The sequence below is a fragment of the Nematolebias whitei genome, chromosome 8 (genome assembly GCF_014905685.2).
Source record: "Nematolebias whitei isolate Nwh7 chromosome 8, NemWhi1, whole genome shotgun sequence".
NCBI classification, from domain to species: domain Eukaryota; kingdom Metazoa; phylum Chordata; class Actinopteri; order Cyprinodontiformes; family Rivulidae; genus Nematolebias; species Nematolebias whitei.
Genome location: NC_056505.1, coordinates 28,448,829 through 28,518,324, shown reverse-complemented (window position 1 = coordinate 28,518,324; position 69,496 = coordinate 28,448,829). Strand labels below are relative to the sequence as shown.

General features: G+C 39.8%; 6 protein-coding genes, 1 non-coding gene and 1 pseudogene across 8 annotated transcripts in view; 7 read left to right on the top strand and 1 right to left on the bottom strand.

Annotated features, from left to right (window-relative positions):
• The first annotated feature begins 4,822 nt into the window (after positions 1 to 4,822).
• LOC119414035 (serpin A3-5-like) lies at positions 4,823 to 6,412 on the top strand. The gene is made up of 5 exons (XM_037681146.1): positions 4,823 to 5,447; positions 5,533 to 5,603; positions 5,710 to 5,900; positions 5,999 to 6,143; positions 6,221 to 6,412. The coding sequence occupies exons 1-5, from the start codon at positions 4,829 to 4,831 to the stop codon at positions 6,410 to 6,412; spliced, it is 1,218 nt and encodes a 405-aa protein (XP_037537074.1). The 5' UTR covers positions 4,823 to 4,828.
• A 6,654-nt stretch (positions 6,413 to 13,066) lies between these two features.
• Positions 13,067 to 13,140, top strand: trnat-ugu. Its single transcript has one exon. It is a non-coding gene; the product is annotated as a tRNA-Thr (tRNA).
• Positions 13,141 to 17,962: 4,822 nt separating this feature from the next.
• LOC119414028 (serpin A3-4) lies at positions 17,963 to 19,921 on the top strand. 2 transcript variants are annotated; one of them, XM_037681140.1, is made up of 6 exons: positions 17,963 to 18,042; positions 18,277 to 18,901; positions 18,985 to 19,055; positions 19,153 to 19,343; positions 19,467 to 19,611; positions 19,684 to 19,921. In XM_037681140.1, the coding sequence occupies exons 1-6, from the start codon at positions 18,040 to 18,042 to the stop codon at positions 19,864 to 19,866; spliced, it is 1,218 nt and encodes a 405-aa protein (XP_037537068.1). In that variant the 5' UTR covers positions 17,963 to 18,039; the 3' UTR covers positions 19,867 to 19,921. The 2 variants fall into 2 exon arrangements, with proteins under 2 accessions (XP_037537068.1, XP_037537069.1); XM_037681141.1 differs by having other exon boundaries at positions 17,972 to 18,041; positions 18,269 to 18,901.
• A 6,774-nt stretch (positions 19,922 to 26,695) lies between these two features.
• On the bottom strand, positions 26,696 to 29,476 carry LOC119414027 (serine protease inhibitor A3K). Its single transcript, XM_037681139.1, has 6 exons — positions 29,413 to 29,476; positions 27,753 to 28,377; positions 27,577 to 27,647; positions 27,281 to 27,477; positions 27,040 to 27,184; positions 26,696 to 26,950 (listed from the first exon to the last, which is right to left on the bottom strand). Exons 2-6 carry the CDS (start codon positions 28,372 to 28,374, stop codon positions 26,756 to 26,758), a joined length of 1,230 nt encoding a protein of 409 aa, XP_037537067.1. The 5' UTR covers positions 28,375 to 28,377; positions 29,413 to 29,476; the 3' UTR covers positions 26,696 to 26,755.
• Positions 29,477 to 30,851: 1,375 nt separating this feature from the next.
• LOC119413631 lies at positions 30,852 to 32,821 on the top strand (annotated as a pseudogene).
• Positions 32,822 to 34,599: 1,778 nt separating this feature from the next.
• carnmt1 (carnosine N-methyltransferase 1) lies at positions 34,600 to 42,169 on the top strand. The gene is made up of 9 exons (XM_037680686.1): positions 34,600 to 34,737; positions 35,912 to 36,107; positions 36,196 to 36,365; positions 36,518 to 36,658; positions 36,892 to 37,070; positions 37,804 to 37,917; positions 40,572 to 40,675; positions 40,749 to 40,932; positions 42,123 to 42,169. Exons 1-9 carry the CDS (start codon positions 34,601 to 34,603, stop codon positions 42,167 to 42,169), a joined length of 1,272 nt encoding a protein of 423 aa, XP_037536614.1. The 5' UTR covers position 34,600.
• wu:fa19b12 (uncharacterized protein LOC560551 homolog) lies at positions 42,076 to 43,424 on the top strand. The gene is made up of 2 exons (XM_037680556.1): positions 42,076 to 42,572; positions 42,746 to 43,424. The coding sequence occupies exons 1-2, from the start codon at positions 42,183 to 42,185 to the stop codon at positions 42,911 to 42,913; spliced, it is 558 nt and encodes a 185-aa protein (XP_037536484.1). The 5' UTR covers positions 42,076 to 42,182; the 3' UTR covers positions 42,914 to 43,424.
• A 14,992-nt stretch (positions 43,425 to 58,416) lies between these two features.
• trpm6 (transient receptor potential cation channel, subfamily M, member 6) overlaps positions 58,417 to 69,496 on the top strand; it is a 24,156-nt gene continuing 13,076 nt past the window's right edge. The window contains exons 1-16 of the mRNA XM_037680685.1: positions 58,417 to 58,485; positions 58,529 to 58,608; positions 58,842 to 58,880; positions 61,544 to 61,733; positions 62,050 to 62,263; positions 62,498 to 62,622; positions 62,749 to 62,920; positions 63,716 to 63,890; positions 64,743 to 64,866; positions 64,941 to 65,013; positions 65,184 to 65,284; positions 65,366 to 65,500; positions 66,044 to 66,097; positions 67,339 to 67,473; positions 67,583 to 67,696; positions 68,204 to 68,475. Coding sequence (XP_037536613.1) covers positions 58,417 to 58,485; positions 58,529 to 58,608; positions 58,842 to 58,880; positions 61,544 to 61,733; positions 62,050 to 62,263; positions 62,498 to 62,622; positions 62,749 to 62,920; positions 63,716 to 63,890; positions 64,743 to 64,866; positions 64,941 to 65,013; positions 65,184 to 65,284; positions 65,366 to 65,500; positions 66,044 to 66,097; positions 67,339 to 67,473; positions 67,583 to 67,696; positions 68,204 to 68,475 — 2,072 coding nt within the window. The remainder of the gene's footprint in view (positions 58,486 to 58,528; positions 58,609 to 58,841; positions 58,881 to 61,543; positions 61,734 to 62,049; positions 62,264 to 62,497; positions 62,623 to 62,748; positions 62,921 to 63,715; positions 63,891 to 64,742; positions 64,867 to 64,940; positions 65,014 to 65,183; positions 65,285 to 65,365; positions 65,501 to 66,043; positions 66,098 to 67,338; positions 67,474 to 67,582; positions 67,697 to 68,203; positions 68,476 to 69,496) is intronic.

The following is a 69,496-nucleotide window of genomic DNA, read 5'->3' as shown; positions in this document are numbered from 1 at the left end:
GTTAGGTCCCTGTATGACCGGTGTCAGAGCCTGGTCCGCATCGCCGGCAGTAAGTCGGGCTTGTTCCCGGTGACACTTGGACTCCGCCAAGGTTGCTCTTTGTCACCGATTCTGTTCATAACTTTTATGGACAGTATTTCTAGGTGCAGCCAAGGTGTTGAGGGGATCCATTTTGGTGGCCTTAGGATTGCGTCTCTGCTTTTTGCAGATGATGTGGTCTTATTGGCTTCATCAGATCGTGATCTACAGCTTTAGGAAAAATGACCTGTTTCAGTTCCTCAGGCAACGTCAGCCTGATTAAAAACATCTGTTGCATATTTATGAGCGACACTGAAAACAACTAACAGTGTAAGAGTAGCAACAAAAATGAGAAGATTGCAAAGTTTTAAACTTTGTTTTAAATTACAAAAGCTGGTTTTTTTTGTTTGTTTTTTTTTTTTAGAAAAAAATCTGTTTGCATCTATTTTAAGTGTCTTATTAGATTAGATATCTAATTTCAATGCAGTTTGGTTTGAGTTTCATAAAGCTAACACTTATACAGAATTAAAAATAAATTGACTTGTTTATTGTGAAGTCACTGTAACAGTACAACTTCCCTAATTAGAGCTACTTGTAAAAAGTTCAACCGTTCAGTCATCAGGATCAAGTCAGCAACAAAATAAAATAAAATAAATCACAGTTCTGTGCAAAAATGTTGAACTGATTTAAAGTTTCACACACAAAGTAGTATTTTAGTATTGGTGATTTTCAGAAACATATTAGCAGAAAATAGCATCAAGTAAATGGTTAACTGAAGAATGGCGTGTTTCTCAAGTTTGTCCTGGATTTTGTCCTTTTTCTTAAAATAAAGTCTTCTTAAAGTCCCACACCATATTACTCTCCCTTCCAGATATTCCGTCACCTCTTCCATCAACTCAAGTGACAATGTTTTATATGGACTGTCAAAATTAATTATCTCACATTTCCCTTTTTTTCCAAATTTCATCCATCCATTATCTTTTACTTGCTTCTTCCTTTTTGGGTCGCGGGTGTCACTGGTGCCCATATCCAGCAGTCACTGTGCGAGAGATGGGGGACACCCTGGACAGATCTCCAGTCCATCACAGGGACACAGAGAGACAAATGAGACAAACAACCTTTCACTCTCTCACTCACACCTAGGGACAATTTAGAGTTAACAATCAGTCTAACATGCATGTTTTTGATCTGTGGGAGGAAACTGGAGTACCTGGAGAAAACCCATGCATGCACGGAGAGAACATGCAAACTCCACCCAGAAAGGCCCCCGGCCCAGGATTTGAACCAGGGTAACCTGTTTGCTGAGAGGCAGACCAGTTGCACCACCGTGATGCCCTCCCCAAATTTCCACTACTATATATTCCAGTTCTTTACCTTTCCCTAATATTTGATATTGTACTCCTTGCTTTATGAATATTACACACCCTCCTCCACTTCCTTCTTATCAATACCTTCTTAAACTATCATATCATTTAATAAAATAATCTAATGCTGGTTTTAACCACGTCTCCTGTATACAAATGTCTGGTTTCTCTTCAAGTCCATCAATATAAACTTTAAATTTCTGTCCGCTGGCAATTTAACTTCTTGTATCCCACTGTAATATAATCATATATTGTCACCTGGTGTTCCTGGTCTCCCATCTGTTTCCAGCCTTTCGTTAATGTTTTCCCAAGATCCCTCTTTGAACCCCCAAAATCTTTCAGCTCCTCTCATGATTATTTTAATTTTTTCTGTTTTATGTTTGGCCTGGTCAATGCAGTTAATGACAAATGCAATGAGTTATATTAGATTTTTGACTGGCATTGTAATATTTTCCTCTGTTTGATGTTTAATTTGCTGTGGATTTTGGATCTCTGTTTGTCTTGTCTCTCTTGTCTTTTGTCCTTTTACACTTTTGGCTGTTCTGCCTTTGATTGTCTTGATGTTTTTCACCTGTGTCTAGTTGGCTGAGTTATTGAGTGTTTTTATGTGTAGGGTCTTGTTTCCCCGTCTCTTCATCAGCTCCACATGTTTGGCCTTGCTAATGGTAAGATGTTTGGATTTATATAAAAAAAATGTGTTTTATAGAAGAAAAAAAAAACTATGAATAAAAAAGAGAAGGATATTTTTAACTTGAATAAGCCAAGATGGTTTAAATAATTCAGGTGCATAAATATGCACAGCTTGAATAGATTTAAGCTGTCATCATAACAGTCTTTTTAATTTTTTTTCATGTTCATTTAATGATTGGGTGTGTCAAAGGAAGCAAACAATATAGTTCTGACCTAATCAAACCAGACAGATCAAATCTAAATTCTAAACTGTTTCTGTGTAACCCAGTACTTTGAACCATGAAGTAACTTCTTTGAACCATGAAGTAACTTGATGATCAAAATGTATTTATTTATTGCACATTTTGAAAAGCTTCACATTTTCATTTACACATGAAGCTGTTAGTATGACAAACATCAGGTCTGTTGTGTATGGGGTGTAAATATTTATATCAATTGAGTTATGCTCATGATATGTAAATAACCTCAGGGCACCACCTACATACAGGAAATTGTTTTTAATCGGTTTCTTTTACCCCAAATTAGCAAAGTGAGTTCTTCTCTCATGTATAAAGAGATCAAATTAATCAACACACAGATTAAAAATGACCAGATTCAGTTCTGAATGTCGGCTGTGGCTCAGTAGTTGGAGCAGTCGTCCGCCAATGCAAGAGTTGGGGGTTCAATTCCACCAGCAGTCGCATGCTGAAGTGTCCCAGGGCAAGACACTGAACCTCTCATTGCCTCCGATGTGTGTCCCATTGATGTATGAAAGTGATAAAGCTCTGATTATTCTTTGTATAGATATACAAAAGTAGAGTGCTGTATGCTTGAGTAAATGAGGGCACAGATTGTAGTGTAAAGCGCTTTGAGTATCTTGATGAGATGGAAAAGCGCTATATAAGTGAAGTTGGTATTATTTTTTTATTACAAAAATAAATAATCTATGCTATATGAATGATAAACGTACCGGATATCAAATTACTTTGAATCAAGGCCTGATTGATGTTATTTGAAACTTAAAGGCAGACTTAGGACTGGTTGTCTAAGATATTTATTTCAATTCAGTTTATTTATATGGTGCCAAATCATAACAAAGTTGTCTCAGGCCACTTTACAGGAACATTCACATACATAGAAAAGCTAATTAATAAAGTTCTCTGTCTAAGGAAGCCAGCAGACAAGTTGAATCTTCACTTTGTTGCAGTCTCCCATCCTGAGCAAGCACAGTGGCAACAGTGGAAAGGAAAAACTCCCTTTTTAACAGGAAGAAACCTCCATCAGAACCAGGCTCAGGACAAGCGGCCATCTGCTTTGACCGGCTGGGTTGAGAAGACAAGAAGGAGAGACAGATGAACAGTGTCAGGTCCAGATATACTGTAGGTGCAGGTGTACATGAAAGACAAAAACACATTAAGAATGGGGGGGGAATTAAAAAAAATTAAGGTTTGAAGTGGTTAAATAAATATTTCTAAGGTGAACTGCTTCTAATCCAATAATTCTCAGGTCATCTGGACAGTTTTTTTTTATTTTTTATTTTTTTAATATTTTTTATTTTTATATAGAGACTTTTCGCCCTCTATCCGGAGGGCTTTTAAGGAGTTTACTGCTTGGTGGGGAAACGGTTTACTGGAACTCCTCAAACTGATGAAGCCCTCCGGATAGAGGGCGAAACGTCTCTATTAAAAAAAGAAACTGTCCAGATGACCTGACTGAGAATTGTTGGATTTGATACCTGGATGACTGAATATGAACTTTGTTGAACTGCTTCTAAGTTTTTATTTGTGTAATTACTGTGAGGTCACCAGAAGTTGCTAAATAGCAATAAGGAAGCTTCAAACAAAAGCTTGAGTCTTTACTGATTTAAAGCTAAAATAAGATTCTAACTTTTAAGTTGGTTTCCTTTTGCTCCATCATTCTCCTCCTCTGAAGAGACATCTGTCAGAAGCTGAAGCTTAAATGAACTGAAAGGGAACTCTGAGAGTGTAACATAGACTTAATTGGTTCAACCATGAGAAAAGGGACTTGGCTGTTAACTTTCTCAACCTATCAGAGGTCAGAAGGTAGTTCTGACTCTTAAGTGGATTCTTTCTTTCTATAAAGAAACTTGTATATTTAAATCTAAAATCCTTATTTCTGCCTTTTTTAAAGTTCCATTCTAAACAAAAAAGAAAAAGCTATATTATCTTAAAGATTATATTACTTAAAACACACAAACGTTCAAAAATATGACATCTTTGAATCAACCTTAAAACATGCAATGTTTTAACAGAGGAGTCACTTGAACTGTTCAACTGTTCCTGGAGAGAGAAGTCAGTTGATGAACAAACAAAGGACTCTTGTTGTGTTATCTCCATGAGAACGAGGGTCTGAGAAAACACTCCTTTGGACACAGTGGAGAGATATTAAATATCAGTTCAAATGTTTCAAAAACTCCAAGGCTGGGTTGAACAAAGGCCACTTTGGAAAAATGAGTTCCTATTATTGAGTTTAACAGTTTATACAATAACATTTCTTACATTGCTGTTCAACTTAGAAAGCTTGTTAGCTGAAATAAAGAATGTTTTCATAAAATGTGTATGTTCCCAACAGAATGGATGAATCTTTTAACGGTTTCAAACAAAACATAGTAATGATGTCTCAAGCTGAGGGGTGGCTCTACAGTTATAATTTTATGCAGATATTGATGTATAATTATTTCTACATGAGCATTACTCTGTCAAATGCATTGTAACCCAAATAAACACTGTACTTGTACATCATTGTCTCAGCTCATCATGATTCGTGCAGCTGTGGTTCTCTGGATCTTATCAGCAGTGGTCTGTGTGGGAAGAGGTGCTCATGATCCATGCCATGTCCAAAACACCACAGTGGACCGCTTCAACGATGGATCAGCAATGGTGATATCGGCCAACAAAGAGTTTGCCTTCCACCTGTACAGGAAATTATCAGGTCTCTCTGACTCCCAAGGCAAAAACATCTTCTTCTCACCTATTAGTGTATCTGTGGCCTTGGCTGCTTTGTCTGTAGGGGCACGAGGAGAGACCCACCAACAGATTTTCAATGGTCTGGGGTTCAACATCTCACAACTGTCCCAAAGTGATGTAGACGAAGCCTTTTGTACAATTGTTAAAAGCGAACAAGCACATGAACACATCACTTCAGGTACTGTTGTGTTTGTAGACAACCTGTTCAAGACTCAGCCTGAGTTCCTGGATGTCTTGAAGCAGTTTTACCTCGCTGAGGGCTTCAGTGTCGATTTCACCAAAGTCATAGATGCTACCAATACCATCAATAAGTACGTTTCAGATAAGACCAATGGAACGATCGAGGAGCTGGTCGACAGCCTGGATCCAAGTACTGTCTTGTATCTCGTTAGCTACATTTACTACAAAGGTAAAAAGTTTCTCGTGAGATGAGACTAGTTTTGTTTTTACTGGGTTGCCACAAAGAAGTCTTGTTTCTGCTCACTTTCAAACAGTAAAATGGGCAATTGGGTTTGATCCTGCCCTGACCAAGTTGGATGAATTCAACGTGGATGAAAATAATAAGGTTTGAAATTGCAGTGCGAATACACTTCTATTTTTTTTGTGTGTGTGTGTAAATGTTGGTGCTTGTAATGGATGTGCAGTGCCTTGTTTACAAACTTATTTTCCAGGTTCCAGTCCAGATGATGAAAATAGAAGAACACTTTTATACTTTTGATGAAGAAATCGGCACATTTGTCCTTCACCTTCCCTTCAACAACTCCTTCACCATGCTGCTGTTGATGCCTGATAATATGACTACTCTGGAGAACATGATCAGTCCCACTCATGTTGATAAATGGCTGAATGTGACAGAGTCTAGGTAATCGCATACGGGTTGCTCTTACCTTTTTAAGGTTTGCTTTAACTTGCTTAATGTCCACTAATTTCGTCTTTAAAATTATGAAATCTTTTTTTTAGGGATTGTGCCATTTATATTCCCAAGTTTTCCATCAAGACTTCTTACATCCTGAATGATGTGCTGAAGGAAATGGGAATGACAGACATGTTTGATCATGCAAATCTGAGTGGTATTTCTGAACTGCGGAACCTGACTGTCTCAGAGGTATGACAGAAAATGTACGGTTTCAAATTTCCTTTCCTTCATTCTGTCCATATTTGCTCCCTCTGTTGTGCTGGAAGGTTGTGCACCGAGCTGCCCTGGATGTTGACGAGGCAGGAGCCACTGCTGCTGCTGCCACAGGAATTGCCATCGTTAAATCTGCTTGCCTGATGCCAGATTTGAAGTTTGATAGTCCTTTCATGTTGATGATTGTTGAACGGAGTACAAAGACTGTACTTTTCATAGGCAAGATTGCCAACCCAAACCTCTGAAGGAAAAGGTTTGGTTAAGCACAGTTGTAATAAACATTACATGAAAAGGAAATGTGCTTGGTGTGTGAAAATTCTGCGTGATGGGAATCTGTTGATCAAATTTAAATCTGAAGAACAAAAAAATTAAGCTATGCAGATTAATAACATTTGCAAAAAGGTTGTTAGTGAAAGGAAAATTATTGGAGAAAACAAGGTATCTCGTGGTGTTATCACTGGTATTCCACTTGAGGAAGATCTGGAAAAACTTTAAAAGGAATATTCATAATGCTGAAATACGCAATTTTGAAAAGGTTGTTAAACAGTAGCTGGGAAAAGGATTGAGTGTGTCTTGGTGCTTTTGGAGTTTAATGGTGACGTTCTTCCTGATAAAAATCTGTTGTGTTTTCCTGTCAGGTCTTATATCTCTCCTCCTCTGCGCTGTTACAAATGCCAAAGATATGGTCATATTGCAGCAGTGTGCAAAGGGAAGCAAAGATGTGCAAAATGTGGTGGAGATCATAGGTATGATGAATGTGGGAAAGATGTACAGTTGAAATGTTGCAACTGTGGAGGTCAGCATAGTGCAGCATATGGGGGATGTGAAGTAAGGAAGAAGGCAGCAGAAACGTAACACATTAAAACAGTTTAAAACATTACTTCTGCAGAAGCAACAAAAAGGGTGCAAGAAAAAAGAGCAGTAGTCCTGCAGGGAAATCCTCAAGTTCCTCCTAGTCCAAAACCTGAATCTAGTCAAAGAACAATGTCAGGAATGGAAATTACAATGGATAAATTGATTATATTCATGGCTTATGTTATTAATTTCACTGATCAAGTGAAGCAAAAAACTGAAAAAAATCAAAATCATAGTGAAAGGTGCAGAGAAATTTCTGTCTGTGAAGGATTTTTCTTGGGAATCGATCAATAAAAAGCTTGAAACAGATGGAAAACTGGGTGAAGGAAGAATATAATGATTATTCTTCAATGGAATGCAAGGAGTCTATTAGCTAATGATCAAGAATTTAAAGGATAGCTAAATAATTTGAAAAGAAAACCAGATATAATTTGTGTTCAAGAAACATGGCTCAAACCAGAATTGGATTTTGTGATACAAGGGTACGACAGTATTGGAAGAGACAGAGCAAGAAAGTGGAGGAGGATGTATAATATTTATAAAACAAGGAATACAGTATAGATTTTTAGAAAAAGGAATAACATAAGAATGGTTATGTAGAAATTTGGATTAATAAAGTATTAAAATATTACATTTTTATAATCCCTGTAAAAACCTTTTACATAAAATGGAGGAAATGTTTAAAAATATTGAAGGAAAAGTCATCTGTTGTGGAGACTTTAATGCTTACAGTACTTTGTGGGGTAGTAGTAATTCAACTAAATTAAATTCAAAAATACTTTATTAATCCCAGAGGGAAATTAAATAATGAATGAATGAATAAAGTAATGGAGAGGTGGTGGAAGAAATGATGGATATAAAGAATTTGGTTTGCCTTAATGATGGAAAGGGGACAAGAATCAATATTAGAAATGAATCTGAATCAGCATTAGATTTAACTTTAATATCAGAGTCTTGCAGGGATTAGTAATTGGCAAGTATTAAGAGAGTCAACTATAGGAAGTGATCATTATCCTATACTAATTGAAATTAGTTTGGAAATGGAAACATTTGATAATGAAGGTGTAGAAAGATGGATCTTTAGAAGTGCTGATTGGGAAAAATATAAAATAAGTGATAAAAATGCAAATAGTTAATATTGATTTAGATATTGACAATTTAAATCTTTTTATTTGTGAAGCCATTTTAGGTGCTGCACGTGAAGCAATCCAAAGAAAAAGAGGAAAATATAAGAAGGCTAACAGCTTGTTTAGAGGAGGGGCTAGAAGGCTAATAAATATATGAAGTTGTTCTATGAGGTATTTTATATTTACTGCCCACTGCCATGTTTAGCAGGAGCTCATAGAAATGTGTTTTTTGTCTGTCTGTAGCAAAATATTTCCTGAACTACTGGACAGATGTTATTAAAACTCTCACTTCCTGTTTTGGGAGCTTGGGTGTGTGCACCCTTGAGGGATTTGAAAGAAAACCACAAGTCCTGTAACAAACTGGGTAAAAAAAAAAAGGACAAAAATACTTACGGTTTGATGTATAACTTGGATGTGTCTAAAAGGGTTATGGGAATAAAGCACTTAAAAACGTGGGACAATTTAGAAAATAGCGTGTGCCGTCGTGGTGGACATGTGCTTCGGTTGAAACAAAGAAAAAAACAAATATAAAAAAACTTAAATTGGACACCTGATGCTGTTTTCTGTGAAAAGATGCTGCCATAACACTTTTTTTTTGTATCTTCCTGCTGTATTTTTTATCTAGCAAGACAAATATTATGCTTTATTTGAAGATAAAAATATATATTTTTTTGCATTTTTCTTCTCAAACCTCGTCTAAAAGACGATTAATAGATGACTGAAGAGGAAAGTGGTTTCAGCTCCTCGTAGCAAATTAAAGATAAAGATGTGGAATGTTTCTTCCATAAAAGCCCATAAATTGCCCATAGCTGCAGGTGGACTAGGCATCGAAAATAGGAATAGAAAATAAATATTTCAAACGATTCCGGGAAAACCGGACAGTTAGTACTTTTTGCGTTTTTATTCATGTTGCCTATTCTGGGATCGTTTAGTGCTTGGAGTATGTTTTGGGGACAGCTGTGATGTCATCTAATGTCATGTTGCCTTTGATCCCTTTGATGTCATGTGATGTTGATATAGGAATGATTATTTTGATGCTTTTATGTCAATTTATACTTATTTTACAATCATTTACATGTAGTTTGAAAACACACTTATACTCACTTTTGATGCAGCTTATCTGCTTAAAGTCAGGCCTGTGCTGCAGATGTGTTTTGGAGTAATTAAAGTTCTCTGGGGGATGCTCTAACCAGAAGACTGGGCCCAATCTTAAGGTTACAGTGACCCAGATTTTGAAGGACATGTTTTTATGAAGCCATCACTCTGTTGCACAGACTGCTTTGATGATGGGAAAACAGATTTAATTAAATCTGCCCTCCTGGCAACCATCAAAGTTGTTTTTCACTGCTCTCACGCTATCCGGTCAGGGAAAAGGTATAAGAGGAAGTGACAGGCAAGGGAAACTTGGGAAGTCTTGTGTGGACCAGCGCGCGCGGTGCCATGCAGTTGATGATGTGATTCTTCTTTACCTGGGTCGAAAACGACTTCCCGGCCAGTGTCACGGTGAGAAGTTCTTTCATATCATTTTGTGTGTTAAGAGTGTACGAGTGTACATGACTTTTGCTTGGCTGTTTTTCTGTGGCAGGTTAATAAATGACACTTATTATTCCTAGCAGTAACAGTCTCTGGTGTTTTATTTTTTCCTTGTCTGAATATCTGTGCCGATCGTTCATGAGCCCTTTTGATAAAGAATTTCATAATACAGATGTCATGAGATGTCATGTGATTTCATGTGATGTCATGTTGCCTTTGATCCCTTTGATGTCATGAGATGCCATGTGATGTCATGTGATGTAATGTGATGTCATGTTGCCTTTGATCCCTTTGATGTCATGTGATGTCATGAGATGCCATGTGATGTCATGTGATGCTCTGTGATGTCATGTGTCCTTTGATTTTTTTATTTCTTTGATGTGATGACATCACATGACATTTTTTTGTACATATATAGGCTAGTCAAAAAAAACTATTTTTAGCAACAATGCAGAAAACTGGAACACTCAGCATTACAGAATTGCAGTCTGCTGAAGATTTAACTCCGCTTCAGTCAACAACGAATGTGAAAATGAGTTCCCAAAAACAAATCTCTGGAAAACCAGAGGATATGTTCAGGGTGTACCCTACACCTGAACCAATATCTGAAGACAGCGATTTAAACCCCACAGAAGCGGTAAAAGTAAATCAGTGGACAGGTAGACAGAAGAGGAAATATCTGTCCAAAATAAATATGTTATTCGACTGGTTTAAGAAAAGGTGAAATACAATTACTCCGTTGCATTCACTGGATAGCAAAAGCCAGGCCTCGGTCCAGCAACAACCAACAACAAACGGTAGAGCCACTGAACAGAAAGACAACTCTTCTTTTCTCGTGAATGGAAAAACAACAAGAGATGTTAGTGACACAGAAATTAAGGAAAGCTCTTTTCCCACGAGTCGAGTGATACAAGTAAAACCAGCACAAAATATTTCTAACGGCAAAATTTCACTTCTACAAAGAAATGAAAATGATGTTCCTGTGGCTGAAGTGAATCACGTAAAATCTACTCAAAATTTGAATTTTGCGTGGGTATCAGAGCTCACACCTGTTGAGAGAACGGAGTTTCAGACGTCTATAGACAAGGCTCGTAAAAACATCACACCTGCTATGAGCTTTGATTTTGGGCAGTTTACGTACTTCTCTGAATCTCAGGTCATTGACCAGGATAAAGATGAGGCAGATGAATTTGTCAAATCAACTGTGAATAAAATTCTTGAGAAGTTTGTTACTACGGCCAACAACTATTCTTATGCAAAGTGTTCTATGGAAGATTTAAAATCGATCTCCGATGACTATTTGGAGAGAATCATGGATTCTTTTCATGGTCTGACTTTTTGTTAAACAGGCAAAGAAATAGAGAAAATGTCCAAGAACTATTATACAAACTTTTGCAAAAAACATGTGGAATTTGATGAAACCACTGTTGCCACCTTAATGTACTTACATGACCCAGCTACAAATGATACAATCATTAGTTATTTAATAAAACAGCTAATGAAATTCACAAAGAGATCTTCAATCATCTCGAGGTTTGTATCATTTGTGAGGAAAGGTTTTAACAACGCCTGCGAATGTTGGTTCTGCCTGTGATCAACTATCTCAACACAGTTGTAGTAGAACATATCTGTCATATATTCATACTGTTAAAACGGATTCTTTCATTTTTCTGGACTGTATGATGATGTGCGTCTGAATTTCATAAAATGTGGACGGAAACGTTAATTATCTTTGACTCACCAAGACAGTGGGTCATTTATTAACATAATCAAGTTTAACACATCACACATTTACATTAATTGGCAAGAATTGAAAATAAAGACAGCTTATTAATCAGTTTAGCAAGGAGTAAACAACACGGCGATTGTTTTCTCCCAAGACAGTGGGACCGCAAACGTCAACCACACAGCGGTGATTGAAAAACTTTGCTTCAGACATTTCTAAAAATATCTGTAATGATTTTAGCAGATAGAAGAATTTTAAAGATGGAAAGATGAGGTTTATCTACAGAAAGATGTGTGAGGGAATTTGTCTGTTTTAACCAGAACCGACACGCTCCTTCTTTTCCAGCTTGGCCCAACGGTACGCTTAGTTGAGATCGACTCTTTTACCTTTGCAGATGATAGTTTCAGCGTTGGTGTAGAGCTCTCCTTTCAACTCTTTCAGCGTCTCCGTGAGAACAGCTAACCCTCTGGAGTCGTGAGGTTATCCAAAACAGAAGTTCATAATTCCCAAATCTTTTCTCTTCAGTTTGATTCTCTTTTCAACAGCATCCTGAATTCCAGCCTTCATGAACTCTGGAACTGCTGAGTATCAGAACTGCAGAGCTTCCTGCAACAACTGGAAACTAGCTTGAACTAGGAAGTGCCAAGATTTAAAGAAAGCTCACTTCCGGTTCATTTGAGAGTTTCTGATTGGTCGATGGACCAAAACAGAGGTGTGTTTTGTGATGTAAGGTGTTATGAAAAGTCAAGGAAAAAGATTAAGATTGTTTAAAAACAGACAAAAGATTGTTATGGAGAATTCAGACTTCGTGGAGCCACTTCTCCAGTATCTTGCTGTAAAAGTTAAACATGACATTTCTTTTCAGTAAACTTGCAGTTGACCGAAACTTGAACTTTGAACAACTTCCATCACTTGCTCACTTCAAACAGACGATCAAGAAATTGAATCATTACTCTGTAACGTATTCCAACTTGATTTCACTTTGAATGAGGATTAAGAATCATTATTACTGTTTCACAGTTAATAAAATGAGTAGTTCACTTCAACATTTAAACATTGTTTGAACTAACACAATTTGATTATCAAACGTTTGTAAAATGGTAATGATAATAGAAAGTAGTCTTCTTTTACTTGATTAACTTAAGAAAGAAAGTCTCAGGATGGGTCAACCTGTATTTCTGGATGCAAATCAATGAAATGACAAGTTCTGCCCCATATGGTCCTTAGGTCAAGGTTTTGACCTTCAGGCCTAGTTCACTACACAGTTGATCCAGAAAATCTGCACTCGTCTTCCTACAACAGATACAGGACCAGGACAAGTAAACGGGTTTCTGTGGGCAAACATGGGTTTTTTCTGGGCACTCCGGTTTCATCCCACCCCACAAAAACAATAAAAATAATCAAATTTGACCAACTGTTCCAGAAAATCTGCACTCGTCTCTGTACAACAGATATAGAACCAGGACAAGTAAATGGGTTTTCTCCGGGCACTCCGGTTTCACCCCATCCAAAAAAATAATAAAAATAATCAAATTTGACCAACTGTTCCAGAAAATCTGCACTCGTCTCCGTACAACAGATATAGGACCAGGACAAGTAAATGTTTTTTTTTTCCGGGCATAAAATGTATGTTTCAACCATTTGTACAATAAATCAAAGGCACTATAGCTTAGAGGGTCAAAGTGTCAGTTTTGTAAACTGAAGATTCTGGGTTCAAATCCCAGTGGTGTCTGATTGACAATAACATTTGTTTTCCTGCTGAACCCACAAACATATGTTTGAAAACTCCAAAACTTTGTAAAACCATAGTTTAACCTGACAAAAGTCAGTGTTTGTCTTTACGTGCATTCCTGTTGATGAGGCAGTAGAGGTGGTCTGTTTAAGGTTAAAATCAGACACCACTACATCTCCCCCTACTGGAGGAACTTCAGAACATCAGACTGGTTTATATCTGGGTGATTTTGTGAACTGTCCCCACTGCTGTGTGTAAAGGAATAAAAACGCTGCAACATGAAGAAATAAACGTTTGGATGAAAAGCAAACAGCTGGGGTTTAATTCTAGTCCATGTTTCAGACGCTTCGAGCTCGGGTTCAGTCAGAGCTGCAGCAGCTTTTCTTCATCACTAAATGATAAACTGCAAATTAGTTTTAAAACAAAGATAGTTCAGGTCTGTTAAAGTGGTGTTCTCTTGGAAAGGTTATGAACAAAAAATATCTTACCTGTTGATTGGTAGTCTGGATTACCCTGAAAGCCTTTTATGGTGCGCATGAAAGCTGTTTTGTAAACATTTTCATTATTGTCAAATTTGAATTACACAGATATTTATGTTGACTGCTGTATTTGCATAAGAAGCAGCAGCAGCTAGCTGTAGCCCTTTTGAAGGTGACTCCCTGCAGGAACTTCCTGCCTACATCAGGCCTGTTTTTCCCATTTCCTCCAGGTGAAGCTGTGGGTTTGTATCTTTTCTCACTCCTTGACTCCAACTTATCTCACCCCAACTGTTTTAATTTTGTGTCCTAGCGTCAGCTATGTGTCACATGACTCTGGATGGTACCATCGCATGGGTGATTACTGACCATCAACTCGTTAGTAAATGTTAGCATTTTTGTGCTTTTTTTCCCCTGCAGGCCTGGATTATTGTTTTACTTCTGGTCTCTAGTGAACATCTGGATTAGCATCACGCACATGATTTGTTCTGTGCAGATTTTCTTTGAGAAAACCAGCTTTTCATCTCTCAGACACCCAGCATATTTTGGGAACTTGTTTTTATATTAGGAGGGTTAAAAAAAAATTAATCAGGAAATTTATAATACAGCTTGGTACATGGTTTGGTAGGGAAAAAACTATAATCACACTCGAACCTGAACACCTACCAGGTGTTTTGATTTACAATGATCGTGTCAGTGGGAATGTAATAAATCAAACGTTCCAGGGGTTTGAAACTCATCTGGATTTTCTTAACTTTAAGAGTGAGTTTATTCAGGATAAAGTTATGAGGTTATTCCCAGAACAATTTCAATTTCAGGAGAGTGATTTTCATATTATGTTTTACATGCCATAAAAGCAAAGGGTGGAATGATATAAAAATATGTTTTATAAGGTGTTAAGTCGCCTTTATGCCTATTCAAACATATACTTTGTGTGTGTGTTACTTATAATATTTAGACACTCTTTGATGGTTAGCAGAGGGACGAAGGGGGCAGTGTATCCTCTCTAGGAATGCTTTAATAAGCATTAGGAGTGCTTTTGGCCGTAGAGCTTTGGCCCGCTTTGCGGTCACGGCGCTCCGTTACTGGAAGGACATGTTTTTATGAGCCATCGCTCTGTTGCACAGACTGCTTTGATGATGGAAAACATGTTTTAATGAGATCTGTCCTCCTGACAACCATCAAACTTGTTTTTCACTGCTCTCACGCGATCCGGTCAGGGAGAGGTATATAGGAGGTGTGACAGGCAAGGGAAGTCTTGAAGTCTTGCTGAGGGCCAGCGCGCGCGGTGCCCAGCATCCTGTGTTGGTGTGATTCCTGTCACTCGGGTCGAAAGGCTTCCCGACCACGTGTCACGGTGAGGGACTTTCATATCAATTTGTGTGTTAAGAGTGTACGAGTGTACATGTTTTTTGCTTGGCTGTTTTTCTGTGGCAGATTAATAAATGACACTATTATTTCTAGCAGTAACAGTCTCCTTTGATTTATTTCCTGTCGTGTGAATTATCGGGGCCGACCGTTCACGAACCTTGTATAAGAAATTTCATAATACACTTACTCTGCGCGACCCGTTTTGTATTTGTATTTTTTTTTCTATCCTTGATGTGTTTTTGTCTTTCAGGTACACGTGCACCTACATCTGGACCTGCCATTCTGTGTTTGTTTGCCTCTACTTCCTGTCCTCTCAAACCCAGTTGGTCAAAGCAGATGGCCACTTGTCCTGACTCTGGTTCTGCTGGAGGTTTCTTCCAGTTAAAAGAGAGTTTTTCCTTTCCACTGTTGTCATTGTGCTTGCTTAGGATGGGAGACTGCAATGATGTGAAGATTCAACCAGTCTGTTACTTCCTTAGATAAACTTTACTAATTGTCTTTTCTATGTATGTGAATGTTCCTGTAAAGTGCCCTGAGACGAATTTGTTGTGAATTGGTGCTATATAAATAAAATGAATTGAACTGAATCCGTTTACTCACAACTGATGAAGACTTCAGTCTGTGCTTGTGCCTTTGGACGGTTTGAAAGCTAGTTTGATGAAAATAGAGAAACTTATCTGTGCTGGAGGTGGATCCATGGTTCAGCTGGTCCTTCTGTCCATGACGAGTCGTTTCGTGGCCTGTAGTTCTGTGTCCTGGTCTAGGTTGGAACCTCTATCTCTATAAAAGATTCAATGTTGGAAATTCGACTTCGTCCTGTTAATCACCCACTGAATCAAATCAGGTGTGTTGGAGCAAAAATGCATCTAACGGTATGCAGGGTAGTGGCCCTCAAAGATTTGGACACCCCTGGATTAGACAGACAGGGTTGCTAGCTTGGGGGCCGAGATAGGGTAGAGGCTGGGCAGCTAACTCGGGACCTGAAAGTTCCAGGTTCAATCCCCAGTCATTGCATTTCCCGTGGTGTCTCTGAGCAGCACACCTTATCTGTTGCCAACTGCACCACCTGGGGGTGGATGGGTTAAATGCAGAGATCCAATTTCACCATTGCATGGGAACATACAATGATAACACATTATTATTATTATGATATTATTAGAGCCCATCAAGTTACTGTGTTCAGCATCTGCCACAAAGACAAAGGACCAGGAAAAATAAGGGTCAGGTCAAAGATTGTTCTGGAAAGCTGTACTTGAAGCATCAGAAGTGGGGAAAATGGCACGTTAGTTTGAAATAATTGCATCAAAAGAATCTCCTATATGTCAGTAAATTGTATAAATTTCAGGTTTCTGAGTCTTAGAAACTAAATTCTTGCTGGTTTTTCTTTGACTTCAGTCTTGTCTCAAAGGCTCTGGGCACTAATGAAGAGGCTATGGCTATGTTAAAAGGGCTTGCCTTACACACCTGCCTCTACCCTCATTCTCCCCACTCTGGGTCCATGAGCAAGGCCCTTAACCCCCACCATCTGCTCCCTAAACAGGTCTCTCTTGAAAATGAGTTCTCGTGGCTCAATGAGACTACCTGGATAAATAAAGGGTCAATGAAAGATTACAAATACTTTCAACTTATTGGTGTCACTTAAAAGATCATAATGAAAATCATCCAAGGCAAGAGATTTTAAAACCTAGCTGGGAAAAAGAGAAAAATAAATTTAATTCCTTTGTCTGGACTGTAGAAAACATTATAAAAGATTTAGATATATCTCACATAGATATTAGTTAAACAGTTCCTCAGTCTCCAGTTCACCCATCTCTTTTAACTAAGTGATGTTGATCTCACTTTGTTGGAAAATCGTAAAAAAGAAAACATTTCAGATCCTCATTAAATACAAGCATATTTAGATAGTAAGTATTATGTATATGTTCAGATTTATAAGGATGCATCAAAAAACTCAAATAACAGTAACGGGGTTTCATTCATGGTTCCAGAGTTCAGTTTCAAAACAGGTAAAAGAGTTACTGATGGAGTCTTGGTCTACACAGGAGAGATGATGGGAATCATTTTAGCTATGGGATGGATTGAGGAAGTTCGTCCATTAAGAAGTATAATATGTTCTGATTCAAGTTCTTCATTATATTCATTGAAAAACAATCATTCAGACAGCAGACCTGACCTTTTATTAGAAATTCAATTATTAGTTTATAGAATTCAAGCGATGGGTTTATCAGTTACGTTTTATATGGACACTGTCACATATAGGAATAAAAGGAAATGAGTTGGCAGATAAATATGCAAAACAAGCAACAAAAAATAGTTACATTGATATATAGGTATCAATCAGTAAAGGAGAAATCAAATCAGTTATTAAACAAAAGGTGAAGGAAAGATGGCAGAAACAGTGGGAAGAAGAAAGAACTGGCAGGTGGCTTTATAACATTCAAAGGCAAGTTGGTGTAATGAGGAGAACAGGACGAAATAGAAAGGAGGAAACAGTCATATCCAGATTATGTTTTGGCCATACAAGGTTAAACAGTACTTTATTTAAAATGGGAAAACATCCTACAGGAAAATGTGTTGTATTCAAGAAGAAACAGTGAAACATGTTTTATTGTTCTGTCTCAAATATTCAGTTGAGAGAAGGGAACTGGCACGTAGACAACAGGTCAACAAATTACAATTGATTATGCAAGACCTTTTGGATAAACGTTCCACTTCTGAATATATTGTTTTTTGTTAAGCTACCTTAAGAAGATGAAAATAATAGAGAGAATATAGGTGTTTTTTTTTGTTTCTTTGTTAAAACAACCTGTGTAATATTTTAGCGTCCCGATCCCCACTCCATTCCAGCAGACGGCGGTAATGCACATCTAAACATTGCTTGCCAACCCACATAAAAAAGAAGAAGAAGATTCCTGTTTCATGGCCCCAGCTGTTCTGCCTTTGATTGTCTTGATGTTTTTCACCTGTGTCTGGTTGGAAGAGTTACTGGGTGTTTTTATAAGTAGGGTCTTGTTTGCTCATCTCTTCATCAGCTCCACGTTTGGCCTGGTTAATGGTAAGATGTTTGGATTTTTTTTCCCCAAAAATGTATGTTTTATAGAAAAAACAAACAAACAAACAAACAAACAAACAATGAATGAAAGCCAGAAGAAAAAAAAAAAAAAAAAAAAAAATATATATATATATTAGATAATTAGATCCTTGTCTGTTTTCTATAGCTTGATACATAAGTATTGCTGTCAAATGCAATGTAACCCAAATAAACACTGCACTTTTGCACCGTTCTCAGATCATCATGATTCGTGCAGCTGCGATTCTCTGGGTCTTGTCAGCAGTGGTCTGTGTAGGAAAAGGTCATCACTATTTTTGTCATGTCCAAAACACTACCGTGGAGCGCTTCCTCAGTGGAACAGCAATGATGATATCGGCCAACAATGAATTTGCCTTCCACCTGTACAGGGAATTATCAGAACTTTCTGACTATCAAGGCAAAAACATCTTCTTCTCACCTATTGCTGTATTTGTGGCCTTGGCTGATTTGTCTGTAGGGGCACGAGGAGAGACCCACCAACAGATTTTAAATGTTCTGGGGTTGAACAGCTCGCAACTGTCCCAAACTGATGTAGAGGAACCAATTTGTGACATTGTGAACAGCAAACAGGCAAATGAAGCCCTCACTGCAGGTACTACTGTGTTTGTAGACGACCTGTTCAAGCCTCAGCCTGAGTTCCTGGATGTCTTGAATCAGTTTAAAATCGCTGACTACCGCAGTGTTGATTTCACTAAACCCATTGATGCTGCCAGTACCATCAATAAGTACGTTTCAGATAAGACCAATGGAACGATTAACAAGGTGGTTGACAGCCTGGATCCAAGCACAGTCTTGTATGTCCTTAGCTACATTTACTACAAAGGTAATAAGCTTATCATGAAATAAGATTTTAATATTTTTTGCATTGCCTCAAAGAAGTCCTTGTTTCTGCTCCCTTTCAAACAGCAAAGTGGGTGATTGGGTTTGATCCTGCCCTGACAAAGTTGGATGAATTCAACGTGGATGAAAATGAAAAGGTTTGAAATTGCACTATGCTGGATATAATGTTTGTATGTGTAAATGTTGGTGCTTGTAATGGATATGCGGTGCCTTGTTTACAAACTTATTTTCCAGGTTTCAGTCCAGATGATGAAAGTAGAAGAATATTTTTATACTTTTGATGAAGAAATTAGCACATTTGTCCTCAACCTTCCCTTCAACAACTCCTTCACCATGCTGCTGTTGATGCCTGATAATATGACTACTCTGGAGAACATGATCAGTCCCACTCACGTTGATAAATGGCTGAATGTGACGGAGTCTAGGTAATTGCATACACTGCTCTTACTTTTTTTTTTTTTTTTTAAGTTTGCTTTAACTTGCTCAATGTCCCCTAACTTTTTTTTTTTTTTTTTTCCCCTTCAAATTATTATTTTTTTTTTTTTTAGTGAGTGTGGCATTTATATTCCCAAGTTTTCCATCAAGACTTCCTACACCCTGAATGATGTGCTGAAGGAAATGGGAATGACTGACATGTTTGATCATGCAAATCTGAGTGGTATTTCTGAAGTGCAGAACCTGAGTGTATCAGAGGTATGACATAAAATATACAATTTCAAAATTTATATTCTCTTCTGTCCACATTTGAACTCACTCTGTTGTTAGGTTGTGCACCGAGCTGCCCTGGATGTTGACGAGGCCGGAGCCACTGCTAAAGAAATTGCCATCTTTGAATCTGCTTGCTTGATGCCAGATTTGAAGTTCAATAGTCCTTTCATGTTGATGATTGTTGAACGAAGTACAGAGACCATACTTTTCATGGGCAAGATTTCCAACCCAAACCTCTGAAGGAAAAACTTTTGTGGTCAAGCACAGTTGTAATAAACATTACATTAAAAGGAAATGGTCTGGTCTTTGCATACACAGAAGGTTCAGTCATTATTGTATAGATGTCTTTGTATTGCTAGTTGGCACTTGCTTCAGTATGTCAAAGTATTTCCACCAAAACGTAGATTGTAATAAAACTTATGTAATTGTTGGCTTTAATTTTGTAGTCGCCAATATTGTAGATGGCTGCCACAGCTAATAAATCTCAACTCCATGGATCCTCTCCAGAAAATTTGGAATAAGATGCCATTTCCTGCATTTTGTAGATGTTATACAGGTTAACATCTGTAAACACTTAATTAAAATCAGGTCTCTCTTGCAAATGAGTCCTTGAGGTTCAGTGAGATGACCAATATAGATTTAATTAATTACTTTTTTAGAGAGCGACAACTAACGTGAGTGTGTGTGTGTGTGTGTCCTTTATGCTACTTTGTGAGGCCCATTTTTCCAACTTGTACTGCATTGTGGGGACCAACTGCTCCTTATGGGGCCCAAAGCCCGGGCCCCATAAGAAGTCCCGTTGGTGGGTTAGGGGCTAGGTTTAGGACTAAGGTGTGAATTGAGGATGTGTTAGGTTTAGGGTTGGGTATGTACTGGTAATGGTTAGGTTATAGAAATGAATGAAAAATGAATAAAAGTCAATGCAAAGGCCCCATAAAGATAGCAAAACAAACCTGTGTGTGAATGCAGCTCAGATTCTGTCAAGCGTTCTAACCACCACATACATGCACTTTATTGTCCAAACCTAACGCTGCTGAATTCAGTCCTGCACGTTCTGCTCCAATCTCAATTACCAATGCTTTCAGGTGCTTCAATTCTGTTGTCCAGCTAAGAACAATCCATTTATTTTAAATGTCTTCTACATTTTGATAGCTCTTTTTCTTGACAAATTAGTGCCGTTGTTTTGATACGTGATGCAATGTGAATATACACGTCAAATGTTGCACTCTTTTATTGTAAGCTTATGTCTGAAATGTTATGCACTGCGGTAATGTATGCAGTTCTGACACAGCAGTTGTGTGCATGTCGTGCAGAACTGGAGACTTGTAAAACGTGCACTGTCTGAAGGGTGCACAGCAGAAGGTGGATGAAGACACTCCCCACGGGACATGCAGTCTGAGTCTCTGCTGGGCAGGAGCGTGTGCGCGGCCGGAACATCCACTCCATGGGCAGCGTTTCCTCTCATTGATAAACAAAATAAAAATACGCAATGACTTTGAACTTTAAGGGGCGGAGATTTGAGTTGCTGGATCTGAGCAGTCTAAATGAGTTCCTGGGTCTTGTTTCAGCAGGATCCAGTTCAAATTAACCACTGGTCTGTGTGGTGGTTCTTGAAGCACCAACTCCAGCTGTGGTCCACTCTTTGTGAATCTCCCCCACATTTTGGAATGGGTTTTTTTCACAATCCTCTCCAGGGTACGGTTATCTCTATTGCTTGTACACTTTTTTTTTTTCTACCACATTGTTTCCTTCCCTTCACCTCTATTAATGTGCTTGGACACAGCTCTGTGAACAGCCAGCCTCTTTAGCAATGACCTTTTTGTGTCTTGCCTTCCTTGTGCAAGGTGTTAATGGTCGTATTTTGGACAACTGTCAAGTCAGCAGTCTTCCTCATGATTGTGTAGCCTACAGAACTAGACTGAGACCATTTAAAAGCCTTTGAAAGTGTTTTGAGTTAATTCGCTGATTAGAGTGTGGCACCAGGTGTCTTCAGTGCCTTTTCACAATATTCTAATTTTCTAAGATGGAGAATTTAGGGTTTTCATTAGTTGTCAGTTATAATCATCAACATTAAAAGAAACATTTAAAATATATCAGTCTGTGTGTAATGAATGAATATAATATACAAGTTTCACTTTTTGAATGGCATTACTGAAATAAATCAACTTTTCATGATCTAATTTTATGACCAGTACCTGCTACCTGCAAGTGCTCTTGGCCACGCCCACTTCTCCCCTGTATAGTGAACAGCTGATCAGCTGCAGCAGGAAGTTTATCCTGCAGTATGGGTTGCACAAAGGTGCAGGAGGTGCTAAATAATTTGAAGTAATTTATTTTAAATAAAAATTTCATGCCGATCGTTCGGCTTATCCATCAATCAGCCAGTTGTGTGTCATGTCCAGTCTTATTTTGAAAAACAGACAGAGCGTAGCGTAGGAGTCCCCGTCAAAGTTTCTTCAAGAACTTTCTAGTTGTTCATTCAACTTTTATTTATACAGGTAAATCTCATTGAGCCTCAGGGACTCATTTACAAGAGAGACCTGATTTTAACAAAGAGTGATGACATCAGTAGACAATCATAAAAAGCATAGAAAAACAAATGAAAGAAAATGGTATTAAAAAACAAAAACAAAAATGTTGTTCTCATTGTTCATGTTCCATATTTGAATAATTATTTTAGCAATAACATTTCAAAGGCATGTTTGGTTTACCCCTCATTTGGGTAAATACTGTATTTGTTATTGTAAAGAAATCCCCGTAATTAACTAATTTTACTTCAGTGACTGAGTTCTGATTATAGAAGGTTGACTGAACAAACTAACCTGTTATATCCAAGAAAGTTCAATCTGGTCCTCTGGACATTCAAAAAAACAAAAAACAAAACAAAGCAAAAAAAAAAATGTAGAAACGTTTCGTCTCTCATCCAAGAGACTTCCTCAGTCTGAGCTGCTGTATTCAGCTCAGTCTCTTAAATAGCACCTTCTCAGAGTGGATCAACCAGTTTTGCTGCTGACAACCAAAACCAACTGATCACATGCTCAAGAAGGACCATCAGCCTAACAATGGATCATTAGCACACTGATGGCTGTTTACTGTTCACAGAGGACTGAGTGATACTAGCAATCACAGCATTGTAAGAGGGGGACAGTTGAACACGGAGGCCTCCACCCCTGTTTAACGATGGACGATTTCTTTTCACAAAGATGGCCTCCTTTACTCCTCTCTCAAACCATCGTTCCTCTCTGTCCAGGATGTGAACATCTTCATCCTTGAAAGAGTGACCGCTGGCCTGGAGATGAGTGTAGACCGCAGAGTCCTGGCCTGATGATGTTGATCTTCTGTGCTGGGCCATCCTTTTGGCCAGTGGCTGTTTTGTTTCCCCGATGTAAGACTGATCACAGCCCTCCTGACACTGAACAGCATACACAACATTACTCTGTTTGTGCCGGGGGACTGGATCTTTGGGATGAACCAATCTTTGCCGTAATGTATTTTGGGGTTTAAAAGCCACTGGGACGTTATGTTTAGAAAATAAACGTCTCAATTTCTCTGATACTCCCTCAACATACGGAATGACCACTGGTCTGGGTCTGGGTTCCTCCTTTTCACCTGATGGCTGACTGGAGTCCTGTTTGGGTTTCTTCTCTGCTTTCAGGAAGGCCCAGTTAGGATATCCACATTGCTCTAGAGCCTGTTTTGTGTAGGATTTCTCCTTCTGCCTGGCTCCTGAGCTAGTGGGGACGCTGTCTGCTCTGTGATACAGAGTCCTGATTACTCCTAACTTGTGCTCCAAAGGGTGATGGGAGTCAAACTGCAAATACTGGTCTGTGTGGATGGGTTTGCGGTACACCTCGGTTTGCAAAAGTCCTCTATCAGAGACTGAGACCTCACAGTCCAAGAAAGCCAACTTGTCATTTTTTACATCTTCTCTTGTGAACTTGATGTATTTATCCACAGAGTTGATGTGATCAGTAAAATGTTGGACTTCCTGAGATTTAATTTTAACCCAGGTGTCGTCAACATACCTGAACCAATGACTTGGTGGTGTCCCTGAAAAGGACGTCAAGGCTCTCTTTTCTACCTCCTCCATGTACAGGTTGGCAACAACAAGAGAAACTGGAGACCCCATAGCACACCCATGTTTCTGCCTATAATATTGCTCCCCATATGTGAAGTAGGTTGACTGTAGGCACAGTTTCAAGAGTTGACACAGTTGTTCTGTGGAAAGCGTGGTCCTGCTGCTCAGAGTGGTGTCTGATTTTAATCTTAAACTGATCACCTCTACTGCATCATCAACAGGAATGCACGTAAAGAAAGATGAGCATGCATCAGGATAACCTGTTATAGGTCTGTAAACTGACCTGGTGTCCCCAATTTTAACAAAAGCAAATAAACATAGTAAGGTGAGGAGAAAGCATCCTTCATTCTCCCTCACTCACACCCACTACACTTATTGTAGGAGAGAAAGCAGATTCAACTGAAAGAGGTGCACTGCTGTCACCTACAGTTTGACACTGCAGTTATGTGGTATTAAAAAACACCAGCTAACGTAATCAATGTATTGAGAAAATGAAGAAAATGAATGCAACCATGCGAAAATGTTTAACTTAAGGAAAGATGACCTGTTTCAGTTCCTCAGGCAACATCAGCCTGATTAAAAAGATCTGCTGCATATCTATGAGTAACACTAAAACAACTAACAGTGCAACAGAAGCACTGTTTTTTTGCAACAAAAACGAGAAGATTGCAAAGTTTTGAACTTTGGTTTAAATTACTGTAATTTCTGGACTATTGAGCACACCCAAATATAAGCCACGCCCACTAAATTTAAACAATAATAATAATTTTGTACATATATAGGCTGCACTTGTGTATGCTGCGGGTGTCCATGTTGTAATGTGAGACATTTACACAGAAATATATATTTTTTATTTTTTACTAAATACGTATCTGTAACATACACAAATATGTACAGTATATACACATCCTGGATAGAGAGGAACGATGGTTTGAGAGAGGAGTAAAGGAGGCCATCTTTGTGAAAAGAAATCGTCCATCATTAAACAGGGGTGGAGGCCTCCGGGTTCAACTGTCCCCCTCTTACAATGCTGTGATTGCTAGTATCACTCAGCCCTCTGTGAACAGTAAACAGCCATCAGTGTGCTAATGATCCATTGTTAGGCTGATGGTCCTTCTTGAGCATGTGATCAGCTGGTTTTGGTTGTCAGCAGCAAACTGGTTGATCCACTCTGAGAAGGTGCTATTTAAGAGACTGAGCTGAATACAGCACCTCAGACTGAGGAAGTCTCTCGAATGAGAGACGAAACTTTTCTACATTTTTATTCATCCATTATCTTTACCTGCTTATTCCATTTTGGGTCACGGGGGTCGCTGGCGCCCATGTCCAGCAATCACTGTGCGAGGGGTACACCCTGGACGGGTCGCAAGTCCATCAAAGGGCCACATAGAGACAAACGAGACAAACAAACATTCACTCTCTCATTCACACCTAGGGACAATTTCGAGTTACCAATCAGCCTAACATGCATGTTTTTGGTCTGTGGGAGGAAACCGGTGCACCCGGAGAAAACCCACGCATGCACGGAGAGAACATGCAAACTCCACCCAGAAAGGCCCCTGGACCGGGGTTTGAACCAGGGACCTGCTCGCTGAGAGGCAGCAGCTCTACCAGTTGCGTCACTGTGCTGCCCCACATTTTTATTTATTTATTTATTTATTTATTTATTTATTTATTTATTTATTTATTTATTTATTTATTGTTGTTGTTTTGCTTTGAATGTCCAGAGGACCAGATTTAACTTTTTTTTTTATTTTTCTACCTGGATTATTGAGCATGAATCAGGATGTACAGTAAATGTTTTTTTTCTGAACAGTGTCTGTAACACGGCTGGTTAAAAATTTTTTTAAATACAGTAGCCTACCAGGAAGTGATTGATCGCTGTCTTCATCTTCCTCAGAGGGTTTTTAAAAGCTGCTTCTCTGTCAGGATCCACTGGCAGACTGGAGCAGAAGTTGCTCTTTGCCGCCAGTTTTGGGAAACAATTTCTAGCCAGTCATCCAAGCCTCCCACCGAACTTCAAGTGTCACGTTAATACATGATTCACACTGATTTCGAGTGCGAATAATTTGTTGTGCTGCCAGGGAGGGCCCGTTCTCTCTTCCACTCTGCGTTTCATTGGTCCACTGTGACCTGTTTGGTAATTTCATCGGTCAAATTTTTTAAACTTTTATTTATATAGGTAGTCTCATTGAGTCATGAGGACACCCCCCCCCCCCCCACCCCACCCAGGAGAGATGTGTGTTGGGCAGCTATGTGAGCGCTGGAGTCTGACCAGGCTAAATGTTTTGGTGGCAGGAAGCTCGTTGGTTCGTCAGAAAACAAAAATCCATAAATTAGCCACAGCATTGTATAAGCCACGGGGTTCAAACTGTGTGAAAAAAGTAGCGGCTTATAGTCTGGAAATTATGGTACATAAGCTGGGGTTTTTTTTACTTTTTTTTTTGCATCTATTTTAACTGTCTTATTAGACCAGTGATCAGATATCTTAATTAAAGACAGTTTGGTTTGAGTTTCATAAAGTTAACGCTTGTACTGAATTTAAAATAAATTGACATATTTACTATGAAACTGTGAATTCACTGTTACAGTACAGCTTCCCTAATTAGAGCTACTTGTAAAAAAGTTCAATGGTTCACCCATCAGGATCAAGTCAGCAATAAAATAAAACATAACACCTACAACGACAAAAAAAAAAATCACAGTTCTGTGAAAAAATCTTGAGTTGATTTAAAGTTTCACACACAGAGCTGGTGTTTCTCAGAAACATATTAACTGAAAACTTAGCATAAGTAAATGGTTAACTGAAGAATGGTGTGGTTCTCAAGTTTGTCCTGAATTTTGTCCTTGTCAAAAATAATATTCAACCTTTATTTATTCATTATTAATATGAGTAACATTGTTAAAATGCACAGTCAAAAGTGAATGTCTATTGAATATATCTCACTGCATCTTTCCATGCATTTATCAAAGAAGACATCAGACAACAAAGCATTTTGTTTGTATTTAATGTTCAGAGCGGCAGCTGTACTGGAGGATAGTGTTTCTGCATCAGAGGTTTGGATTGACAATTTTGCCCATGAAAAGTATATTTTTTGTGCTGCGCTCAAGGATGAAAAGCATGAATGAGCGATTGAACTTCAAATCTGGGACAATGCGTAAGGATAGAAGTCTGATGCTGATACCAGTGGCAGCAGCAGCAGTGGCTCCAGCTTCATCAACATCCAGGGCAGCTTGGTGCACAACCTTACAGCACAATGAAGCAGAGTGAGCTGGATGTGAACATAATAAAAGAGAGGACAGGTGCGTCAACAGAATGTTTTTTCCATCCTTACCCCTGAGACAGTCAGGTTTTGCTCCTCTGAAATACCACGCAGATTTGCATGCGCAAACATGTCTGTCATTCCCATTTCCTTCAACACATCGTTCAGGACGTAGGACGTCTTGGTAGAAAACTTTGGAACATATAAGTTGTACTCCCTAAAAATTGAGTGATAAGACAAAACAAATAAAAAATCTTAAAACTGGTCTGGGTGAACAAGACAAACAATAACTGGGACCTATTGATTCTCCAACCTGGGCTTCATCCACTTCATCCATTTAGTAACATGAGCTGGGCTGATAATGTTCTCCAGAAGTGTCATATTGTCAGGCAACATTAGCAGCATGGAGAAGGAGTTGTTGAAGGGAAGGTGGAGGACCGATGTGTTGATTGCCTGATCATAGTAGGTTTTGAAGTGGCGTTCTGTCATCTTCATCATCTGGACTGGAACCTGGAATAACAGAAACGTAAAGCCATTACTTGAAGATTAAATGTGCATAACAATGAAAGCGCAGTTGTAACTCAAATATGTTCAGAATTAATTGTGGACCTTGTTAGTTTCATCAATGTGGAACTCGTCCTGCATGGTCCTGGCAGGATTGAATGGAATCTCCCACTTTCCTGTTTGAAAGTGATCAGCAGAAACAGGACTTAAAGGTGTTGTCCCCAAATAAAACAAAATAGAGCACATTTCATCTCGTGTGACCTTTTTTTTTTTTTTTTTACCTTTATAGTAAATGTAGCTGAGGAGATACATGACTGTGCTTGGATCCAGGCTGTCGACCAGCTTGTCGATCTTTCCATTGGTCTTATCTGAAACATACTTATTGATGGTATTGGCAGTGTCTGTAGCTTTGGTGAAGTCCACATTGAAGCCCTCTGATAAATAAGACTGCTTTAAGACATCCAGGAACTCAGGCCGAGGTTTGAACAGGTTGTCTACAAACACAGCAGTACCTGCATTGATGTCCTCATGAGACATTGTGTTTGCAAGGAGACTACAAAAGGCCTGGTCTACATCACTTTGGGACAGTTGTGAGCTATTGAACCCCAGACCATTGAAAATCTGTTGGTGGGTCTCTCCTCGTGCCCCTACAGACAAAGCAGCCAAGGCCAAAGATACACTAACAGGTGAGAAGAAGATGTTTTTGCCTTGGGAGCCAGAGAGACCTGATAATTTCCTGTACAGGTGGAAGGCAAACTCTTTGTTGGCCGACGTTACCAGGATTCTGTTGTTGCTGTCTGCAGAGGTGTCTTGTGTTTCCTTGGCATGACCTGCATGGTGATCACCTCTCCCTACACATATCACTGCTGATAAGATCCAGAGACCCACAGCTGCACGCATCATGATCTGAGACAAATAATCAAAAGTGAACTGTTTAGTGAGGTTACATGTTTGCATTTGCAAAAGTTATTTCTTCAAATTCAGACTTTTAGATGCTATTGATTTCAACATAATGTAACAGAACATGGGGCAGCACGGTGGCGCAACTGGTAGAGCTGCTGCCTCTCAGCGAGCAGGTCCTTGGTTCAAACCCCGGTCCAGGGGCCTTTCTGGGTGGAGTTTGCATGTTCTCTCCATGCATGCGTGGGTTTTCTCCGGGTGCTCCGGTTTCCTCCCACAGACCAAAAACATGCATGTTAGGCTGATTGGTAACTCTAAATTGTCCCTAGGTGTGAGTGAGAGAGTGAATGGTTGTTTGTCTCGTTTGTCTCTATGTGTCCCTGTGATGGACTTGCGACCCGTCCAGGGTGTACCCCCCCCCCCCCCGCACAGTGATTGCTGGACATGGGCACCGGCGACCCCCGTGACCCAAAATGGAATAAGCGGGTAAAGATAATGGATGGATGGTAACAGAACATTTATTCTAAAAAGTAAAAGTTTTGAAGCACGTTTGCCAAAGCACCCATAGAAAGTTACCAAAAATCATTCTCCTCGTTTTGAAGCTGTTAGTTTCTCTGTAACACAACAGCTTTTCCAAAATCCAAAAGATAAGATACCAACCTACAGTATTTGTGTAGACAGCCTTGTTGTCAAAACCTGTTGTGATTTTATCACGCATTTGTCCGGTTTGAATAAAAATAGATAAGCTGGAAACTTCAGCTAGTCATAATTATTTTTTTATTATTTGCTGAGCATTTGCTATGATAATTTTAAATTCCAGATAAGTACTTTAAAAAAACAAGTTTAGGACCTTTTTATTTCACATACCTAAAATGACAGCATTGTTGTCATTGTGCTACAAAGATATATAATGAAAAAGATGACGTTTACTTAAGTCCATAGGTGTTAACGTTATTATTGAACAAAATGTCAGTCTGTCTGCAGAACATACTCAGAACTTTTGCTGTTGTTTGTTTTATGTAAATTCAGTCAAGTACTTACCTTGTTCAGGTTGTAGTTTTGTTTCAACCACAGACGGGACAGCTCAGAGTGAACAGAGAAAGACCTGTTGTTTATATAAATGATCAGCTGAACTTTGACTTTGTTTATTCTTTTACTCAAAGTCTTGTTTGTTCTGCGTTTGCTCTGCAGAAAGATCAACCGCTGACTAATCAAGGCATCAGACTGAGATGGCAAAGCATGGTTTTCATTTGCAGGCGCAGATCAAATGTGTAAAAAAAATCAGGGCACAAGTAAAAAAGATAATTAAAAACAGTAGGCGCAGCAAAAGAGGAGTTTATTGGGTCCTAAACAAAAGAACTATCAAGGACTGCAAAACATGAAAGTGTGAGTTTAACAAAAAGATACTGATTCAGGAAATCAAATTCCTAAACCTTTGGAGAAGGATTTTCAAATTTAGATCACAAAGCAAGACTGATTAGTCCTTTTGAGTCAAGCGGACGATGCTCGGAGTAGAAGTGATGTTGAGCGGGGGACTGGAGGAGACCCCTCAAATGCAGAGCTATAGGTGGAGTCTACTTAAATTAGACCTATCATCACAATCTACAGTTATGGAGTCGATTACAGCTGACAACATTAATGTGCAACGGAGGCAAAAAACATGTTTAAGGAACTTCTTGGCTTTTTCTCTGTATTCTTTGCCATGTCAGTTTGAGGACGTGATTAGTCAGCAGTCGATCGTCATTCAGAGCAGATGCATAAAATCAAGAAAGAGAATAAACAAAGCTAAAGTTCAGCTGATCTTTCATATAAACAGAAAGCTTTCTGTCCAGTCTGAGCTGTCCTGCCTGTGGCGAAACAAACTGAATTACAACCAAAAGAAGGTAAGAACTTCCAGTACTTCAAATACACCTACAAATAATGCTGTACTATTTATTCTTAAAGTACAACATCAACAGATTGATACACTTTGATTAAGAATAATAAAAAAATTTGGGGCTGTAAAAATAAATGTCAACTTTACTCATTCAGTTTTTGTAATGCAGTACGATTAATTATAATAATTTCACTCATTTCAAATTAAAATTAAACTTTATGATGTCAGGTACTTAAATAAAAAGTTTCTTTATTTGTTTATGTTTGAAGTATTTATCTAGAAAAATAAACATTAAATTCATACAACAATTAAAATGGATTAAAAAAAAAAGCAAAAATATTTCATTTATACTATATATTCAATGAATGTTGTGTACGAAAAAAGTTTGATTAGATTTTACTTTAAACAACAAAACACAGTAAGATTTCGCCACAGGGCTGTGTGCACACAGGACAGTGGTTGGAAAATCTGTTGTGTTACAGAGAAACTAACAGCTTCAAAACTAAGAAAATGATTTTTGGTAACTTTCTACATGGGTACTACAAGTGCAAACATTGTGCAACCTAAATAAACACTGCACATTTTGACCTTTGTCTCAGATCACATGATGCGTGCAGCTGTGGGTCTCTAGATTTTATCAGCTCCAAAATGTGTAAGGAGAGGCGATCACCATGTAGGTCATGCCAAGGAAACACCACTGCGAACAGCAACAATAGAATCCTGGCAACTTCAGCCAACAAAGAGTTTGTCTTCCTTCTGTACAGGAAATTATCAGGGCTCTCTGACTCCCAAGGCAAAAACACCTTCTGTTAGTGTACAAAGTATCTGTGGCCTTGGCTGCTTTGTCTGTAGGGGCACGAGGAGAGACCCACCAACAGATTTTCAATGGTCTGGGGTTCAACAACTCGTAACTGTCCCAAACTGATGTAGACCAGGCCTTTTGTAAACTCACTGTATCGTGAGGACATCACTGCAGGTACTGCTGTGTTTGTAGACACGTTCAACCCTCAGCCTGAGTTCCTGGATGTCTTAAAGCAGTCTTATTTATCTGAGGGCTTCAGTGTTGACTTCATCAAAGTTCAAAGTTCTTTATGTGTCATTTGTACACAGATCAACAATCCAGGCACATTGGAGTTATTGTGCAGACCTCTCACAGTCATAGTCAAACAACACTGAAACAACACTAAAGAAGATGTTTTTTTTTAATCAGAACAAAGTGGTTTTTATCTACAGTGTACAGAAAGTAAACCGTGTAACATGACAAGTGAAATTAGTTAATGTTGGGTTATTATTGCACATGATCAGTGGTTTTGTTTTGCCATCAGTCATGGGAAAAAAAACTATTAAAAACCTTGGACTATGGGTGATGATGCTATCCGCTCTACTGTGCCTCAGGTTATATGAACTTTTTTTGTGTCTGATAAGAGCGTGAACTGGATGGGGTGAGTCCTTGATGATTCCAGCTGCTCGTCTTCAACAGTGCTGTACATATGTCGAGTCCATGGAAGGAAGTCTTGTCCAGTTTTGTTTTATGATCCACTCTGCAGTCTTTACGACTCTTTGCAGTGCTTATGTGGTGTTCCCATATCAGATGGTGATGCCTGTGGTTAGGATACTCTCTATCAGTCCTCTATAGACCTGGGTGAGAAGGCACTGGTTCAGACCTGCTTTCCTGAGCAGCCTAATAATGTAAAGGCTTTGCTGGGCTTTTTTCAATGTGGCTGCAGTGTTGAGAGACCAGCTCAGTTTCAATGTAATCTGCAGTTCCAAGAATCTATGGCTGTCAACCTCAATGCCTCATTCCGTTAACGATGAGAGGCTGTAATGGGGGAAGGTTCTTTCTGAAGTCCAGTATTATTTATTTAGTCTTTTCTGTGTTAAGGATGAGGTAATTTTTCTCTCCATAGCTTATAATGTTTTCTATCAGTGTCCTGTAGCCTGACTTGTTCCCCTCCTGTTATGAGCACCAATATAGTGGTGTTGTTAACATATTTAATAACGCTAGTGTTGTGTTGGGTGGAGACACAGTGGACACACAAGCCACAGACACTGCCAATACCATCAGTAAGTATGTTTCAGATAAGACCAATGGAGAGATCAACAAGCTGGATGACAGCCTGGATCCAAGAACAGTCAAGAATCTCCTCAGCTACATTTACTACAATGGTAAAAAAAAAAAAAAGGTCAGACGAGATGTGCTTGATTCAGTTTTGTCTGGAGTAACACCTATAAGTCCTGTTTCTGCTGATCACTTGCAAACAGGAAAATGGGAGACTCCATTCAATCCTGACATGACCAGGCAAGAAGAGTTCAATGTAGACAAAACTACAAGATTCAAAGTTGCAAGTTATTTTAAAGTTGTTTTAGTTACAAAGTGGTGAATCATTCTGCATATTAATGCTGACATTGTTTGCTTATTCATACATAATGGCTACAAGTTTCCATTACCAGGTTCCAGTCCAGATGATGAAGATAGAAGAACACCACTTCAAAACCTACTGTGAGCAGGCAAAGAACCCATCAGTCCTCCACATTTACTTTAACAACTCCTTCTCCATGCTGCTAATTTGTTAACCCAAACCTCTGATGGAGAAACACTATCCTCAAGTACAGCTGCTGCTCTGAGCATTAAATACAAAGAAAATGTTTTGTTGTCTGATGTCTTCTTTGATAAATACCTGGAAAGATACAGTGATGAAAGGTTATCAATAAAGTTTTTTTTCCATTTCTGTTGCTTTATATTTGCTATTTTAGTTGTATGTAATAATTTTTAATGCATATAAAGAACTGAGTTAGGTAATAATAAGTATTTTACTCATATTTTTTCTCATTGATCAAATTTGAAACATTATTTTTCCACCGTTTTATTTATTTATTTATCTAAATAGATTTGGGGCGGCACAGTGGTACAGTTGGTAGAGCTGCCGCAGCTCAGAGAGAAGGTTGCTGGATCGCATCCCAGCCGGGGTTCCCCTGGGTGGAGCCTGCATGCGCTTGCTGTGTATGCATGGGTTTTCTCCAGATACTTCGGTTTCCTCACACAGACCAAAAACATTCATGTTAGGCTGATTGGTAACTATTGTCCCTAGGTGTCAGAGTCATGGGTACATGTGGTGGAACAAAATTATGTACACAGGATCCCAGTTACATCCAACAATAAAATGTTAAAGAAAACCAGTAATAAGATCCAAGATATGAACTCAGAAAAATGCTAACTAAAAATCAAGCTAAGCACTAATAGCATAAAAACAATACGCCGAACAGCAGCACGAACATCAGTCTGTGTGAGCAGATGAGCACAAAGAGCGACATGAAACAGATCAGCAGCAACATGATGTGATTTTTCACAGAGATTATTCTGGTTAGAGATTCACGAGTCTAACATCTTCAGGGTAGAAGCTGTTCCTCAGTCTAGTGGTTCTACACTTAATGCTCCTCAACCTCCTTCCTGAGGGGAGTGGGGTAAAAAGTGTGTGTGCTGGGTGAGTGGGGTCCTTCATGATGCAGGTGGCCCTCTTCCTGCATCTGGGGGTGTAGATGTCTGTGATGGTGGGGAGACTGACTCCAACATCTTCTGTGCAGCCTTCACCACTCTCTGCAAAGCTTTTCTTTCTGCAGCTGTGCAGCCTCCATGCCACACGTTGATGCTGGAGCACAGGATGCTCTCCACTGCACACCTGTAGAAGGAGGTGAGGACTGAGCTTCCCAGACCAGCTTGCCTCAGCCGCCTGAGGAAGTAAAGTCTCTGATGAGCTAAAAAAGTTAAATCTGGTCCTCTGGACATTCAAAAAAAACCAAACAAAACAAAGCAAATTAACAGAGGACCAGATTTAACTTTTTTAGCTTTTTCTACCTGGATTATTGAGCATGCATCAGGATAGTCTCTGATGAGCTTTCTTGATCAGGCTGGTAGTGTTGTTGCCCCAGCTGAGGTTGTTATTCAAGTGTGAGTGAGTGAAAGAGTGAGCGTGTGTTTGTCTCATTTGTCTCTATATGGCCCTGTGATGGACTAGGACCTGTCCAGGGTGTCCCTGCCTCTCGCACAGTGACTGCTGGATATGGGCACCACCAGTGACCCCTGCCACCCGAAATGGAAGAAGCAGGTAAATATAATGAATATATGAGTGTTTGCATGGATGAATGGATTTGATTATTTATTTATTTTAAAAAAGCTATATGTAATAGTTACATTTTTTAGATGTACAGTACAGTAATCACCTAACTGTAGTGTCATCATTGCACTGTAGATGGCAGCAGTGAGCCTTCCCTTCTTAAATCAGCCTAAAATGTTTAACTCTCACGAGGAAGAAGTAAGACGCGTTCTGATTGGCTCCTTGCGGGTTCCTTTCAAACATGGCAGAAACAGTAAGAGAAAATGACCGGTGTGGACCGCATTTTCATACAAAAAGAATAAAATACAGCCCAGAAGAGGAGGCCAAGCTCGAAAGGGAGCATTTCTGGAGAATAATCGATGCTTTTAGGTTTTACAGGTAGAAGAAATTAGTTTTTCAAGTACGAGAAATACAGCATTAGTCAGCAGCATACCGTTTGCTTTTGTTTCCTAGCTTATTTGGGCATTCAGTTTCTGCGCTGTAAAGTAAACTTGAATCAAGCTGCGTCGTTTATTTACTCTATGGACTTGTTTTTCTTGTCCTGCAAAAACAACAACAACAAAAAACTGACTAGTAAATGTATTTTCTTAACGGGTTTCCATTAGTAACCGACCGAAATTCAAACGCACATCTTCGTTTTATAAATCGAATTTTGAACTTTTATAAAATAAAAATAGCTCATGACAATATGGCGGGTTTTGTTATTTACAACATATAAGAGGAGGAAAAATAGACAAGTTTCAAAAGTATTAACGTTACTCTTAGTGAATACGGTTACCATAGCAATCGCACACCTGTGTCTCACTCCCATGAGTTTAGAGTCTTTGAGATTAGAAAAAGGAAACCTATAAAAGCTCAGAAATGATGGAAGTCAACAAGAGTTTGGTTAGGTTGATCTGGGGAGGGACAAAAAAAGAACAAGCCGTAAAGCAATGAGCAACACTTGTAGAAAGAAGAAAAAATAAAAGCTTGTTTTGATTTTAAAACTTTTAAGATGTATTTGAATTTTGGGAGTAAGAGGAAGTTTGGACAACTGAAAAGACAGCGCATGAGTGAGAGCTGGAGAACCAAATTCAGTGGTAAAATTAAAATGTAAAATCACAAAATTCAAGCTTTGATTGTGTGAAAGCCATTAACATTAAAATTTCAAATTTCTGCTGTAAATTATGCTTTAGCTATAGCGCTCTATTGAGGACAGGGTTTTCTCACTCACTGTTAAAATCCTATTGCTTTTGTGGATATTTGGTTGCAGTTCTATGTAAATTTTGTCAAGATTGTACAATATACTGCTATCAAAAGTCATAGCAAAATATAAGATTGTGCCACACATTTTAATATATTTTTGTGTAATGTTATTTAAAGTTGGAGGAGGAGTTCCAAATCAATGTAAACTATCAGTCGATTGTTAATCGTGCTTATGTGTCAACCCCTATAACCACACAGAGAGAAACAACATAGGGAGCTTTTGGGGCTGAGAGCTAGATGAGTGCAACGTTATTTGGCAGCAATTCAGTTTGAGTGTTTATTGGCTTTTTGTTTTCCTTTTCTTTAGAGTCCATGTCCAGGAGCAGGTCAAACGAGCTGAACTTCAGTTCTGGAGCCTTTCACAAAGGCACCGGGATTTACTGCCAGGTGTTCTACCCAAACTGGGCCGTGTCAAAGAGTGCGCCAAACATAATCAGGAGGTTCTGGAGGCCATCGTTCACAACAGCCTCCACATGTTTGAGAATGTGGAGTATGGTGACAGGGTAAGGCTTGACTCGTACCCGGAACAGATGTCATTGTTTATACTGTGTTTGAAATTTTATTTAGCTTTGTCACGTTTCTTTATTTTAGCAGGGGGATCCAAGGAAGGCGCGTTCATCATCCACATTTGACATAGACAAACTGAAATCCACCATCAAGCAGTTTGTCAGAGACTGGAGTGAAGCGGGCCAGGCTGAGAGAGAATCCTGCTACAAACCTATAATTCAAGAGATACGGAGACTTTTCCCAATTGACCAATAGTAGGAATTACACATGAACACTTTGTAGTAGTACACACCAACTTCTTTTTGTTGTGCTTAGGTTTTAGAGCACTTTGTATTAAAAGATGTGTGATTGATTTACTCAGTGTTTTCTATGTGATATGTGCATTTTGTGCATTTTATTATATCAGTGATGTGTCTAAGGTGAGCGTGCTGGTCCCGGGAGCTGGGCTTGGTCGTCTTGCCTGGGAGATAGCTCAGCTGGGCTACACGTGTCAGGGCAACGAGTGCAGCTTCTTTATGCTATTCTCCTCAAACTTTGTCCTCAACAGGTAACGCATGCATTTAACACGACTGTAACTTCTCTACCAAACTATTGTTATATATTTTTACATTATTTATTCATAAACTTTCCTATAAATTGATAAATGCATTTGTTTATAATCGCGAAAGGATTTGTTGCAAGTTATGTAAGCTGAGCTACTGTATTATCTAGCAGTGAACGCTTGTTGTGGACTGCAGGCTTATTCCACATTAGCTTATCAATTTGAACTTTTTTACTCAGGTGTGAAAAGGTGAACGCTCTGACCTTGTATCCCTGGATTCACCAGTTCAGCAACAACAAGAAGTCCAATGACCAAACACGACCAATCAGATTCCCAGATGTCAACCCCCAGAGCTTGCCTCCGAGCTCAGACTTCTCCATGGTAGCAGGGGACTTTGTGGAAGTTTACAATGACCCAGGTATGTTGCAACTTAAACTCAGAATGCAGTCAAGTTTCCAGTACACCTGTAAGAGAGTATTAGGTAGACATTATTCTACATAATCTAAATATAAACCCTTCTGTTGGCTGGTGTGGGACCGGTGGTCGAATTGAGTCCAAGTCTGGATGAAAAAAGTCCCGATGGGCTACAGAAAAAACTCCGGAGCTTTCGGCACGCCTCCCCGCTTAGAAGTCCATGTTGACCGGCTACCTGCTCTCAAGATTCACAGATGGGTCTGGAGGTCTGGTTCTGCTCCGGTTCTGGTCTGGTTCAGTGCGGCTTCTCTGCATCCACTGGGCGCCGATCAGATAAAAACTTTACCTCTGTTTTTTCAGCAGAAGGAAAAGAGGCTTCTGAGCAGGTCCCTGTTGCCTTCTGGGAAATGTGGTCATTATGAGTGGGAATACAGTGTAGGCTTACTGAGAGAAAACTACAAAATGGCGGCACCTATCCAAAGTATTTTATTTTCTCGTTAACGTATTACTGTACAGTACTGTATCCTGTACTGTCCCAATTATGCGAGTAATAAAGTTGACAATCATGTGTCCTGTACAATTTTTTTAAAATGTTTATTTTTTTGTGTACAGTATTACAGACTGTACGTTCACAAACTGCGTTAGAGCGAGTCCACAGAAGTCGAACTGCAAAGTAGCGAGGGACTACTGTAGTAATTATATTCAAAGGGGACATTGTTATTGTGTGTTTCTTTCAGAGTCATGGGACTGTGTGGCAACCTGCTTCTTCATTGACACAGCTCATAATGTCTTAGAGTATGTGGACACCATCTGGAAGATTCTTAAACCTGGAGGTGTATGGATCAACCTTGGTGAGCCTGCTTTTGTTCAAATAAAAACAACTGTACTAAAAATGACTGCAGAAATTGTTGCAAGAGCTATTGTAAAATAAATACAGCCTCCTTTGTTTTCTAAAGATTTACATATTACAAAAACAATAGAGCAAGTAAGTTTCATCTTATCAGGTTTTAAAGTAAGATCAATACAACAGTGGATGAAAAAGGCCACATAGTATCACATATTTAAACTGTATATTCAGCAAACGGTCATGAAAATGCAAAAGCAATATGTCAAAACCTTTAACGACACTTATTTTATCATTCTATAAAACTAGTTGATACCTTGAAGTAATCGTCCTCTGTATGACCTTTATAGCTCTCTGACATAATTGTGGATGAGTTTTGCCTCACCCCTCTTTATAACCCTCGTTCAAATCATTGATGTTTGCCAGCTCTCTTAACGTCTCATCACAGCATTTCAGTCAGATGGAGTTGTCTGGACCATAAACAACTGATACCATACCATTTTATTTATAGAGCACTTAAAACAGCTACAAGGCCAACCAAAGTGCTGTAACACACGAAGCAAAATACACAATGAAGTAAATCGAAAATATAGACATAAAATCGATTCAGATAATAAATATGACGACTAACCAGTGTGGAGCGTACAGGTTCAAAACACAGATCATCTTGTGTTGAAAGCTACTGAATAGTAGTGAGTTTTTAAACGGGACTTGAAAACCGAGAGGGAGGGGGCCTGTCTGACAAGCAGAGGTAACTCGTTCCAAAGTCTTGGTCCTGCTACAGAGAAGGCCCTGTCACCTCTGCGCTTAAGACGAGTTCCTGGAACTGTCAGGAGCAACTGGTCCGCTGACCTCAGGGAACGTGGTGGGACATACGGTTGTAGCAGATCAGAGAGATGGGGGGGGGGGGGGGGGCGAAACTGTTCAGTGATTTGTAGACATACATGAGTATTTTGAACTGGATTCAAAAGTGAACCGGTAACCAGTGCAGTGAGGCCCAAAACTGGTGTAATGCGCTCTCTCTTGCCTGTACTGGTTAAAAATCGGGCTGCTGCATTCTGGACCAGTTGTAGTCGTGCAATGGAGGTCTGACTGATACCAAACAGGAGAGACTATGAAGTGATATGAAGTGTTAATACTGATATTCTGTTGGGCTTGCTTCAAAACATACTGCTGTGTCTTATTGTCAAACTTTGTTTTAGCGTCTTGTGATTTATATATAACTTTGCACACCTAAGCTGAACTGTCATGTTCTTTTTAAAAAGAGGAAATGTTTTTTCCCAGTAACCATTTCAAACAAGCTCTGTGATTTTTTCTTTTTTTTTCATGGCATTTATCATGGTAACTGGACTGTAGTCCTTTTGTTGTTTGTAATTCTTCCGAGTACTGTACTTTGTGAATTTGCTCGGACATCCTCTTTTGTAGAGCTTATGTTCAAGTCAGCTTTGGCAGCTGTTCACATCTCATCCAAAAGGCTTCTTCAGTTCAGAAATGACAGTCTTTTGAGAGAGATGTGAAAAAGTCTAGTTGTATTTTATTTAACTGAGTGCGTTGATAAGCTTCACCTGCCTACTTTGTACCTTCTTAAATCCTTAAGTAGGGATAAGGGTTTTTTCACACTGTTTTGATGACATTATTTATAGGCCTGTCACGAACAATCAATTAATCACATGACAAATGAAAATTATCGACCTCGGTTTCAATTATCGGCTTTATTGTTTCTTTTTGTGTCTCTTTTTCTACTGAAGACACGACTCAACTCCGGTGCTCTTCACTAACTCCTCCCTTTCTCTTTAAAATCCGTTTCAACCGTCCAAAATCGTGTTTTTTGATCGTTAAAAGCAGCTAAGCTGAGAAGCTAAGCTACGAGCTAAGCTAAAAGGCCGACCTCGGGAAAATCCTCCATCTTGTCAAAGCTCCATAATTCACGATTGAAATGTGCCTTCGTCTAAAAAGTTGTTTTTTTTTCAGCAAAAAGAAGCTGATAACTTGTTTACTGATTTTTTAATTAAAAGCTTTGTGTGACAAATGCTATGCTAATGAGCTCAAACCACACCAAGCGTCCGCCATTTTGAGAACCAAAAAAACAGCAATGAGAGACAGCCCATGTCACGTCAAGGGGCCTCCCTCCAATTTTTCTTAAAGAGACACGCTGCTCGCTCCCTCACCATCCATCCTTCGGTTCAAACAGTCTTATACTGCCATCCAGTGGTCCAAAAAGGTACTACATACAACAATTAACTAACATTTCTTCTTAAATTTGACGATTACTAATTATTGTCAAATTTCAAACAATATTATAGTTTATCGCAATAATTTCTGAGACAATTAATCGCCCAGTTAAAATTTATTATCGTGACAGGCCTAATTATTTACTGATTGTTTAACTGGGGTTGCCTTTTTTTTTTTTTACCACTTAATATGAACCAGTTTGTTGTTTTTGTATGTCCTGTTGCATAAAAAATAAGAATTTTATAAAGGTGTAATGATCTTTGTTTTAGTCGTTTTTAAAACTGTTCTGTAAAATGAAAAGTTTAGTACCTTTACTGCTTGTTTTCAAACATTTTTGAGTAAGATTATTATGTGTGGCAGTCTTTTATTTGAAATAGATTCAGTACTCAGTTGCTCTATAAAATATTGTCAATGTCTGATATTTTTAAGGTCCCCTTCTGTATCACTTTGAGAACATGGTCAATGAGCTTTCTATTGAACTTAGCTACGAAGACATAAGGACAGCGATAGTAAAGCTGGGCTTCCTCATTGAGGTAAACAAGAGCTTTATTTCATTTTATGACATGTTTGTATTTGTGGTTGCAGAGATGTTTTTCTTCCCTGCAGGTGGAGAAAGAGTCGATGCAGACCACCTACACAGAAAACAACTGCTCTATGCTGAGATACGTCTACGACTGTGTCTTCTTTGTCGCACGAAAACCTGAAGAGCTGCATTTTAACGGACAGGACAACGAGCGACAACAAAACTATCCCCCAGCTGCCAGGCCAGCACAGCAAGAATGCAGCAACCGTGACGGGATTTTTTTGTTTTAATTTTGGACAAAAATGATGTTATTAGAGGAACTCGAACATTGACTTCAGCTACAATGATTTAATCATCATAAAGCAAAACGAGTACACAAAAGTGGACAAAGTCTCTCTCTCGCCCCCACTCTCCAAAAAAATAAAAAGGGTTAAAATTGTCCCTTTTAGTGTCTCCCCTGGAAATATTTGCTCAGCTGCTTGAGTTTTTTTTAAGTAATCTGAGCACGTATATGCTGGCTACAATAATGTAAAATGTGGGATAAAATATTCCAGTACTGTGTTAGATTTTAAAACATCAGATAGGCTAATTTTTACAGCAGATGTTTGGACTTGAAAGAGGTGGGACACAGGTGCATCTACAATGACTTCAGTCCATTTAGAGCAGCTGTCTTAAATCCTGGTCCTCAGGGGGGGTGCCACTGTCCTGCATGGTTTAGTTGTTTTCCTGCGCTTCATGCTTGTTTATTCAAATCCGGTGTGTTGAAGCAGAAAAACATCTAAAGCAGGCTCTTGAGGACCACTGATTTAGAGGATGTTCTGCTCTTTAGCACTTTTACAGAACCATCATTCACACGCTGCAGTAGCTGAATGCAGCCCTCTTTAATACATCTGCTTTCCCTGCTCGGTCAAGTCAAAATGTCTACGATGAAATGAAACGGGCCTACTACTCTGCATTTTGGGAGGGGGAATTAAGTTTCTTCCAGACTTTTTACTTCATGAACTTCCTTTGCCACAACGATTGTGTGTAAATAAGTGTGTGTGCTTGAACATTGTCAGTCCTTATTTATTCTTTTGGTGCCAACGACTAAAAGGAAAGTGTTTGTCAGTCACCTTTCAGTTTTGAGGTAAAACATGCAGTTGTACATGAGTGTTTTCTATTTCTCTGCTTTCAAATCATACTTTGAAATAAAGACAACCATTTTAAAATAGTTGGTTTCGGTAATTTGACTGAATAAAATAAATTTACTACAAACTGTTTTTTTAATAACTTGTTCCCGAGGTCCCCTTCTTTAAGAATCAGCACGCGCTAGTAAAATAGAAGGCAGAACACCGGAAGTGGAGGGCTTGTGGGCGGGTTCAATGGGGCTGTGCTCACTTCTGATTGGCTCTTCTGTGTAAAGAAAAAAAAATCCACAACCGGTTTTTATTGTTTTCGCGAGTTTACGCGCATTCCAGGCATCTACGGTGAAGTAGCTCTCTTGGAAGTAGCATATAGGCCGTAAAGATTAGACTTTGATGGCCAAGAGACGCGCTGAGAACACGCTGCTGCTCGACTCTCCAGGTAAAAGGAAGTCCTGCCGACCACTGTGCAGCGTCGACATGCAGCTGGAGAGCAGCGTGGCTCGGAGCGGGGCTGTGAGTCCGCCGTCCCTGCTAGCTCTGCTGGGGAGTCGCTGCAGAAAAAGACCGCACTATTTCGAAAACGAAGAGAAACCAGTAGACACGGCACTTTACAGTTCACCCTGCGTGTCGAAGAAGCTGGCAGCAGCGGATGTTTCGACGGAGCGGGTTTCTGGAAGCTTCCAGGACCGTCGCAGCAGCTCCTGCACAGTCACAAGCAAGAAGAAACGAGCCCGAGTGGACAGCCTTGGTTCCGAAACTGTTCTATCTGCAGCTAGTGATAAAGTAGGTCACATCATGGCATCAGATTCGGATCATAATGACGGACATGCCTTTTAACTCGTGGTGTAGTGAATGTGAACGTCCACTAGATGTCGCTGTTCACAACAAACTCATAATTATGAGTAAAAAATCAAATGTTTTTTACACGTTTATGCTCATTTTCTCTTTTCTTGCAGACAGTGGAAGACGTCCCCATTGAAGACAGCGTTTATAACTCATTCCAGTATTGGAGGGTCCCCTTACCTGCGCTAGACCTCTCACTGCTGGAAGATCCCAGGGATGATTCACAAACGAAACATAATTCAAAAGTCAGTGACTCTTCCTCTGACACTATGGAGACCTGAAGACGATGGGCACAACAAGTCAGATATTTGCAGCCTTTTAATCAGGCGAACGTGTCAAGGAAAGAGTGACGAAGCAGATCGACACTTCAGGACACATCCAAGTGTGAAGGAGCATCTGAATGTTGGAAAATTTAGGGAGGCCCAGGCTGGTGGTGTATGATGTCAGTGACTTTAATCTACATGTGTGCTGACGCTAGTAAACGTCTGCAGAGGCATTCCTTCTGATGAAACCAGTGATTTTAAAGCAACTGCTGTTTGTATATATTGTGAAAGTTTTCAACAGAATAGTAGTTTTGATTTTAGTTATAGAATAGTTGCTTATATGCAACCCTTTTTAAGAGTTGCTGAGAGAACATTTTATGTGTACAAGTGGTGTTTGCTGGATTTGCATTGGTATTTTCATTTGAAATAAACACGTTTTAGGTACTGATTTAGTTTAATTATTCTGTGTTTGTGTGTTTTCTTGTGTCATTGAGGGGTAGATGATGCCTCATGATGAATAGTGTGGCACATTTCCCCAAGTGACTTTGAATATAACCAAAATAATATGACTGAGCGATACAGTGTGTCAAATACAGAATTTACTGATTTTTTTTTTTAAGGAAGTATATGTGAAGGTTGTGTAGAAATAATTTTGGACATAAATGTGTTTGTGAACATTGCTTGTGTACTTTTTGAGGGAACAATGCAGGGTTTACACATTTTTTATTGAGGAACAGGTTTTTGCAACACGTTGGACCCAAGGTGATTTCGTCTCATTGAACGCAGTTCTGCTTTGGAAAAAACTCATGGTACAGAAGAGGAAAGTACATAAAAATTTCAGTAGTTTGTCGTCGTGCAAATAAATGTATTATTGATTCTTCCAGTATTCTAAAAGATCCTGTGTTCTTGACATGTTGTTTTTAAAAAGATTCCTCTGGACTTCCAACAATGGAATCTGCAGTTGCGTTGAAATTCAGCCCGCGTCCAAAAACGTCCATGTCCAGCTGTTGCCACAGGTTATCTAAGAAAACAATGCAATTCTTCTTCATTAGTAATTACAGATCATGTAACATGACTTGAAATAAAACGAAAGATAAAATTGACAACAAAAATCATGTCATCTGGACCTGTTTTTTTGAGTGAAGAAATGTTTCGCCCCCAATCCAGAGGACTTCATCAGTCTGTGGCCTGCCAACCAGATCTGTCCCATAGGTAGCTTAACCTTCATTGCTGTTTCAATCCAACTGCCTGTTGGAATCTCAGAAGCAGGTTTTTAACACCTGCAAACAGAGCACACCCATCCAAAACCATCAATCATCATTAACAGTCAATCAAATGTTTTAGGCCTGGTGGCCAACTTGCTACTCACAGAAAACACAAAATTAACTACATGCCTGAGCAGGGTGCTGAAGATAAATGTTGAATTGAAGGTCATGGCTTTGCTTCCTATGTTGGCTCAAGGCTCCTCGTTTCAAAAGTGCACTCTACTTGGAGCTGTTTCACAGCTTCCCTGGCCTTGGACTTCTTTGGGCATTCCTTCAGTGGTCCCCACATCGAGTTCTAAGTTCATGAATTGCGCCACTCAAGGTGGCTGCATGTTGGAGCAGCTCTGTTACTTTCATTCTGAGATTTTGCTTTTGGAAACTTTAATTCCTCTGTTTCTGGATGTAAATCACATTTTTTGGATGATTGTTTCCTCTGGTGTTGGATGTTGTGCAGCTGGAAGGATTTTTACTGAAACTTTTTTAGTTTTGGACATTTGTTATGATGCGTAACCATGGCAACAAGGCAGTTTTCTACAGCCAACAGCAGCTGATTAACATCTCAAAAGCTCAAATAATATCTCAACAACAGCCCCAAATCTCAAACGAGTTGAAAGGATGTTCTGTGGATGCATTCTCATCTACTTGCCAGCTGTGCTCGAATGCCTGACCACTGAGATCCTGGAACTAGCAGGAAACTTGGCTCATGACAGCAAAAGGACATGATCATCCCTCAGCACCTACAGTTGCCTGTCCGCAGCGACGAGGAGTTCGGCAGACTGCTGGGAGGAGTGGCCATCGCTCTGGGAGGAGTTCTGCCCGGCATTCAGGCGGTCCTACAGCCCGGGGGAACCGAGAGGCCAGTCGAGTCTGGGTGGACAGATCAGACGACATCTGCAGCCAGTTTCTTAGGATCCACTGTGGGATGGACCTTTACAAGGGATCCTTCCTACCTACAGCCATCAGCATCTATAACATCTCTTAATGAAATGAGGATAACGAGTTACAACAACAAATCATTTCCCTTTGGGATTAATAAAGTATTTTTGAATTGAATTGAACTGAATTGAGTCAACCTCCTCCATCTCTGTTTTCTGCATCCTCTGTCCTCACTCCAACTACCTCCATGTCCTCTGTAACTGAATCCATATATCTCCTCTTTGTCTTTTTCCTGGCAGCTGCATTTCTAACATCCTTCTACCATTAAACTCACGATCTCCTCTGGACATGTCCAAACCATTTCAATCTGGCCTCTCTATCTCCCAGTTGTTCACTGGTCCGTCACTGGCCTTGGACAAACTTAGAAATCTAAGTTTTGTATCTCGGGTCAAGAAGCATAGTTACAAGTGTCATCACACTCAGACTGCAGAGTATCTGTGGCTCTTGAGGTTTTCAGTGAGCTGTGTGCTCCATTTTGATCGTCACTCTGAAGTGCATGGTATAGCAATTTCAGAACGGGTTTGAAACCTTGGGGCATCACGGTGGATCAGTTGGTAGAGCTGCTGTCTCAGAAAGAAGGTTGTCAGATTGAATCTTGGCTGAGGACCTGGGTAGAATTTGCATGTTCTCTCTGTACACGTGTGGGTTTTCTCCGGGTACTCTGGTTTCCTCCCACAGAACAAAAACATGCATGTTAGGCTGATTGGTAACTCTAAATTGTCTCTAGGTGTGTGTGATAGAGTGAATGTTTGTTTGTCTTGCTTGTCTCTATGTGTCCCTGTGATGGACTGGCATCAAGTGGAGTTCCCTTGCGCCATATTTTCAGCAATATGACTCTGGGACGAGTTGCACATCCAAAACTGATGTGCACATTTTATTTGGCCTTCATCAATGTGGCAAGTTACAGCCAATTATGCCTCAATATTTACTGATGTCCACATATCAGCTGTTAAAGTAGAGTGTTATGCTAGCAAATTGGTTTGCTTCTTTACTGTGTCATGCTGTTTACAAGTCATGTAACGAGACAAATATGATGGAACCAGGCAGAGAATAGATCTGTAAATCAATGTTAATGTTGCTTTAATGTACCTTCCTGGTTGGCAGAACATATGAGGGCTCAAGAATGTGAATCATACCATACCAATTTATTTCTGAAGCACTTAAAACACAACAAGCAGCCGTCCAAAGTGCTGTACAAAATTAAACACAAACAAAGAACAGTAAAACAATAAAAACACCTAAATATATATAAAAAAAAAAATCAGAACATCATAAGTAAAAGAATACAACATTAAGACACAGATGCTGACTCACTCTAGGTTAAAAGCCAATGGAAAAAAAAGTGTTTTAAACAAGTTTTAAAAACAGAAAGTGACGGGACCTGCCTGACCTCCAGCAGCAGCTCATTCCACAATTTAGGAGCTAGAGCTGAAAAGGCTCTGTCTCCTCTGGATTTATAAGAAGGTTTTCAGGACTGCTAAAAGCATCTGGTCAGAGGATCTAAGAGCACGTGATGGCATGTGAAAGTGAAGCATTCAGACAAATAAGAGGGACTAAGACCGTTCAAAGACTTAAAAACAAACAATAGAACTTTAAAATGGATTTGAAACTGGATAGGAAGCCAGTGAAGGGACATCAGAACTGGAGTGATGTGCTCACGCCTGCCTGTACCAGTCAAAAATCGTACAGCAGCATTTTGTACCAGCTGTAACCGTGAGAGCGAGGCCTGACTAACTCCTATCAACAGAGAGTTACAATAATCCAGGCGTGAAGTAATAAAAGCGTGGATTAGTGGTGTCTAGAAAGGAGGGGCTTGATTTTGACAGGCGCCTCAGCTGAAAGAAAGAGGACTTAACCACGTTGTTGACATGGCAGTCAAGATTCAGACAGGGGTCCATTTTCACTCCTAAATTTGTCACAGTGGACTTTTCATATGGGGCCAAAGAGGAAAAATCCAAGGTGGAGAAACTGCTAGGGCCACAGGATTTAAAGACCATGACCTCAGTCTTTTTTCATTAAAATGGAGGAAATTAAGTGCCATCCATCCTCTAATGTCATCAAGACAGTCCAGGAGAGACTGAGTGGAGCCATTATGTTTCAAAGGGAAATAGACTTGACAGTCATCCGCATATAAATGAAATTGCACACCATGCTTTCTGAAAAAAGAACCCAGTGGCAGAAGATAAAGAGAAAACGGGAGAGGACCAAGAATAGAGCCCTGGGGTACCCCCCAGGGGAGGGCAGCAGAAGCAGAGGTAAAATTATCCATCATCACACTGAAACTTCTATCAGAAAGGTAGGACCTAAACCACTGCAGTGCTGAGCCAGTGATGCCCACCCACTGCTCCAGTCTGGAGATGAGAATGTCATGGTCGACTGTGTCGAAAGCAGCTGTTAAATCTAATAGCACAAGTAAAACACAGTTTCCAGCATCCAGTGCTAAAAATATGTCATTAAAAACCCTTAAAAGAGCAGATTCAGTGATGTGGTACATTTTAAAACCAGACTGGAAGACCACCAAAATTTTAAATTCATCCAAAAATGCCTTCAGCTGGGTGTAAACAACTTTTTCCAAAATTTTGGATATAAAGGGTAACTTTGAGATTGGCCTAAAGTTAACAAAGAGGATGGATCAAGGCTAGGTTTTTTTTTCAACAATGGCTGCACCACAGCATGTCTAAATTTGCTCTCAAACAGCTCTCTGAATCCCTCATGTTCAACAATGGTGAGCAGCTGACAGTCTGTGATGATCTAACTGACCACAGCCTGATCCACTGCTCGCTTTCTGGAAGCTTCCAGTGACTATTGCTTTGGTATGGAATACTTATAATAATAATATGCACCAATCTATAATAAAGCAAAGGTGTAAAAGTCTTGGAGAGAATTTCAACTCACCTGAATTCACGACTGGAGTATTTACAGGTTATTCAGTCTCATACCATACCATACCAATTTATTTATAGAGCACTTAAAACAGCAACAAGGCCAACCAAAGTGCTGTACAAAGGAAAACAAACATGCACAGCAGACAGGAAAACATAAAATAAAAATACAGATACAAATAGCAGCAGAAGCTAACTAAAATGGCCAACAGTGTAGAGTACAGACCGGACCAAAACAAATCACACTGTGTTAAAGGCAAGCGAATAGAAGTGGGTCTTCAAGCGAGACTTAAAGACTGAGAGTGTGGGAGCCTGCTGGACACTGAGTGGCAACTCATTCCACAGTCGTGGACCTGCAACAGAGAAAGCCCTGTCAACTCTGAGCTTACGACGGGTTTCTGGGACTGAGAGAAGCATCTGGTCTGCTGACCTCAGAGAGCGCGGTGGGACATATGGCTGCAGAAGATCAGTGAGATAGGATGGGGCGGAACTGTTCAGTGATTTAAAAACATACATGAGAATTTTGAATTGGATCCGAAGGTGAATGGGTAACCAGTGCAGGGAGGCCAAAACTGGCGTGATGTGCTCTCTATAGCCTGTACCAGTTAAAAATCGGGCTGCAGCATTTTGGACCAGTTGTAGACGAGCAATGGAGGACTGACTGATTCCAAACAGAAGTGAATTGCAGTAATCAAGCCTAGATGTTATGAAGGCGTGGATCACTGTCTCAAGGTTCTTTTTGGAGAGTATAGGCTTCAGCTTAGACAGCCGTCTCAGCTGAAAAAAACAGGATTTGACCATCATGTTTACGTGACTGTTGAGTTTTAAGGACGGGTCCATTATCACCCCCAGATTAGTGACCTTTTGTTTCTCTAGCGGGGCTAGAGAGAAAAGGTCAATGTCATGGTTCATGAGTGAGCCACTGGGATGGAACAGCATGACTTCAGACTTCTTCTCATTGAAGCTTAAGAAGTTTAAAGCCATCCAGTCCCAGATGTCAGCCAGGCAGTCAAGAAGAGGCTGAATAGAGCGTGTGCCTCTGTGCCTCAGGGGGAAGTAAATTAGGCAATCATCGGCATAGAAATGAAAGGGTATGTTGTGTTTGCGGAAAATAGCACCTAGTGGCAGCAGGTATAAAGAAAAGAGAAGGGGACCGAGGATGGACCCCTGCGGAACCCCCCACTGGAGCGCTGTCGATGCCAAACTAAAATCTTTGATATTGACACAGAAGGTTCTGTCAGAGAGGTAGGACCCAAACCATTTAAGGGCTGACCATGTGATGCCCACCCACTGCTCCAGTCTAGAAATGAGGATCTTGTGGTCGATGGTGTCAAAAGCAGATGTCAGGTCCAATAGGACAAGCAGCACAGAATCACCTGCGTCTGTGGATATGAAAATGTCATTAAAAACCTTCAGTAGAGCAGTTTCAGCGCTATGGAGAGATTTGAAGCCAGATTGGAATAACTCAAGGATAGCGTGATCCCCAAAAAACTGTTTCAACTGAGACTCCACAATTTTTTCCAGTAGTTTAGAGGTGAATGGGAGTCTGGAGACAGGCCGGAAGTTGGACATGACTGAGGGGTCAAGGTTAGGTTTTTTCAGGAGGGGCTGGACAGCAGCATGTTTAAAAGTTTTTGGCACCACACCCGAGGATAAACTGCTATTCAGAATAGCGAGAATAAAAGGACCCAGGGTAGGAAAAACTTCCTTTAGTAGTCGAGGGGGGACCACATCAAAGGGGGAACCAGATGGCTTCATGCTGCACCACAGCATGTCTAAATCTGCTCTCAAACAGCTCTCTGAATCCCTCATGTTCAACAATGTTGAGCAGCTGACAGTCTGTGATGATCTAACTGACCACAGCCTGATCCACTGATCCATTCATGTTGGCCTCTGTAGTGTCTCAACATTGAAAAAGTGCTCCTGTTCATGTAAGGTAGCTCTAATTGAGTCAAACGACAACTTGAGCAAAAGTGGTATAAGAAAAGGCAACACATTTACCTCATTTGATGTTATCAGATCAGAATGCTCCCAGACTGGAGAAAGTGTTCTTTCCATACCTTCATCCGTCCGTCCTCTTTACCTGCTTTTCCTTTTGCGAGTCGTGGGTGTCGCTGGTGCCCATATCCAGCAGTCATTATAGGCGGGGGACACCTGGACAGGTCCCCAGTCCGACACAGAGACAAACAAAACAAACAACCATTCACTCTCTCACTCACACCTAGAGACAATTTAGAGTTACCAATTAACCTAACATGCATGCTTTTGGTCTGTGGGAGGAAACTGGAGTACCCGGAGAACAGTAGTCTCTCACTTATCGCTGTGGTTACACTCCAGACAACCCCGCAGCAGTTTGAAGTCAGCTAAGTAGGGACGTTATATTTATTTTAGTATTTAATATTTTAAGGCTTTATAAACCCTTCCCATACTCTTGCAATGTTCTTAACAATGTACTAAACTCTTAAACCTACAACAGACACATATGTATTGTACAGTAATGCAAAATTGTATACAGTGTGAGTACGCACCAGTTCTGTAGACCAGCAGCTGCTAGAGTTCGGTTCCGGTTCGGCAGACCTACCCTGCAGCATGACGAAGCCCAATGTCCAGGTTGATGTGCACGTGCTGCTAGTCCAGGAAGAGCACTCTGCACGCGAAGCTGCTCTCAACTTGAAGGATAAGTTCAGTTTCAGGGTTATTTTTTTCATTCAACCTTTATTTATACAGGTTAGTCCCATTAAGCCTCAGGGACTCATTTACAAGAGAGACCTGAATTTCTGACTTTCCTGCCAGCTCTGTGAGCTTAAAAGGTAGATTGTTATTTTTGAGATTATGTTGCAAAACTATCCCTCCATTTCTTCCATGTCAGTAGAAAGTTGCGTCCGAAAGCACTGTTGGCTTCTGGGCTGTGTAGTTCTTTTGACTTGCGTTACAGTGGGCTTATTGAAAGAAAACTACAAAATGGCAGCATCTGTCCGAAGTATATTTTTTGTTTTGTTTTTTGTGCTATTGGTTGGTTCCCGCTCCTGTCTGCTCCCGTTACCTTTTTATCCCATACCATCCCAATCACGTGAGTAATATTAAAGTTGACAATCGTGTGTCGTGTACAATCTTATGTTGAAAAAATGCAAAAGTCGAAGTAGCGAGGAACTACTGTAAACCAAGGCATGCACGGAGAGAACTGCAGCCTCTATCCAGGAGGGTCCCTGGCCGGGATTTGATCGGGCAACCTTCTCACTGAGAGGCAACAGCTCTACCAACTGATGACCCACTGTGCCACCGGCTCCACACTATTCATCCCAAAATCCAGTGAAGTGAATTCAAAAGCTGCACACAGTCAGTCTTCGCTTGGTCAGTTGCGCCACTTGGGGTGGCTGTATGTTGGAGCAGCTCTGTTACTTTCATTCTGAATTATTGTTTTTGAAAACTTGAATTCCTATTTTTTCTGGATGTAAATCACTTTTTTCAGATGATTATTTCCTCTAGTATCGGACACTGTGCAGCTGGAAGGATTTTTATTGAAACCTTCTTACTTTTGGGCATTTGTTATGATGCGTAACCATGGCAACAAGGTGTTTTTTAACAACCAGGCACAGCTGATTAACATCTCATAAGCTCAAATAGCTCCACTACAGCCCCAAATCTCAAATGAGTTGAAAAGGAGGCACCATGGACAAATTCTCATCAACCTGGTGGTGCTCGAGTACCTGACCGCCGAGATCCTGCAGCTGGTGGGAAACTCCGCTCGTGACAACGGGAGGACCGGGATCATCCCCCAGCACCTTCAGCTGTCTGTCTGTGGTGACGAGGAGCTCTGCAGACTGCTGGGAGGAGTGACCATCGCTCAGGGAGGAGTTCCGCCCGACATTCAGGAAGTCCTGCTGCCCAGGAGAACTGAGAGGCCCGCCGGATCTGACAGCAAGCTGGATCCGGGTGGACAGATCGGTATCTGTGGCCAGATTCTTCAGATTCGCTGCAGGAGATCCTTTCTGCCCACAGCTATCAGCATCTATAACAACTTTTGAAGGATGAGCTACAACAACACTTAATTTCTGTTTGGTATTAATAAAGTATTTCTGAAGTGAATTTGAATTGAATATGGCGCAACACTGCCGTACAACACAGCAGCTGTATTTTAGGGCAAGCCAAATTAGTCACAAATGTCTTTTTTTTTTTTTTACTGCCCGGTTAATGTCACATAATTATTTTTTGTAAAATGGTGCAAAACCCCTCCAGCATTGACATCATTTTAGTTGTATTTTACAGTGTCCTAATGTTACAAAAAAAAAAAATGTTTTTTTTTTTCTGGACATGCGGAAAAAATAGGCATGTGTGACTAATTTGGTTTACCATACTAATTTGCGTTTTTAACGTGTCTTTTTTAACCAGACGGGTGATAAAAGTGGTGATTTTTGGCACCATCAGGATGCCTCAGTAGAATCCTGCCAGAATGCTGCATTGGTGATCAGTAAAATATAGTTTTTTCTCACTCAGGTGGTCTTTAAAACTGCATTATGGCACTGTATTTTACAGTGTCCTGACTTATGAAACTGTTTTTTCCCCCTGTGACATATTAACCAGAGGGTGGTAAAAGTGGCTATTTGTGGCCCTTAAGGTCTTCCATACGCTGAACGCAATTACAGTAAGTGGAAAACTGAACGCACATCTGCTCTTAAAGCTGAAAAACAATTCTGTAATTCAGATGTTGGTCTGTGGTTTTCTCTGAACCCAGGGAGGAAACACAGCAGCACATCCACCACTTGTTCCCGTGTTTCAGGAGGTCATGAGCTCCTTCAAGGCTTCTTGGAAAGGCTCGGTGCCCTTTGGACCTGCAGCTGATAAAGACCCGTCAGGAACATGAGGAGTTGACGAAGTGTGTCTGAAACATTTGAACACGACTGGACACAGCTCAGCCATGGTAAGTCCAGCAGAGGACAGTTTGATGTAAATGAACACCAGTGCAGCTTTTCTCCACCGTGTCTGAGGTCAAACCGGACCAGAACTTGGACCGGCTTACAAATTAGCCGCAGTTAGCTGTTAGCTAGCGTAAATTAGTGCTAAGTTTAGCGAGAAGGGGTTCTCTGCAGGCCAAAAGTGGGCGTTTCTGGATAATAGGCGTTTCTAGAGGGCAAGCACTGATTGGCTAACTATTTGCTGCTCTTTAGGTAAGTTATGTCAACTCTTTTTTTAAACTGAAGATTTCTAAGAACCAGCGTTATATCTGCTGTCAAACACAAGAAGATTCTCGTGTATTCTTGGGTTGTAGCTGCACCTGACACAGGTAGGCTTGAGTGTGGTCTGGGTACAATGAAATATGAAGCATCTGAAGCGAAACCTGCTCCTATTTGTCAAAAAGTCTGGTCTCAATTAAAGGTCATGAGTCCTGTAACGAGATAATGGCACAAAACAAACGCTAAAAACAAAATGTTCTTGTTAGAAGTGTTCTTCTATGAGATCTGATCTATGAAAGGAGCTGAAACATGGAGTAGGACTGACCCATAAAATGTGAGACAGCTGAGGAAGTTAACCAGTAAACAGAATACCTGCTCCAGTAGCAGAAATCTTACAGAAACTGACAATCACTCATCTGCAGTGACTGATTTAAAAGGTTGAGCAAGAAAATGTGAAGTTAAAGGAAACATCCTTTGTCCCAAGGCCAGTTTAAGTATCATTATCAATCAATCAACCTTTATTTATACAGGTAAATCCCATTGAGCCTCGAGGACTCATTTACAAGAGAGACCTGATTTCAACGAAAAAAGATGACAACAATGGACAACAGCAACAAATTAATATTAAAGCTTAATTAATATTTTGGTTACTTTATTTTTCTTTCTTTACGAATGGATTGTAACTATTTTCACATTTTTCAACAACCAAAATGGATTTTGTTTTTTAATGTAATGGCTAGGTTATCAAAAACAAACATTTAGACCTCCCCACTACCCAGTTATGTTGCTCTTATTTTGAAATGTAACTGGAAGTTCTGTGTTCAGAGAGGCGGAAAGAGAAGTTATGGAGACGCCGCTAATGTTGAACCGGTTAACACCATAGCTATAATATGTCTGTGGTTAACACAAAGGTTTTTTTTTTTCATTCAGCCTTTTTTTTTTGTCCAATCAGATGTGGCCCTCCGGACACGCCTATTTTTATATAGTCCAATTAGATGTGGCCTGCCAGACACGCCCATTTTCCTATAGTCCAATCAGATGTGGCCCCCCGGATACGCCTATTTTTCTATCTTCCAATCAGATGTGGCCCCCCAGATACATCTTCCGAATTTGTCTGCAGAGATACCTTCTTGAGTTTAGCTTTGATTAGTTCAGCTAACCGGAAACCACCTGACTTGTTATTTATTAACGAGTTTATTGAAATGTGGCCCTTTATTATTTAATTTGCACTTTAATATGTTTTATAACTCATTTAGTTGCATTTGCCTCTTTAAGTTAAATCTCGTGGGGTTTTTATATTATTATTAAACTATAATGCATAACAAAATGTTGATATGGCAACAATTGGGAGTAAACATGTGCACTAATTTGCTTAATTTAATAGATCTAAAATAAAAATTATTGTAACATTTAACCCATTTTAAACTTTTTTTTTAGTCGTCTTTCCTGCAAACTCAAATTTTTGTCTTCTAATTTATCATTTTAAGATTGAATTTAAAAAACAAACACACAAATTTTAGTAGGATAAATGAACTCTAAGAAGAAAATTTACAATAAAATTTTCAGTGGCCCACTAAAAGGATTGGATTTTGCACAGAGATTTAGAGGTAAATAATTCATGAATCAAGCCATGCCCAAAAACAACAAACATTTTAGGTATAAAGTGTTTCTAAACCTGAGGATGTTTGAGGAATTTGATAAAGGAAAACTCCTAAAAATGCAAAGGTGATTAAACGCATCACAATTAAACTTGTTTTCATTCAACCTTTATACAGGTTTATCCCCTTGAGCCTTGGGGACTCGTTTACAAGAGAGACCTGATTTTAACAGAGTGATGACAACAGTAGACAATCATCAAAAGCATATAGAAGTACAAATGAAAGAAAATGGTAATAAAAAAATGAAACAAGAACAGCTAGATTGTAAAGTGATGTAGAATACTATAAAAAGGAACATGTCTGCATTGTTTTTTCCCATGAACTTAACAGATGTTTGAAGGCACTTAGAGAGGTCAAGGTTGAGAGCTTCAGATCTTTTTGCAAGATATTCCAGGAAACAAGAGCGGAGTAGGAGAAGGCCGTTTTGCCAAGTTCAGTCTGCACTGAGGGAACACTGCAGGTAATAATGTCCTGAGAGTGCACGCTGTAGCTGCACTCACACAGTGACATGTAGGAGGAGATGTATGAAGGCAGCAGACCAAGAAGTGATTTAAAGATGAAAATGTACCATTGAGAGAGTCTGTGTGAAGTTAATGATGACTAGTCAACCAGTGAATACAGGGTGCAGTGGTGGGTACAGTAATTACAGCCAGTTATGAATCTTAGCGCACCGTGATAGACACCGTCCAACATCTGCAGGGTTCTTTTAGGGGTGTTCATGTCAATAATGTACAAAATAATTTTTTGTAGCATTTAGAAAATAAAATGCAAGGATTTATTTCTCACACAATTTAAAACATTAGCAAAAAAAAATAAATCATTAAAACTTCCTTAGCAGATTGCTAACATTAAGACAAATGACTTGAATTACCCTGTATCATTTTTCCACTTGACTACCTGCACTACCCCACTCACCCAGCACACACACTTTTTGTCCCGCTTCCCCCAGGCAGCAGGTTGAGGAGCATTAAGTGTAGAACCACTAGACTGAGGAACAGCTTCTACCCTGAGGCTGTTAGACTCATGAATCCCTAAACAGGATTATCACTGTGAAAAAATAAAAATCACAGTAATGCCACTTTGATTATTGATATATGCTGCTGATTATCCATGTTACTGATCTTATGCTGTTGGTTTATTTCACGCTGCTGCGTTCATTCGTCCTCATCTGCTCACACAGACTCATGTTCGTGCTGCTGTTGTTCGGCATATTGCTTTTGCACTATTAGGGTTTAGCGTATTTCTTAGTTTATATCTTAGATCCTTATTACTGTTTCTTTTTATAATTTATATTTTTGCTATTGGGACCTTACCCTGAGTACACAATTTTGTTCCACCTCATGTACCAAAAGTGATGCGAATGATAATAAAACATACTTGACTTTACTTATTAAGTACACACTTTTGACATAAATATTGATAAAGTGAAGTTGGACTTTTCCATCCCTACAACAGTCTCACTTCTTCCAAACGCCTCACCTACACAGCCTCCCAACTCACTAACAGGCTGGCCCACTGTCAATCACAGTAACACATTATACATTATGTTTATGTGGATTATTGAGCATGCATCAGGACATTATACATTAATTTTAATCAAAAATAAATATATTCTATATATGCATATTACTTAAGACGGAACAAACACACCAACCCCCCCCCCCCCCCCCCACCCCCAAATGGTCTCCAGCTGAAAGTACTTGGGTGTGTTTTTCTTTTACAATTTATACATTTGTTGGATGTAACTGGGACCCTGTGTACACAATTTCATTCCATCACATGTATCACATGTGATGAGAATCAAGAACCTTGACTTGACTTAATATTAGAACAAAAGACAGCAATGAGCTACATTAATCAACAAAACGAAACACCTGGACAAATTTATCTCAAGTATTTCTTATTATTAGTATTTAGTCTGGTCCAGTAAAAAAAAATACATAGAGCTGGATAAAAATAGTACTGCATCCTACGGATGCACGATATTGGATTTTTGGCCAATATCCGATATGCCGATATGTTAAAACTTATTTGGCCAATACCGATATTTTATACGTTCCTTTGTCAGAACATAGCCCTCTCTCTTATTTAGGCTTATTTGCTACAAAAATTGTGCAACAGCTGTAAGAGCTGGTGACATATATTCACTAACAGATATATGCATAGCACTTTAACTTATTTTAAATGAAAAGTGTTAAATGTTATTTATTAGCATTAGTCACCTGCAATGCTGTCTCACTTGTGGAGGCTTGTTCCTGGTTCCTAGCTGCAGTGTGGGATCCTCTGCACTCCTGTGCACGAAGGACAGACTTTTTACGTTCAAAGTTTTTGTCTATCCCTAAGACTAATCATGCTAACGGGGCTAACACGACGTCCACATGTCTGTGGTAAAACTCACCCAACAAGTCGTGCTATCGGCTGTTAGCTTCTCAATGACGTCGGAAATGACGGCTGGTTACTCGGGTAACGTTACGTCGGAAAAATATCTCAGACTGTGGACGATGTAGCGAGGCTCAGTGTAGTCCATAAAACTTTGGAATCTGACATCCTCACCAATGAAAAATAAAACTTCCACACCGACGACGTATGAATTTTCCTCTCCGCCGTGAGATTGGGTAGGTGCATGTGACGTCATCGCGTTGTGCTGCCTCTGCAACGTGATGACGTTGTGCTGCCTCTGCAACGTGATAACGTTGTGCTGCCGCTGCAGGTAAAAACAGCGTCTTTTATATCAGCGAGTTATTTTAATGGAATGGCCAGTGTCCGATATTGAACTTTAATGCTAATATCGGCCGATACTGTTACCATGCCGATAATACCGTGCATCCCTACTGCATCCAGCCACACAGGGCTCTCATCCTCTGTGGCTTCAACTTCAGGCATCTGGTCCTGTGTCTCATTAGAATGTGATGTTATGTACGCAGATCTGATTAGCTTCAAATAAACAAAAATATTGTAGAATGTACTCCCACATGAGTGTTTTGAGTTGTTCCTCTCAACTAATCTGGAAATATAAGTTGTAACTAAAGTTCTTTTTTTATTTGGCTTATAGATATTCATAAAATTGGCAGTTTTTTTTTTTTTTTTCTGGTTTTGTCTTCAAGTATTTGATGCGCTTTCAGTAAAAATAATCAAACATTAATAATGATGTGCAGAGTAACTCAAGAAAACCTGCATTACAAAAGCTGTTATTAGAGTACAGTTTTCCTTAAATATGCTATGTTTCTTCATGCAGAGGAATCTCTGTTAAAGAGTCTGTGAGCTACACCAGTTACACTCGGAAACTTGTGAGGTTGGGATTGAGGTTAGGATTCTGGGTGGGAGTCAGACTCTAACCATGTGGAAGGGGGGAGTCTCCGGAAGGGGATATTTGTATGTTTCCTGCAAACAGAGCTTTCTTTAGTCGGGCTATTGTTAAATCTGGCTGAGAAAAACTGCTCGGAGGCTGACTTTGGTTCAGCGTTCCAGTGTTTGTGTGAGTGCAGTTAAAGTTTCTGTGACGGGGAGGGACCACTCGTTAACCTAATTTAAATCTAGTACATAGACCGCTGCCTGTACGACAATGAGCTTTACTGAGAAGGTCACTGAATTATTCTTATTTTTATAATCATGAGCCTGTTTTTGGTTAAGAATGCGTTTGCCAGCAGTGATGAGATTACCATGCTTATCTATTCCAGGGTTTGACTTGTTTTTATTTGCGTTGTTTCTTTTTTTATTTCAGTCGGGAAAGTCTTGGATTGAAGAAACCTTCTTCCAAAGGGAGTGCGTAAAGTTTATCCCCTCCTCTCGGGACCTCCACAGGTAAACTGGGATCTGATAGCAGTGATGAGCTTCCAGAAACTGTCGGAAGTGCAATTTTTTTTAATGATTCCTAGAAGACTGTTTTGTTTCTTTATTTATAGAGTGTAACATTACAAGCAGTGGCTGGAAATAAAACTGTTTTGAGAACAGTGCTTTCCGGCAGTCGGGCTTCTCTTCCAAGAGCAGGCAACATGCGAATTATTTGATCATTTTTGATTTCCTGTTTCTTACAGATGTATTCCAGTTTGTCAAGTATGCCAGAATCTGATCAGGTACTACTTGTGAATTTTTCATTATTGTCAAACGGACACACTGCCCTACTGCTCTCTTGAAGTCTTTTCTTCAATGTTGTGAAAATTCCTCACCCTCTTTTTTTTAACTAACCCCCCCCCCACACACACACACACACATATTCTCAGTTGTAATTCCAGTGCAGTTTCAAAATGAGCAAATGATTAACTGTGTAGAATATTAATGAGATAACTACAGAGATAGTGGCGGCACAGTGGCGCAATTGGTGGAGCTGTTGCCTCTCAACGAGAAGGTTGCTGGATTAAATCCCCTTCTGGGTGGAGTTTGCATGTTCTCTCCATGCATGTGTGGGTTTTCCCCCTACAGACCAAAAACATGCATGTTATGCTCATTAGTAACTCCCTAGGTTTAAGTGAGAGTTTGAATGTTTGTTTTGTCTCATTTGGATCTATGATGGACTTGTGTCCAGGTGTCCCCCACCCAGGGCTTAATTGGTGAACTGATTGATGTTGGAACAGCGCCCGGGGGGGGGGGGGGGGGGGGGTGCGGTCTGGGGGGGTCCTCCCACCAAAAATTTTGAACAACAGATGTCATTTCCTGCATTTTGGTGTATTTTAACAGGTTGTTGAACATCTACATTCACAAACACTTGATTAAATTACTATTTTAGAGAGCAACAGCAGGTTGTGTGTGAATAGAGCAGCTCCGATTCTGTCGGGTGTCCTAGCCCCCACCCCTTACTTCACAGTTCTGAGCTTAACTCTTTTCTGCTGAATTCAGTCCTGGTTGTTGCTCCTGCTCCAATCTGAAGTGGCACCTTTTGAAGAACCTGAAGGCTTCAATTCTCGGTTGTCCTGCTAAGGACAATCCATCCATCTATTTTATGAAATTGGACTGTCTTTTTGACATTATTGATCGCAGTTGTTTTGACAAATTAGCACTGTTGTTTTGAAACGTGATGTACCAGTAATGTGAATTTTTTTTTTACTATAAACTTTTTTTTATTTGTTATATCTGAAATGTAGCAGGAGTTCAGACACATCAGCAATTGTGCTCTATGGAACACCAAAATACTCGAAATTAAATAAATAAATAAAAGTAAAATATGTTATTTATAAGGTGGCACAGCAGTGCAGTGTTTGCCGCCTCTCGGTGACAAGGTTGCAGGTTTGTTTCCTGATCTTTCTGTGTGGAGTTTGCAGGTTCTCTGGGTTTTCTCCAGGCACTCCAGAATCCTCCCTCTGACCCAAAACATGCACGTAAGGCTAAATTTTCACTAGGTGTGTGTGAAAGTGGGAATGACTGTTTGTCTTGTTTGGCCCTGTGGTGGACTTGTATCCTGTCCAGGGTTCAGCCCACGTCTCACACGGTGACTGTTGGATGTAGGCACCAGTTACTTGCATCCCACTAAAGGAGCAGGAAAAGAAAATGAATGGATGGATGCTTGGGTTAGTTTTTACCTAATTCCAAATTTAGGTCATAATTTGATGATTTTTAAAATTATATTTGTATGCCTAAAACCTTAAAAACCTTAAATAACTGACTACAAGTATTTTATTGACATGTCTGACTGCTCAACTCTGAATGAATTTTTTTTAGTACAATGTTTCTCAAACAGAACTTGTGTTGCAGCCAGTGCTTTGTTTGAGCCGGATCCTGCTGGAACAAAATCCGGGAACTCTCATTTTGACCGGGTGCGTTCCGGCAACTGTTTGCTCGGATCCGGCAACTCAAATCTCCCGCCCGTAAAAGTCCAAAGTCATAGCACATTTTTATTTTGATTATTTATTAAAAATACAAAGAGAGGAGACGTTGCCCAGTCTGTGGAGTAGATATTACATCTGCAGCAGGCGCACCAGCTCCTGCCCAGCAGAGACGTGGACAGCATGTCCCGCGAGGATGAAGTGTCTTCATTAATATGGCAAGCCAAGTGGCCCATTAATAGCAGATGTGGTAAAGGTGGCTATTAATGGGCTACTTGGGTTGCCATACCTTACGCACAGTAGCATCTCCAGACAGCTCTGAGCGCGCACAACTGCTGATGTGAACTCACGCATACGTTTCAGACATAATAAATAAAAAAAGCTTAACTACCGTAAAAAAATACAAGAGAAATGTTTGATGTGTGTTATTCACATTAATCACAGATCAAAACACCGACGCTAATTTGTCAAATTAACAGCGATCAAAATGTCAAGAAGACAGTCCAGTTTACTTAAATAAAATAAATGGATGGATGAATTAGTTACCTTAGTTGGACAACTGAAAAGGCCGTCGTAATTGAGATTGGAGCAGCAGGAGCAACAACGAGCAGGAATGAATTCAGCAGAGAAGAGTTCAGCTCAGAAACATGAAGGGGGGGTAGGATGCTTGACAGAATCGAAGCAGCTCTATTCACACAACCTGCTGTTGCTCTCTAAAATAGTATTTAATCAAGTGTTTACAAGTTAAACAAAGATGTTTAACAACCTGTTAAAACAGGCTACACCAAAATGCAGGAAATATCATCAAAAATATTCAAAAATTGAAGGGGGGAGGAGCACCTGCAAGCTCCTTCCACCCCCCACCCCCCCGGACAGCCCACTATTTGTGTTCTGGCATCGATCTGTTTACAAATTAAATCGTGGTTGCAGCCCTCCATCAAATTATCTGAACCCTCCATTGATTTCTTTCTGTTGGTTAGATGCTGTTGTGGCCGCCTGATCGGGGAGCACTCCTGGCAGGAGTCTGTTCCTCCAATATCCCTCTATCCTGGCCCTGGACATGGCATGGAAGAGAACTGGTCCATGGGAGTCCATACCAAGGCCAGTCCCACCAACGCCTATGGGATCATCGACTTTCAAGATACAGCCACACGTGTCTGTCGGGCCAAGGTCTGTGACTTCACTGGCTGCATGTGTGTCAATTGTTCAAAGGAAAAAACATGTTGGATTGATTTACAAGGAATTTCTTTTTTTTTTCTTAGCAACGATTTCCTCAAAAACAAAGTTACAGTAGGTGATTTCCTCAGAGTGAAGGCAGCCGTCTAACTTTTGATGCTTGTACAAACTTTGCTGTGATGTAAGCAGACTTTATCAAGACATATGAAAGCAAAGATGCTATCTACAATAGTGACAAAACAATCACATGAGCAACGCTTGGGGGTAAAAAGCTCACAGACAGGTCTCAAACAGTGCCATGTTCTTCCAGTATGTCCGGGTGGCTGTGGACTCCAAGCCCGAGATGATACTCCAACTGATGCTGAGGGAATGGCAGATGGAGAGACCCAAGCTGCTGCTGACTGTACAGGGAGGCTCCGACAACTTTATCTTGCCTCCGAAAGTTCAGCAGGCCTTTAGCAAGGGGCTGATCACTGCTGCTCTTAGCACAGGGGCATGGATTCTAACTGATGGCATTAATACAGGTACGTATAGAAAAACTTCAGTTCATCTACATGAATTAAGATTCCTTAAAATCTTCCACTTAGGTACATCTGCATAATTAAGTAATACAATTTAATTTGAGTTGTACGGAAATTTATGCATGCTATGATGTTGGAAAAGTATCTTTTAAGTTCTTTTATGTTCAGATTTCCTTTTAAATCTATTAGGCATGTCTGAATTTCTGTGCATTTCATCTGTCTTTACGTGCCCTCTAGGTGTGTCTAAGCATGTAGGTGATGCAGTAAAAATATTTGGAGGTCACAACCTGAGGAAGAGAAACACAATTGGCATCACACCGTGGGGAATGATTGACAACAACACGGACCTCATAGGCAGAGATGTCAGTACTAAAACTGTGTTTCTTGCTTTATTACCAATAAAGCACCAAATAACACGCTTCCAACATGCTAGATCTCTGTGCATTATTTTACAACGACGGTTGCTTCTTTGTGTGACTTTGGTTCAGGTTTTCAGACCTTACCAGCCGCTGGGGAACCCCTTGAGCAAAAAGGCCTGTCTTAATGGTTTCCACTCCCACTTTCTGTTGGTGGATGATGGGACGCTGGGAAAACCTGGCTGTCAGCAAGGCCTCAGGAGGAAACTAGAGAAACACATTCAGCTCCAGAAGATTCATCCTCGTGAGTCTGTGTAAATTACGTGCAGAAAGCACAGGGAGTCAAAAGATCTGATGTTATGTTCATTGTAAAAATACAAACAACTTCTTTCAGCTTGAAGGTTTTACAACGATCTGTGTGCAGTCCTAATGTATGGAAATGCATGGAACTTTCTTTTAGTATTTTCCTTGTTTAAAAAAGTTAATTTAATGTGTTTTTTCGGAAACATATACTGCACATAACTTGACAATCCTACCTCAAATGTGCAGCAGGCGCTAAATAATTTAAAATAATTTATTTTAAATAAAAATTTCATTTTGATCGTGCGGCTCATCCATCAATCAGGCAATTGTGTGTCATGTCCACTTTTATTTTGAAAAACCGCGATAGAGCGAGTCCGTGATAAACCCCAAAGTAGCGAGGGACTACTGTATTTTGTGTTTTGATCATACAGATGGTAAAGCCTGACCACTGTATAAGTATTTATTGTAGACATACTGTAAATAGTTGAACTCAGACGTGACAAAAATTGAGCGAAAAAATATAAAATTTTATGTCTAGAAATGTCTGGAATTTTGACATGAAAAACATGCATTGATCCTTTTTGTTATCTATTTGGGGGAAACTATTATAAGACTTGTCTTAATTTTGGTAACTAAAAATGACAGCATAATTTATCTTTTTTTTGTTTGTTTATTTGAAGTTACATTGATTTAATTTCTAATGTTTTTTTGTTACTTCATCTTGATCCATTAACTGAAAGATGGCATTCTTGCTTGTCACCAGACGTTGTTTCATTATTTCCTCTTTTCTTTGTAGGACTGAACCAAGGAGTGCCTGTGGTGTGTGTGGTGGTAGAGGGAGGTCCTGCCATTGTCTCAACAGTGTTGGACTATGTCAGCAGTGTGCCCCCTGTGCCTGTGTTTGTGTTTGAAGGATCAGGCAAAGCTGCAGACCTGCTTGCCTTCTTACACAAGCAAACTGCTAATAACAGGTATGAAGGTAGCTGTTAGTGCTTATCTTCATAAGAACATCATATGGATTCACATTTTGTGCAACAGAAGTTAAACAATCATTTTATGGTGGGTTGATAGTGTTTGTATAAAAGGATGGGAAGAATTGTCATAAATTTAACTTGGTCAGGTAGAAGTTAAGATGTTATCAACTTCATCGATGTGATCAGGTTTATTATCGAAGGCGGGACAAATTATGGTTTAGTTTCTGTACGTCCGTACGTCTTTAAACTTTCTCTTCTCCCGCCCATAACTCCTCATCTGCTCAAGATAATTTAACAAAACTTCATATACATATGTGTCATCATTAGACGTAGTGTCACATAAATTTTCATCACCCCAGCTTCAAGGTCAAAGTCACAAATCAAGGTCACATGTTATAAAAAAAAGAATTTACTTCTCTGAGTCATTGCTGTAGATTGCTGTATTGCCATATAATAGTTTGTAGATAGGTGTATAACATGCCGTATGCAGTACTTTTGTTGAGTAACGTGAAAAATGGAGGCACAGTTGTATATATATATATATATTTTTTTTTTTTACAAAAATATTTACATGGTACAGTTATAAATTAAGAAAGTAACTTGATTATTATTTTTTTAATTCCTCACATATACTGTCACACCATTCTACTAGTTTATGACCCCAGATTGAATTGTTGGAGGAGTTTGCAATCTTACCCAAGAGTATTTAGTAGTTTGTTTTTACAGGAGGAAGAAATTTAGTCAGTCTTAACAAATGGCACCCAACTGGAAGCTAAATTACCAAATAAGTCAAAGGTGCAGGATCCTAACTTGTAAAAATTTGACTTTGAATACTAACTCTGCTTCCAGGGAGTTGGACGCTGACATCAAAGAGGACTTTCTTGTTAGAATTGGCGATGTGCTGGGAGTTGAACGGACCGAAGCCGCTAACCTTTACAGCCTCCTCCAGCAGTGTATGGACCACAGATCGTCTGTGAGTAAATGCTGTTAGAGGAAGCATTTGTTGCGCTTAAAGACAGACACTATTCAATATTTCTGAACCAACAGATAACCATCTTTGACTCTGAGTCAGAGGACCAGACGGCACCAGATGCAGCCATTTTAACTTCTACTCTTAAGGGTACTTGTTTAGTCTTTTTGCCTTCCTAACAAAACAGTTGAGTGTAACAAACAATTAAAGTAAAACAGAAACCAACAACAAAGTTTTAGGTTAGGAAAAAAGTGTGTTAATCTAGCAATGGAGTAATTATTATTGTTATTATTATTATTATTATTAATAAACATAAACAGGAACAAGGGCGAGTCCAGCTGAGCAGCTGAGTATGGCTCTGGCTTGGGACCGGGCTGACATCGCACAGAAAGACGTCCTGGTGTACGGGCAGCACTGGCCGGTGAGACTGGCCGAGCTGCGCAGCAATTATCTGCTGTTCTTCATCGTTTTGACTGTAGTCACAAAAATGTTCCTTATGTAGGTGGGGTCCCTGGAACAAGCCATGCTGGATTCTCTGGTGATGGACCGTGTCAGTTTTGTCAAACTGCTGATCGATAACGGCCTGACGATGAGCTGCTTTCTCACCGTAGATCGCCTTGAGGAGCTCTACAACACTGTAATTATATTCACTTATAACTTTAATACACCTTTGATTGTTTATTCTATTCATGCACAACACCCCCCACCCCCCCATATCTCCCTCAGTGGTAAACAAATAGAGGAAATTCAGTCTTTTTACTTGGTTCTCTTAAAGTACACATTTTAAAATATTAACTTTGATTTATATCAGAGTAATGTTCTGTAAGTGTTTCGCATCAAGATGTGTTTTGTGGTCATCTGCATCCAGAACGTTTTCCCAGTTGATTTTTTTTTTGTATGCTTTTGAAATCAAAAAGCTTTTTTGCCAAAAATTCACACTGGGCTTTCTCCACGCTGCCTTTATCTTTTTATGTCTTATAGTCTGAATAATTTACAGCTCTCAGATTTTAAGTGCCTTCCAGAAACATGTTCATGTCCACAGAGCTTCTGCTATCTGTACAATGTGCACTTGCTAGTGTGAAATGTGCAGTTGATTTTTGTTTTATTTCATTTTGATTTATCTTTTTCCCCCTTTTCCCTGTCTTTTTTGAGTAAAACAATGCAAATATTTTTTCTCCAGCACCAGGGTCAGACTCAACGGTTTCTGCACCACCTTGTCGAGGATGCTAAACAGGTCAGCAGATTTCACATTTTATTAGCATCGTTGCTGGTCAGTGTGTGTCTTATCCCAGACCCCAGGCCCACCTCCAGCTCTGGAGGCACCCGGTTTGGACCTCCCTCAGAAATAGTACCTCACACTATCTCAATAAATCAAGGAAATTGTGAATTCAGTTTTACCAATTACAGCGCTGGCCTCCGATACACGACGCGAGATCCTGGATCGGAAGGGCTGGATGTCACATGGCATTACAAATATATAGGGCCTAGACTCCTCCTTCGTAGAGGGGAGCACAGCCTATCACGTGGATAAGGGGCCGGATGGCGGACTAAGTGTGATCTCATGGATCTTATGTGGTCTGACTTGTCAGGAAAAATGATACAGTGCAGGAAAAAACCTTTCTACGTGATGCAGTGAGTCAATATAAGAAAATAACAAACAAATAAAAAAACTAAATTCCTTGACGAATATTGAATTCCTGGGAGACTCTTTTTAGAGTTGCTGGCCTCGTTTAAACCTGTCAGAACCAGTTCATAATTTCATTATAATCCGTCTCTGAGTATATATAAAAAAAAAAACAGAGTGAGTCTAAATAAAAATACTAACAGCATATTGAATTAAATTTACTTCAATGCAGTCCAGTTCACTTATCTATATAAGGATGGGCGGCCATTTGACTTGTCTGACCAGAGAAATAAAGGACAGGAACGAGACACAGACAAACACAAAATGGCTGGTCCAGATGTAGTTTCTTTGGGGAGAAAGACAAAGAAACACTAACATGAACAGTCACATGGGTAAAGGCTGCAGTAGAGTGAGGAGATGTTGTTAGTTTCCTCCAGCAGTCTGTCTATAGCAGCATAACTAAACAATAACTTAGGAAACCCAAGCCGACCCTAACTATAGGATTGATCAAAAAGGAAAGACTTGAGCCTAAACTTAAAACTGGACAATGTGTCAGCCTCACGGACAGAAACTGGAAGTTGGTTCCACAAGAGAGGAGACTGATAACTGAAAGATCTTCCTCCCATTCTGCTTTTGGAAACTCTAGAAACCACAAGTAAGCCTGCAGTCTGAACAATAAGATCTGTAATATAAAATGGAGCTAGGTTGTTGAGAGCTTTGTAGGTTAGAAGTAAGATTTTGAATTCAAATCTGAATTTGACAGGAAGCCAATGGAGAGAAGCTAAAACTGGAGATATTTATGTTATTAGTGGCCATATTCACATGTATATTTACTGTATTTGTGCATGTAGACATCTCTTCCCCTTGGATACCGTGTTTCGCTCATTGACATGGGTATGGCGATCGAATACCTTATAGGCGGAGCTTATCAAAGCACCTACACACGGAAAAACTTCAGAGCTGCCTACAGCCGCCTGCAGAACAAAGTGAGCTCAAATATTTAGTACTCAGCTGAGTTTTTGACACTTTGTTTTGACATCCTGCTAAATGCTTGGCTGTGAAGTGTTCTCTGAAATGTTTCCTTTTTGTTTGTAGGAGGGTCGGTGGGAGAGCTCGAGCTTTTTTTCCAAACAAAGACTGAGCACAAAGAAGAGCAGAAGCCTCCAAGATCTACATTTCTTTAGAACAGCTCAGCCCTACAAATCCAAGGTTGTAGATGTCATCATTTATCTATTTGGAGGGAAAAAAAGTCTTGAAAACATAAACATTTAATTTTTAAAGTATACATTGTTTTATTTGAATGGGGGGAGTGGTGGCGCAGAGGTTAAAGAAGGTGTGCCTGTAATCGGAAGGTCGTTGGTTCGACTTCCTGTACCTACAACATCAAAATGTGGGTGGGAAAGGTGAAGCCACCACCCTCATTTGCCCCACTCTCAGCCTTTGGGCCCTTGAGCAAGGCCCTTAACCCCCACCATCTCCCCTGTGCACCCTAGATGGCTTCTCCCTGCTCCACACAGAGGGCTGTGGTAGCTCGGTGGTATGTGGTTGTGTCAGGAAGGGCATCCAGCGTAAAAACAATTACCAAGTCTTTGTGCGACTTAGTTCGCTGTGGTCCCTGAAGAAGGGAGCAGCTGAACTACGAAGAAAAAAAAAGATTTGCAGACTTCTCTAAGCCTTAATTTTTATGTTGTTTTTTCCCTCTGATTGTCCATTCAGGAGCAAAGTGTGCCAGCTGTGAACAGTCACAAGATGGCACCGAGTCCAGACTTTGGTGGTCCTCTGCTGCCATGTCCTTTCAACTTCAACGACCTGTTTGTGTGGGCAGTTCTTCAACAACGTCAGCAGATGGCGCTGTTCCTGTGGCAACATGGAGAGGAAGCTTTGGCACGGGCTGTTGTGGCCTGTAAGCTTTATCGCTCCATGGCCTTTGAGGCACGCCACAGCAACATGGATGACATCATGGCAGAACGATTCAAGGCCTTTTCTCTGTGAGTAACTTGGAAAAACACATCCCATAAAATAATTTTCTTTTTGCATCATATTTGACAAAACACTATTTGTCTTTGAGACGGTGACCTTAAATAATAGTGAAATACTAAACAAATGGCAGAAAATCAGTTACATAATTAGGATAAGAAATAAAGTTAGTTAGATGGCAAATGCATGTACAGCACTATATTAAGTTAATCTTTAGTTTCATGAAATAAAACGCAGCGCTTACAAAATGGAAATGTGTTGGAGTCCTCCCAGAGAGCTGACTGGAAAGAGATGTCTGGGCCTCCCTACTCAAGCTGCTGCCCATGTGACCCAACTCTGGAACAAGTGAAAGAAAATGGATGGAGGGCTTACAAAATAAGCCTAAATGATTTGAAGCTCTAGATTAATAGGTGGACCTGTCTAATTTTAATCTCCTTTGTAGTCTTTTAAGTTTTTGGTTCATGGTTATCACTTCCTAAATAGTAAGGCTGATATTTGAAACAAAATATTCTAATGTTATAAAAAATTATATTGCAAAGATTTTCACAAGTTGCCAATTTATCCAGGTTTGTTCACCATCCAGTCTGAGCCTGAAAATAGCAGGAATAAACGCTTAACTACATGTTTACAAGTAAGGAAGTTGCAGTTTGGCCTGCAGATGAGGCATGTATTTATTCTGAATTGAACAAAAGAATCAAACCTTTGCTTAGCAGCAATGGCAATGGATATGATTTGAGTAGAATACAGACACATCATCAGGTAAAACACCTGACACCAGCCACTGCACATGGAGGTGAAAGTGTTATGGTTTAGGGTTTCTTTACTGCCATAAAAACAAGGGATTCACGAGGTGTTTGTACAAGTGTCTCATTACTTTTTGTAAAAGCAATCACTTCATCCTCTTTAATCTAAAACCCAAATATATGTCAAAAAGCAAACTCTGTCCATGGAATTAGCAATTATTTTTTATACAGTATTATTATTTGAAATGATCATTTTATATGATATATTTTTGTCTATGTTTTGCCTTTT

Excerpts from the sequence above, each read along its gene's own strand:
- LOC119414035 (XM_037681146.1), top strand. The coding sequence starts at position 4,829 with ATGATTCGTGCAGCTGTGGTTCTCTGGATCTTATCAGCAGTGGTCTGT. Across the intron at positions 5,604-5,709 it reads ACGTGGATGAAAATAATAAG|GTTCCAGTCCAGATGATGAA; the intron begins GTTTGAAATTGC and ends CTTATTTTCCAG. Across the intron at positions 5,901-5,998 it reads CTGAATGTGACAGAGTCTAG|GGATTGTGCCATTTATATTC; the intron begins GTAATCGCATAC and ends TCTTTTTTTTAG.
- LOC119414028 (XM_037681140.1), top strand. Across the intron at positions 19,056-19,152 it reads ACGTGGATGAAAATGAAAAG|GTTTCAGTCCAGATGATGAA; the intron begins GTTTGAAATTGC and ends CTTATTTTCCAG. Across the intron at positions 19,344-19,466 it reads CTGAATGTGACGGAGTCTAG|TGAGTGTGGCATTTATATTC; the intron begins GTAATTGCATAC and ends TTTTTTTTTTAG.
- LOC119414027 (XM_037681139.1), bottom strand. The coding sequence starts at position 28,374 with ATGATGCGTGCAGCTGTGGGTCTCTGGATCTTATCAGCAGTGATATGT. Across the intron at positions 27,478-27,576 it reads ACATTGATGAAACTAACAAG|GTTCCAGTCCAGATGATGAA; the intron begins GTCCACAATTAA and ends CTGTTATTCCAG. Across the intron at positions 26,951-27,039 it reads AAAACCTGACTGTCTCAGGG|GTTGTGCACCAAGCTGCCCT; the intron begins GTAAGGATGGAA and ends TTGTGCTGTAAG.
- carnmt1 (XM_037680686.1), top strand. The coding sequence starts at position 34,601 with ATGGCAGAAACAGTAAGAGAAAATGACCGGTGTGGACCGCATTTTCAT. Across the intron at positions 34,738-35,911 it reads GATGCTTTTAGGTTTTACAG|AGTCCATGTCCAGGAGCAGG; the intron begins GTAGAAGAAATT and ends CCTTTTCTTTAG. Across the intron at positions 40,933-42,122 it reads ACAGCAAGAATGCAGCAACC|GCATCTACGGTGAAGTAGCT; the intron begins GTGACGGGATTT and ends CGCGCATTCCAG.
- wu:fa19b12 (XM_037680556.1), top strand. The coding sequence starts at position 42,183 with ATGGCCAAGAGACGCGCTGAGAACACGCTGCTGCTCGACTCTCCAGGT. Across the intron at positions 42,573-42,745 it reads TATCTGCAGCTAGTGATAAA|ACAGTGGAAGACGTCCCCAT; the intron begins GTAGGTCACATC and ends CTTTTCTTGCAG.